Source organism: Henckelia pumila, unplaced genomic scaffold (assembly GCF_033568475.1).
Source record: "Henckelia pumila isolate YLH828 unplaced genomic scaffold, ASM3356847v2 CTG_550, whole genome shotgun sequence".
Lineage (NCBI taxonomy): Eukaryota > Viridiplantae > Streptophyta > Magnoliopsida > Lamiales > Gesneriaceae > Henckelia > Henckelia pumila.
In genome coordinates, this window is record NW_027331862.1 from 338860 (window position 1) to 397981 (window position 59122).

A 59122-nucleotide genomic window follows, 5' to 3' on the forward strand; every position below is an offset into this window, starting at 1 on the left:
TAGTCTATCACTGAGAGTACCGCGACGGCGGGGGCATTTATGTCTGTCTACTCTGGTGTACTAGACGAGTGTGGTTGCACCCAGAGGTTGATCCGCGCGGTGGCAGCACTCATGTGGCGCCGGTTCTGAGCATGACTTTTCGGATGACCATTTACCAGTCATCATGTTGCATGCGTTATATACATATGTTTACTCATGTCTATGTACTGGGCGTTAGCGCTCACGTCCTAGTTGTTATCTTGGACACCCTATTCCATGGGGCAGGTCGCAGGATGGACAGAGCTGGTAGTTTAAGGCAGGACTAAGGAGCAGGAGCCTTGAGGAGTTTATTAACAGCAGGATTCGATATAGCTGTATAATATTTACTTTTAAGTTTTTGATATGGTTGTATCACTACAGATTTAAGCCTGGATAATATTACTAAGCTGATATGTAAATTATGGTTATGTTTCCGCACGTTTTTACTCTGTTAGTTAATTATGCTGTATTTAGTTTAATGCATGCTATTAGTTGCCAGTTAGTAGGTGATTCCATGCAGGGTCACTACATTTTTGGTATCAGAGCATGCATAGATTTTGGGATTAGTACTTGGGATTTAGTCTAGTAATTCTTGCGCATTTGGGATTTTAATGTGCAATTCTTTTCAGGATATGGCTGACGAGAGCCACGGTAGTGTTGGCCAGGGAGGTGGTCATCATCATCATCACCATCATCATCAGGATGATCGACATCGTCCTCATGAGGGTAGACGTCGTTATAATATTAATAAGTTCATGCAAGTAGGACCGAAACCCTTGGTGGGAGGCGAGAATCCTAAACAAGCTAGAAGCTGGATGTCTAAACTTGAGAGTACGTTTCGAGCTTTCGAGTGTACTGAGGAGCAGAAACTGGAAGTTCTAAAATTCGTTCTAGAGGATCGAGCACGTTTTTGGTGGGATGCCAAGGCTGCTCAGGCACGTACAGAGAGAGGACAGATGACTTGGGAAGATTTATGTCAGCAGTTTCAGAAACTGTATTTTCCTCCGGCTGTTCGCCAAGCACGATCGATGGAGTTGCTTACTCTGAGGCAAGGATCAATGACTATTGATCAATATCAGCAACGATTTCTTGATCTGCTACCTTTCAGTCCTCATATCAGTAACAGTGATGCATCAAAGTATGATATATTTCTGCAAGGCTTGAATCAGGATATCTACTCACAAGTTATCGTCTGTGATGATCCGACATCTTATGAGACTTTGGTGAACCGTTTCCGTCTTGTGGAGACCAGTAACAGGTGGACACAGTTGATGATGCCAGCACAGCCTAGTGGATCTTTTGAGCCTCGAGCTCAATCTGTTGCGCAATCTGTACCTACGTCTTCTTCTACTCCTACTACTTCGTCTGGTTCTCGTGGTTCACGAGGTACATTCCGCTTTGGGAAGAAGAAGAAGAAGGAGGAGTTTTGTAGCCACTGTGGGGGGAAACATCCTGCAGCTTCATGTTGGAGGGCTACTGGCGCTTGTTATATTTGTGGTCAGCAGGGACATCTGCGAAGAGATTGTCCTTAGCTCATGGGTTCTGCTAGTGGATCGGAATCCCAGGTTGGATCTCAGGCTTCTACTTTTTCACGTCAGCAGCCAGCACCACAGAGTTCTTCTGGTTATCGTCCCCAGACTCAAGGGCAGGTATTTGCTCTGTCTCAGGAGCAGGCTACTGAGGGAAGCGATCGCATGTTGACAGATAACTTTTTGTTATGTGGTATTCCTGCACTTGTCTTAATTGATACTGGAGCATCGCATTCCTTTATTTCTAGTCGCTTCGTTAAGAGACATAGATTACCTTATGTATCATTAGATATGGATTTAGTTGTATCTATTCCGCTGGAGCAGGTGGTAGTAACTAAGCGTCTAGTGATGGGTTGCCTTCTGGAGTTTGAGGGTAATATGTTATCGGCTAATTTGATGATATTAGCGGTGACAGATTTTGATTGTATTTTGGGAATAGATATGCTGACTTTGTATCATGCTACTGTGGATTGTTATCAGTGTTTGGTACAGTTTCATCCTGTTGAGGGTGATAGCTGGTACTTTTATGATGAGGGTGCGCGACCTCCGATGCCACTTGTTTCGGCTCTGAAGGCATGTCATGTCTTAGAGTCAGGTGGGGAGGGCTACCTCATCTATGCAGTTGATATGTCCACGAGTAGTCCGGGTATTGATCAGTTACCGATTGTCAGCAAGTTTCCTGACGTATTCCCTGATGAGATTCCTGGTTTTCCTCCAGTTCTAGAGGTTGAATTTGGTATTGATGTAGTACCAGGAACTACGCCTATATCCCGAGCACCTTATCGTTTGGCACCATCAGAGATGAGGGAATTGAAACAGCAGTTACAGGATCTGCTTGATAAGGGATATATTCGTCCGAGTGTTTCTCCGTGGGGAGCACCTGTGTTATTTGTCAAGAAGAAGGATGGATTGATGCGATTATATATTGATTACAGGCAGCTGAATCGTGTCACCGTCAAGAATAAGTATCCTTTGCCGTGGATTGATGATCTGTTCGATCAATTACATGGTACTTCTGTTTATTCTAAGATAGATCTGAGATCTGGATACTACCAGATGCGGGTACGAGACTCAGATATTTCTACAACTGCTTTCAGGACCAGATACAGGCATTATGAATTTCTGGTGATGCCATTCGATTTGACGAATGCACCGGCAGTCTTTATGAATCTGATGAATCAGGTATTTCGAGAATATCTGGATAGATTTGTCATCGTCTTCATTGATGATATTCTTGTCTATTCTCATGACAAGGATGAGCATGCACAACATCTAAGGATTGTTTTACAGACGTTATGAGATAAGCAGCTGTATGCGAAATTGAGCAAGTGTGAATTTTGGCTTGATCGGGTAGTGTTTCTCAATCATGTGATTTCTAGTGAAGGAATATCTGTTGATCCTAGTAAGATAGAGATAGTGCTGAACTGGTCTCGTCCGACGATGGTTGCTGAGATTCGTAGTTTCTTGAGTCTAGCTGGATATTACCGTCGGTTCATCGAGAATTTTTCACAGTTGGCCAGACCTTTGACTCAGCTTACTTGGAAAGATGTTACCTTCATTTGGTCCTCGGATTGTGAGGAGTCATTTCATGAGCTGCGTAGACGTCTTACTACTGCACCTGTGCTAGCTCTACCTTCTGGATCAGGAGGTTATGTTGTCTATACTGATGCCTCTGATGTCTTTTGACACAGCATGGACATGTTATTGCCTATGTATCTCGACAGTTGAAGACGCATTAGAATAATTATCCAGTACATGATCTTGAGTTAGCCGCCATTGTATTTGCGCTCAAGATTTGGAGGCATTATCTTTATGGCGAGAAATTTGAGATATTTACGGATCACAAGATTTTGAAGTATTTATTCACTCAGGCGGAGTTGAATATGCGACAGAGACGCTGGATGGATCTTTTGAAGGATTATGATTGTGAAATCAAATATCATCCAGGTTCTGCTAATCTTATTGCTGATGTCTTGAGTCGGCAGGTGAGACTTTCCGCACTTCAGACTAATGAAATATCTCATATGATTCAAAAGTGTTGTTCATTGAGTTTTACGCTCAAGCACAAGAAAGGGAGGAATGTGATTCGTTTGTATACTATTTTATCTGAGCCAGTATTGTATTCTCGGATCAGAGATGCTCAGATGTCTGATGTTAAGACTCAGTGTTTGGAACGTCTAGCCAATGGAGTTAATACATCTGGATTCCATTTTCAGGCAGATGGTTTATTGTGCCTATCTAATAGAGTGGTTGTACCTAATGTTGCGGAGCTCAGGAATGATATTCTATCTCAAGCTCACAGGAGTCGATTATCAGTTCATCCTGGAAGCATGAAAATGTATAAGGACTTGCGAACTAGATTCTGGTGGAAAGGGATTAAGCGAAGTGTGTATCAATTTTTTTCTAGATGTTTGGTTTGTCAACAGGTCAAGGCTGAACATCGACGACCAGATGGATTAATGCAGAATCTTGAGATTTTCGAATGGAAGTGGGAGCACGTGACTATGAATTTTGTCACCCACTTGCCTATGACTTCACGACAGTGTGATGCTATCTGGGTTGTCGTTGACCGTTTGACGAAATCAGCACATTTCATTCCTTATAACCGGGAGTATTCTTATGATCGCATGACACGTTTATACATCCAAGAGATAGTGCGATTGCATGGGATTCCAGTGATTATAATCAGTGATAGAGACCCGCGATTTACCTCACGTTTTTGGGGTAGTTTTCAGCAGGCATTGGGTACCACTCTGAATTTGAGCACTGCATATTATCCGGAGACTGATGGGCAGTCAGAGCGCACTATTCGTACGCTGGAGGATATGTTACGTTCGTCTGTCATGGACTTTGGCTTATCTTGGCAGGATCAATTACCTTTGATCGAATTTGCCTACAATAACAGTTATCATCGTAGTATTGATATGGCACCTTTCGAGGCATTGTATGGCCGACGGTGTCATACTCCATTATTCTGTGATGAAGTTGGGAAACGGCAAGTCGAGGGTCCTGAATTGGTGCAGCAGATTGTAGACAAGGTAGATTTGATCAAACATAGGATCATAGTTGCTCAAGATAGACAAGCCAGTTATGCTAATATTTGCCGCAGGCCATTTCAGTTTGAGCCTGGTGAATATGTGTTCCTATGAGTATCACCTTTCAGGAAGGTGATGAGATTCGGTGTGAAAGGCAAGTTGTCTCCTCGTTTCATTGGGCCTTTTCAGATACTGAAGAAGATTGGAGATGTTGCTTACCGTTTGGCTTTACCGCCATCTATTTCCAATATACATAATGTTTTTCATGTGTCGTTGCTTCGACAGTACATAGCTGATGAATCACATGTGATTCAGTCTACTGATATTCAGCTAGAGCCAGATCTGTCTTTTGTTGAACGACAAATCCGTATCCTAGACAGGAAGGAGAAAGTTCTTCGGAACAAGACTATACCACTTGTGATGGTACAATGGCAGCGCCGAGGCATTGAAGAAGCAACTTGGGAAACTGAGAGTCGTATGCAATCCGAATATCCTGAGTTGTTTGCTTTATACTTTTGATTACCATGTAAGATGTAATTACAGTTGTTGTAATAAAACATGGTTTGATGTTTCATATTGTTATCTTGATTTGTATTTAGATGTTATTTCGCGGACGAAATATCTAAAGGTGGGGAGAATGTAGTAACCCAGATTCTATTTTAAGATAATAATATGTTAAACATGATTAAGGGTTAGTAATTAATCAATTTCGGAGTGTTATTGGACTTCAGAAGGAAATTTGGGCTTTTGACTTTTGGGCCGGATCGGAAGCTCCGATACCAGCCACTTCGGAAGCTCATCGGAAGCCCAGAGATCGGAAGCTCCGATCCTGGAACGGAAGTTTCGATCTCCAGCTGCCAGCAATGATCGATGACTCAGCCACGAGTTTTGACAAGTGTTGAACGTAGGGCAGATCGAAAGCTCCGATCGTCCGATCGAAAGTTCCGATCCCGACATGTCTTGCATGCACGCCGTGAGCTAGATCGGAAGCTCCGATCCCGAAATCGGAAGTTCCGATCCTGGCCGGGAATTTTGCCTATAAATAGGGGTCTCCGGGATTCATTTCAATTACGAATTCCGAGTTTCCTTCTTCAGTTATATAGTGTGAGTTATACACTTGAGGGCCCTATCGGTTATAATAGAGGTTCTGGAATAACCAAGGTATGGTTATAGTCATCCGGGAGTAGCGACTCCAAAGGGCTATCTACGGACGAAGGTATGGTCCGAGAATCTATTTAAGTTTTGGGAGTACTTATTAGCTTAGTTAAGGCTTATAGAACTTGTGTAGTGATACGATGAACTTTTGAATATAGGCTTGGAACCTAGGATCTACTATACTTGAACTAGCCTAGAGGTACGTACACATTGACTGAGATTGCTAGCGAGTATACATGTGTATATGTTGCATTTATTTGGCATTATTATTTGGCATGATGTATGATTTACCGTTTTCTATACTCATATGTCATGTGCATATACACGTTGAGCCTATACCTTGTTATACCTAATTATAGAGCCGCTCAGCTCTATACTCGATAGTCTGTCACTGAGAGTACCGCGACGGCGGTGGCATTTATGTCTGTCTACTATGGTGTACTAGACGAGTGTGGTTGCACCAAGAGGTTGATCCGCACAGTGGCAGCATTCATGTGGCGCCGATTCTGAGCATAACTTTTCGGATGACCCTTTACCAGTCATCATGTTGCATGCATTATATACATATGTTTACTCATGTCTATGTACTGGGCGTTAGCGCTCACGTCCTAGTTGTTATCTTGGACACCCTATTCCATGGGGCTGGTCGCAGGATGGACGGAGTTGGTAGTTCAAGGCAGGACTAGGGAGCAGGAGCCTTGAGGAGTTTATTATATAGCAGGATTCGATATAGCTGTATAATATTTACTTTTAAGTTTTCGATATGGTTGTATCACTACAGATTTAAGCCTGGATAATATTACTAAGCTGATATGTAAATTATGGTTATGTTTCCGTACGTTTTTACTCTGTTAGTTAATTATGTTGTATTTAGTTTAATTCATGCTATTAGTTGTTAGTTAGTAGGTGATTCCATGCAGGGTCACTACATTTTTGATATCAGAGCATGCATAGATTTTTGGATTAGTACTTGGGATTTAGTCTAGTAATTCTTGCGCATTTGGGATTTTAATGTGCAATTCTTTTCAGGATATGGCTGACGAGAGTCACGATAGTGTTGGCTAGAGAGGTGGTCATCATCATCGTCACCATCATCATCAGGATGATCGACATCGTCCTCATGAGGGTAGACGTCGTTATACTATTAATAAGTTCATGCAAGTAGGACCGAAACCCTTGGTGGGAGGCGAGAATCCTGAACAAGCTAGAAGCTGGATGTCTAAACTTGAGAGTACGTTTCGAGCTTTCGAGTGTACTGAGGAGCAAAAACTGGAAGTTCTAGAATTCGTTCTAGAGGATCGAGCACGTTTTTGGTGGGATGCCAAGGCTGCTCAGGCACGCACTGAGAGAGGACAGGTGACTTGGGAAGATTTCTGTCAGCAGTTTCAGAAACTGTATTTTCCTCCGGCTGTTCGCCAAGCACGATCGATGGAGTTGCTTACTCTGAGGCAAGGATCAATGACTATTGATCAATATCAGCAACGATTTCTTGATCTGCTACCTTTCAGTCCTCATATCAGTAACAGTGATGCATCAAAGTATGATATCTTTCTGCAAGGCTTGAATCAGGATATCTACTCACAAGTTGTCGTCTGTGATGATCCGACATCTTATGAGACTTTGGTGAACCGTTGCCGTCTTGTGGAGACCAGCAACAGGCGGGCACAGTTGATGATGCCAGCACAGCCTAGTGGATCTTTTGAGCCTCGAGCTCAATCTGTTGTGCAATCTGTACCTACGTCTTCTTCTACTCCTACTACTTTGTCTGGTTCTCGTGATTCACGAGGTACATTCCGCTTTGGAAAAAAGAAGAAGGAGGAGTTTTGTATCCACTATGGGGGGAAACATCCTGCAGCTTCATGTCGGAGGGCTACTGGGGCTTGTTATATTTGTGGTCAGCAGGGACATCTGCGGAAAGATTGTCCTCAGCTCATGGGTTCTGCTAGTGGATCGGGATCCCAGGTTGGATCTCAGGCTTCTACTTTTCCACGTCAGCAGCCAGCACCACAGAGTTCTTTTGGTTATCAACCCCAGACTCAAGGACAGGTATTTGCTCTGTCTCAGGAGCAGGCTACTGAGGGAAGCGATAGCATATTGGCAGGTAAATTTTTGTTATGTGGTATTCCTGCACTTGTCTTAATTGATACTGGAGCATCGCATTCCTTTATTTCTAGTCGCTTTGTTAAGAGACATAGATTACCTTATGTATCATTAGATATGGATTTAGTTGTATCTACTCCGCTGGAGCAGGAGGTAGTAACTAAGCGTCTAATGATGGGATGCCTTCTGGAGTTTGAGGGTAATGTGTTATCGGCTAATTTGATGATATTAGTGATGACAGATTTTGATTGTATTTTGGGAATAAATATGCTGACTTTGTATCATGCTACTGTGGATTGTTATCAGCGTTTGGTACAGTTTCATCCTGTTGAGGGTGATAGCTGGTACTTTTATGATGAGGGTGCGCGACCTCCGATGCCACTTGTTTCGGCTCTGAATGCATGTCATGTCTTAGAGTCAGGTGGGAAGGGCTACCTCATCTATGCAGTTGATATGTCCACGAGTAGTCCGGGTATTGATCAGCTACCGGTTGTCAGCGAGTTTCCTGACGTATTCCCTGATGAGATTCCTGGTTTTTCTCCGGTTCGAGAGATTGAATTTGGTATTGATCTAGTACCAGGAACTACGCCTATATCCCGAGCACCTTATCGTCTGGCACCGTCAGAGATGAGGGAATTGAAACAGCAGCTACATGATCTGCTTGATAAGGGATATATTTGTCCGAGTGTTTCTCCGTGGGGAGCACCTGTGTTATTTGTCAAGAAAAATGATGGATCAATGCGATTATGTATTGATTACAGGCAGCTGAATCATGTCACCGTCAAGAATAAGTATCCTTTGCCGCGGATTGATGATCTGTTCGATGAATTACAGGGCACTTCTGTTTATTCTAAGATAGATGTGAGATCTGGATACTACCAGATGCGGGTACGAGACTCAGATATTTCTACAACTGCTTTAAGGACCAGATACGGGCATTATGAATTTTTGGTGATGCCATTCGGTTTGACGAATGCACCGGCAGTCTTTATGAATCTGATGAATCAGGTATTTCGAGAATATCTGGATAGATTTGTCATCGTTTTCATTGATGATATTCTTGTCTATTCTCATGACAAGGATGAGCATGCACAACATCTAAGGATTGTTTTACAGACGTTACGAGATAAGCAGCTGTATGCGAAATTGAGCAAGTGTGAATTTTGGCTTGATCGGGTAGTGTTTCTCGGTCATGTGATTTCTAGTGAAGGAATATCTGTTGATCCTAGTAAGATAGAGGCAGTGTAGAACTGGTCTCGTCCGATGACGGTTGCTGAGATTCGTAGTTTCTTGGGTCTAGCTGGATATTACCGTCGATTCATCGAGAATTTTTCACAGTTGGCCAGACCTTTGACTCATCTTACTCGGAAAGATGTTACCTTCATTTGGTCCTCGGATTGTGAGGAGTCATTTCATGAGCTGCGTAGACGTCTTACTACTGCACCTGTGCTAGCTCTACCTTCTGGATCAGGAGGTTATGTTCTCTATACTGATGCCTCTGGTCAGGGGTTAGGATGTCTTTTGACACAGAATGGACATGTTATTGCCTATGTTTCTCGACAATTGAAGACGCATAAGAATAATTATCCAGTACATGATCTTGAGTTACCCGTCATTGTATTTGCGCTCAAGATTTGGAGGCATTATCTTTATGGCGAGAAATTAGAGATATTTACGGATCACAAGATTTTGAAGTATTTATTCACTCAAGCGGAGTTGAATATGCGATAGAGACGCTGGATGGATCTTTTGAAGGATTATGATTGTGAAATCAAATATCATACAGGTTCTGCTAATCTTACTGCTGATGCCTTGAGTCGGCAGGTGAGACTTTCTGCACTTCAGACTAATGAAATATCTCATATGATTCAAGAGTGCTGTTCATTGAGTTTTACGCTCAAGCACAAGAAAGGGAGGAATGGGATTCGTTTGTATACTATTCTATCTGAGCCAGTATTGTATTCTCGGATCAGAGATGCTCAGATGTTTGATGTTAAGACTCAGCGTTTGGCACGTCTAGCCAATGGAGTTAATACATCTGGATTCCATTTTCAGGCAGATGGTTTATTGTGCCTATCTAATCGAGTGGTTGTACCTAATGTTGCGGAGCTCAGGAATGATATTCTATCTCAAGCTCACAGCAGTCGATTATCAGTTCATCCTGGAAGCATGAAAATGTATAAGGACTTGCGAACTAGATTCTGGTGGAAAGGGATGAAGCGAAGTGTGTATCAATTTGTTTCTAGATGTTTGGTTTGTCAATAGGTCAAGGCTGAACATCGACGACCAGGTGGATTACTGCAGAATCTTGAGATTCCCGAATGGAAGTGGGAGCACGTGACTATGGATTTTGTCACCACTTGCCTATGACTTTACGACAGTGTGATGCTATCTGGGTTTTCATTGACAGTTTGACGAAATCAGCACATTTCATTCCTTATAACCGGGAGTATTCTTATGATTGCATGACACACTTATACATCCAAGAGATAGTGCGATTGCATGGGATTCCAGTGAGTATAGTCAGTGATAGAGACCAGCGATTTACCTCACGTTTTTGGGGTAGTTTTCAGCAGGCATTGGGTACCAATCTGAGTTTGAGCACTGCAAATCATCCGGAGACTGATGGGCAGTCAGAGCGCACTATTCATACACTGGAGGATATGTTACGTTCGTCTGTCATGGACTTTGTCTTATCTTGGCAGGATCAATTACCTTTGATCGAATTTGCCTACAATAACAGTTATCATCGTAGTATTGATATGGCACCTTTCGAGGCATTGTATGATCGACGGTTTCGTACTCCGTTATTCTGGGATAAATTCGGGGAACGGCAAGTTGAGGGTCCTGAATTGGTGCAGCAGATTGTAGACAAGGTAGATTTGATCAAACATAGGATCAAAGTTGCTCAAGATAGACAAACCAGTTATGCTAATATTTGCCGCAGGCCACTTCAGTTTGAGCCTGGTGAATATGTGTTCCTACGAGTATCACCTTTCAGGAAGGTGATGAGATTCGGTGTGAAAGGCAAGTTGTCTCCTCGTTTCATTGGGCCTTTTCAGATACTGGAGATGTTGCTTACCGTTTGGCTTTACCGCCATCTCTTTCCAGTATATATAATGTTTTTCATGTGTCGTTGCTTTGACAGTACATAGCTGATGAATCACATGTGATTCAGTCTACTGATATTCAGCTAGAGCCAGATCTGTCTTTTGTTGAACGACCGATCCGTATCCTAGACAAGAAGGAGAAAGTTTTTCGGAACAAGACTATACCACTTGTGATGGTACAATGGCAGCACCGAGGCGTTGAAGAAGCAACTTGGGAAACTGAGAGTCGTATGCAAGTGGAATATCCTGAGTTGTTTGCTTTGTACTTTTGATTACCATGTAAGATGTAATTATAGTTGTTGTAATAAAACATGGTTTGATGTTTCATATTGTTATCTTGATTTGTCTTTAGATGTTATTTCGCGGACGAAATATCTAAAGATGGAGAGAATGTAGTAACCCAGATTCTATTTTGAGATAATAATATGTTAAACATGATTAAGGATTAGTAATTAATCAATTTTGGAGTGTTATTGGACTTCAGAAGGAAATTTGGGCTTTTGACTTTTGGGCCGGATCGGAAGCTCCGATCCCAGCCACTTCGGAAGCTCATCGGAAGCCCAGAGATCGGAAGCTCCGATCCTGGAACGGAAGTTTCGATCTCCGGCTGCCAGCAATGATCGATGACTCAGCCACGAGTTTTGACAAGTATTGAACGTAGGGCAGATCGGAAGCTCCGATCGTCCGATCGGAAGTTTCGATCCCGACGTGTCTTGCATGCACGCCGTGAGCTGGATCGGAAGCTCTGATCCCGAAATCGGAAGTTCCGATCCTGGCCGGGAATTTTGCCTATAAATAGGGGTCTCCGGGATTCATTTCAATTACGAATTCCGAGTTTCTTTCTTCAGTTATATAGTGTGAGTTATACACTTGAGGGACCTATCGGTTATAATAGAGGTTCTGGAATAACCAAGGTATGGTTATAGTCATCCGGGACTAGCGACTCCAAAGGGCTATCTACGGACGAAGGTATGGTCCGGGAATCTATTTAAGTTTTGGGAGTACTTATTAGCTTAGTTAAGGCTTATAGAACTTGTGTAGTGATACGATGAACTTTTGAATATAGGCTTGGAACCTAGGATCTACTATACTTGAACTAGCCTAGAGGTACGTGCACATTGACTGAGATTGCCAGCAAGTATATATGTGTATATGTTGCATTTATTTGGCATTATTATTTGGCATGATGTATGATTTACCATTTTCTATACTCATATGTCATGTGCATATACACGTTGAGCCTATACCTTATTATACCTGATTATAGAACCGCTCAGCTCTATACTCGATAGTCTGTCACTGAGAGTACCGCGACGGCGGGGCATTTATGTCTGTCTACTCTGGTGTACTAGACGAGTGTGGTTGCACCCAGAGGTTGATCCGCGCGGTGACAGCACTTATGTGGCGCCGGTTCTGAGCATGACTTTTCGGATGACCCTTTACCAGTCATCATATTGCATGCATTATATACATATGTTTACTCATGTCTATGTACTGGGCGTTAGCGCTCACGTCCTAATTGTTATCTTGGATACCCTATTCCATGGGGCAGGTCGCAGGATGGACGGAGCTGGTAGTTCAAGGCAGGACTAGGGAGCAGGAGCCTTGAGGAGTTTATTATACAGCAGGATTCGATATAGCTGTATAATTTTTACTTTTAAGTTTTTGATATGGTTGTATCACTACAAATTTAAGCGTGAATAATATTACTAAGCTGATATGTAAATTATGGTTATGTTTTCGCACATTTTTACTCTGTTAGTTAATTATGCTGCATTTAGTTTAATGCATGCTATTAGTTTCCAGTTAGTAGGTGATTCCATGCAGGGTCACTACAATGATGTTGAAGAAGAACGCCTTGAATTGCGCCTTGAACTTCTTGAATGTGACTTGAGAGAAAAATCTTGAATTTTTCTACTTCTTTGCTTCAGTTTTCTTTGTTGTGTTTTTTTGTTGGTCATCTGCCCCCTTATTTATAGCTGAAGGATGCAGATTCCTACCATTTTGATTTTATGAGATGTCGCAATTTGATTGGCTCCTCATGATTCATTTGGTGATTATCTTTCATTAATCACAAGATTTGATTTTAAATACTAAAAATATTAGTATTTTCTTCTATTTGATGCAAGATTTGATCTCAAATACTAAAAATATTAGTATTCTCTTCCAATTTGTGCAAGATACAATCTTGATTTAAAAATCTTGATTTAATCACAAAATATATTAAACTATCAATTAATTAACTATTTATTTTTTAGAAATTTAATCTTCCCAAAAATAGCTAATTGTTTTATTGATATTTAATTATTTCGTACTTGCCATAATTAAAGGTTGACAAATTTAATTGTCTGCAACTATAACATCATTGGAGACATTATGTGTCGATAAGTTCATCGTAGTAGGGATAAAATCCCGCAAGGCATGCCATAAGTCCATCATGAACGATCGGGATGCACATATATAGGAGGAACCATGCTACTTCTCATATTTGTAACAAATCCAAAATCTTACGTCTTCACTACGTACCCCTCTCATCCAAGGGAATGTGTAGAATATATTATCATTTCAGACCCTGAACTCCTAATAAAAGCTCCACTTTAGTGCCATTTTCATGAAGATGGTTCATAAAACATATGCAAAAAAATAAAGTAAAAAAATAATATACATTTCATCACTAAATAATAAAAGTATTGAATGTGAAACAAATGAAGTGGATGTTAAATAAACATTTTTATTATTATAAGATTACACAAATAGTAGAAGAATCCTTTAATTTTGACCACAAAAATCAAAACAAAAACTATTATTATATTAACTAAACAAATAGAACATGGTAACGGCAAACCACCACCAGTGACCACACCAATGGCAGCCTCACATTTCCCCGCCGCCCACTTCCCACGGCCGAGCACCACCGCCACCACCTCCACCGCTCCCACCTTCTTCCACTCTCTCCCCAAGCACGCCACCAAAACCAAATCCTCACCGCCACTAAAATTCACAGACCACAAAGATTTCAGATGTGTGTTCAAGCTCAGAAGCATAGCCCAAGAAACCGAAAGCCAGCCCAAACCAAGCTCGGCCTCCGACACGCAGCAGCAGCAGCAGCAGTTGGTGGAATTCTTGTACGAGGATCTTCCCCATCTGTTCGACGATCGAGGGATCGATCGGACGGCCTACGACGAGCGTGTGAATTTCAGAGATCCCATCACCAAGCACGACAGTATCGGCGGGTACCTCTTCAATATCGCCATGTTGAAGAATATCTTCAACCCAGATTTCCAGTTGCACTGGGTTAAACAGGTGTGACGTGTAGCTCATCTACCACCGAATGTTAAACCTGGACGAGTTCTCGTGTCCGAGACTCAATTTTAACAAGATTAATGCTAGATGTATACCTCGTTATACACCTCGGTTTACAAAATTTTAAGTAAGTGTGTAAATCAAAGTGTACATTACAAGGTGTACATCTAACATTTTTCTTTTAAGATGTGTATGGTTTAAAGAATTAATCAATATAATCAGTAGGATGTCCAAATTTAGAAAATGGACATGTTAGTATATTTTACTCGCGATATAGACTACGTTTGTTCAACTTATTAAGGTAGTCAACTCGCAGAACCCGCTCGAATTATTTTCCGAATATGGGTGTTGAACATGTACCAGAAAAGCACATAGTTCTACCTTTACCACTAGTATTTTTAGTACTAGTCCTACACTTACATGCCTCTTGGTACATATGAATCATACTAGAATTAACTAATTCTTTAGCCTATTTGACATTTTGGAGAAACAGTTTTAAAAATTGGTGTAAAACATAACTGATGTGAATATATTTCTAACAATGTCTCTTGACTCTTATGATGTGCCAACATTTCTTTTATGTATAATCTTTTGAGTCTTCCACTTGTTGTCGCGAAAAATTAGAATGCTAACGAAGGCTGCTACCACCTGGGAATTTGGTCGTTTGCATTCGACGAAAAAACCATTTTTTTTTCTTGATGATTGATTGTATAACGCAGTGTTTGGTACAATTGATATGATTATTGAATGATTATTAAATGAATGATAAAAGACATGATAAATAAGGATTGGTAATTTGTGTTGAAAATAATATTGTGTTTGGTTTGATTTTTATGAATAAGATTAAATAATGGTTTAAATTTTTTTTCCCAAAAATACATTTATATTTTTTTTGAACGGGTGATTTTTAGGTTAGAGAGAAATGGTAATTATGGAATTTATGTGTAATATAAAAACAAAAATAAGTAATACTAGGGTGAGGGGAGGGTTTAGTTAACCTACTATAAAACAACTTTATCCTTTCTAGGTTAGATTAACTTGTTTTAATAAAAATCCTACCAAACAATGGATTAAATCAAAAATCACACACAAACCTACCTAATCCCTTGTACCAAACACTTCGTTATTGTGTAGACAGGAGCTTATGAGTTAACTACAAGATGGACCATGGTTATGAAGTTTGCTCTGTTGCCTTGGAAGCCTGAATTAGTCTTCACAGGCACTTCTGTTATGGGCATTAATCCACAAACTATGAAGTTCTGCAGCCATCTGGTAAGATTTTTGATATTCATACTCGACTCGACCTAAAGAAATTTATTGTGATCTTTAGCTAATTACATTGATCTCTATAAATATTTCATCTCCAGGACTATTGGGATTCCATTCAGAACAATGAGTATTTTTCTGTGGAAGGTTTACTTGAAGTGTTGAAGCAAGTAATTATAGACATCACAAATAATAATATTACATATATATATACTATAAACAATTCCTTGCAAGTGAATATATATCTTTGATTCTTCAAGTGTCACCTTTGCAGCTGCGTTATTACAAGACTCCGGACTTGGAAACGCCCAAATATCAAATACTGAAACGAACTGCCAATTATGAGGTCCTCCTCGAGTTTTTCCAGTTTTTGCAAATAATTCAACGAGCATGTGGTAATATGATCTGTGATATGATATGCGCGCAGGTGAGAAAGTATGAGCCGTTTATAGTCGTCGAAACAAATACCGACAAGCTATCTGGTTCAAGCGGCTTCAACTCAGTTGCTGGGTATAAGAACATTCTATCAATTACCACGCAAATTTTTAGTTTTTCATGACCGGATCACGTAAATATATCCTGTGTACGCATCATTTGGTTTGAAGGATAATGCAGAGGACGAAGGACGTATACTAGATATTGATAACCTTTCTAGAACTTGAGAAAAAAAGGCGTGTAATCAATTAATGTCTTATCATTTGTATGAAAGGATGCCAAATATTAGTTTTAATTAGTACTATCTGAAATCCAACATATTTCCTAGGTACATATTTGGGAAAAATGCCACGACGGAGAAAACCGATGACGACTCCAGTGTTTACTCAAGCATTTGACCAGGAGATCTCCAAGCTTTCTATCCAAATAGTTATTCCAGCAGACAAAGATTTGAGCAGCTTACCAGCTCCGAATCAAGATAACATTAGGTTGAATAAATCTGAAGGTGGTATAGCTGCAGTCTCAAGATTCAGTGGAAAACCAACAGATGATATTGCTCGAGAAAAAGAAAGTGCACTTCGATCTGCACTCGTTAGAGACGGTCTGAAACCCAGAGTCGGTTGTATGCTAGCTCGATACAACGATCCCGGTCGAACTTGGAGTTTTATAATGGTATGTCAAATCTCTAATCCTTCTCTTCTTCATGCACAAAACCATATTCACCGTTGATATACACTGCACACTTTTCCATTCTTATCCATCTAATGTGTAAGAAAACTTAGTTTCGAGTGGTTTCACATATATAGCTGGTCACGAGCTCATAAATTTTGTTATAAGGTTTTGAAAATTTTGTTTATTTATGATTTTGATCTTGTATGTTGTCACGTGGCTTAGTCACGAGCACAAAAGTCCCATTTCGTTTTCGTAAACGATACTGACTGGCATTTGTGTTTATTTCATGTGTGGTGATATGCAGAGGAATGAAATTCTTATTTGGCTCGAGGAGTTTTCGTTGGACTGAGCCATTTGGAACCCTTTAATTTGCTTCATTTTCATCCATAATTGAATGTAAATGTATTGCAAATAATTGCTTCATTTTTAGATTTATTTTTCTTATTTATATGAAAGCATAACAATTCATCCTCAATTACTGGTAAAAATTATAAATAATCTATATAATATAAAAATATTTTAAAATAGGAATTCAACCATTTCAAACAAAATTACTAGCTAGACAATTATAATGTTTCACTTCATTGTTTATTTTTATTATATTTTGTTCATATTGCTATTACTTAAATCGATCTTCTCATATCCATTTGATCACTAAATTAGTTTGTAATATCTTTGCATAATTTCAAGGGAATTTTTAAAAATAATTTTGGTACCCATGCAGATTTAAGATAATTTCAACGTACAAATGCTAAGTGAATCTGTACAAGGTACAACTACAATTTTGGTCATTTATATTTGTCGCTTTACGATTTCAATTCTCTATGTTCATATTTTAATTTTAGTCTTGTATATTTCGATTTTTGGCAATTTCGGCCTTTTTGTTTCGAAAATGCTACGTGGCACTATACACGTCATCTCTACATCAGAACTGCATTGGCGTCACATCAGTGTCACATCACATAAAGGGTTGAGTCGATGCTACCCATGGGGTGGGGTACTATCCCATAGGTAGCGTGGCAGGTTGTGATTGGTCCAAATCAGTGAGCCCCACTGATTTTGACCAATCATGGAAGGACGCGTTGCCCATGGGGTACTATGAACAAAACCAGATAAATGACTAAAATTGAAAAAAAAAATAAAATTAAGATAACAGACTAAAACTAAATTATGAAGTTATAGATGATCAAAATCGCAAAGTAACAAACATACAGAACTAAAAAACAAATTTTTTCATTTTGGTTTAATTTAATAGAATATTTATTGGAACCGAAATACATTATTAATTATTGGTTGTTTTTTATGACGTGGGACCAGCAGCCGCTACTTTTCGGTGTGCACTAGATAAACTCTCGAACAAATGCAATAGCCTACAAACTACGTTAATCAGGTAAACCACACTAGACAGACCATGTGTGACAAGTTAGTCCAAAAAGATGTCTATCCCACCAACTTAGACACTTCATAGAGCATTAATCAGTGGTTGTTGGTCAACAACATTCTTTTTTGCTTTTTTGTTTTTTGTTTTTTTAAAAAAAGATAATTGTCAACAACCTTATTTTGATAACCACCAAATAATTGATGATTACAGTTTCCACGAAATTTTATTTGAAATTTCGTAAGATGTCAATAAATTAATAAAATCGAGGCAATAAATTTTTTCAATGTAGATAAATATTAAAGAACATTTTTAATTCAACAAATATCAGTTTAATTATTTAAAAAATTATCGTGTTTCATTTATGTTCGTATCATAATTCTTAGTTTAATTTATTAAGAAAATCATTGTACACATATATTTATAAAAAAAAGTAATATATTTTAATAATTAAATCCTATTTATTTTATTAATCAAATAAAATTCACAATATAATCTAAGTACAAGTTTTACTAAATTGTCTTAATTATGTTTGTAATTTTACAGAAATATTAATTTATAATATTAATATAACCATAAATATATAAGAGTTTTTTAAAAAATTATTATCACGTTAATTTATCAAAAAAATTAATTTAACATATTGATCGAAAGTCATGTCAAGAAACGATATTATTTTTAAAATGTTATTATTTAATTGAATATTAATTTATTGCATCATCTATTACTATGTACTCATCATCTCATTCAATCAGGTTTGTGTGTGTTTTCAAATAGATTAAGAAATTATTTGAAAATATAAATGTTATAAAGTAATTTTTCAATTTTTTTCTTTTTTTAAGAAAATTTTAATAGAAAAAAAAATTGTATAAAGACTTGATTACATTAATTTAATAGAATAAAATTGATGAAATAGTTTAAAAATAACACCACATTGTATATATTTTATATTAATACAACTACCATTACAAAATTTCACGAGATAATAAAAAAATCTTTTTTTGATCAAATATAATAAGAAAATCTCATTCACATAATTTAGCATTAATATAGTATTTCAATATCATAGGATATCTACTTGGCGCAAACGGCCCCAACAAAAGTATGCCAGCCGTAGTCCCCAAGGAAAAAGAAAGACCAAGACTTGCGTAAATTTGCACAATCAGATATATAATCCAACCCCCTATTCATCGTTCCAAATCACATTTTCCTCTTTTCCAATCGCGGTTGAAAGCAAATATGGGCCTCGGGAAACTGAGAATTGGTGGAGCATGGAGTGGGGTGCTGGAAGTCGAACTAGATGACTGGACAGTGGCCATGTTGAGAGAAGAAGTGGCAAACCGATCAAACTGCGGTGGGCCTCACTCAATAAACCTGATATGCGGGGGCAAAATGCTCAAAGATGGTGATGGCTCTGAGAAATTGAGCCAATTGGGTGTCAGAAACAACGGCAAGATTTTTGCTTCCAAGGTTTCTTCTTCTGATCAAGTCGGGAAGTCGCAAAAAGATGAGTTCTTGGCCGAAGAAGAGCGCGCCAACAAACTTTCCAGGCTCAAGTTAGTTTGTATTTGTATTTGTTGTGCCTTTGTGTGTGTGTGTGTGTATCTCTTGGGTTTTTTGGAGTATTGGGTTTTTGATGATTTGTTCTTTGGTTGCATACTGATAGTATATTCTCTCAAAGAATCTTTTATATATTTATTTCTGAATTTCTGTGCTTGTGTCTGTTTGGTAGTATTTCTTGGGTTTCTTTTGAATTTCTGAATTGTGTAATGGAATGATCAAAGGGATTTGTAAACGACAAGTAGCAATTTGCTTCGCACGATTCACTGAGTTTATGGATGGATTGTAGTCATATATTGGATAAATGCATAGCTTGTGGTCATTTTTGGATTTGGTAAATCTTGAACTTGGTATGATTGATGGGTTCTGGATATATGATGTGATTCTGGGAGAATTTGAAGACCAAATGCTTCTTCAGTATGTCTGAGTTGGAATCGTTGATTTTCGGGCATTTCTCCATCTAGTATTGGTGCATCAGTCTAATATGCTTAAATAAGTGAATCCAGAGTGTTGCCTGGACCTTATGTCCCCCCTTCAGTCAGTGTCTTTGATATGTGGTTATTCTGCTGTCCTGTTAAATGCCATGACTTCATACTGAATTGCCTGCTGACTCTAGAGTTGGCTCATAGTGATGAACACTTGCTATTTTCTGCTATTTTGATCGAGAGCTTGTGGTAAATTGCATTTTTAGTTGTCAATTATCTTTTCTGAAAATTTTATCCTTAAATTAACTTTGGTTTCAGATTTTCTGAATGTATTGGGTGAAAAATTCACACATGATACTTGCCCTCATCTGGGGATCGTTAGTTTTTCTATGAGTTAAATTCGAGCGTAATAGCAGTCTGTTCGACATGGTCTTTGATTCTTTTAGGATAGAATATAAATTTGCATTGATAGGGTCATAAAGAAATTTCAGGTGAATATTTATTGAGCAAAAAAATTGCATGCTATATTTTAGGCTGCGACATTACTCTGCATTAATTTTTCTTGCTCTCTTTCTAACATGATTGACATCATAGGGCTGCTGCCACTTCATTGGCCAGTAGACATGTAGATGGTTCCTTACCTGATGGGGACTTCAATCTAGAGCTGGAAAATCAGAGTGGAGAAAAAGTGCAGTTGGGATCTGAGACTGACCAAAGGTATGATTATACACCATGCTAGTGTATTAGTGTGTATATCTGATATGCTTTGTGGGATGCATATGAATGATGAGTTCAACTGTTGCTAAAGAAGTTAAATCTCTGTTGCTTCTTTAATTTTAAAATTTGAAATTTTTATGTGGCAGGGCCATAATGATGGGACTCATGCTTCACACAAATGGAAAAGCCCTGATACGAAAGCAACAATATAGAGATGCATTGGAAGTCCTCACCGTTGGTGAGGTAATTGTCTAAAAACCTAGTGCGAGAAGACAATAAATTCATTGTGGATGCATTGAAATTGAAAGTTTTGATTTTGGCGAAAGGGATTTGATCTGGGGAAAGGATATGGAGCTTGAGTTTGAAACGACATCAGTGTTGGATGTATTTAAAATCTATTATTAAATTCAGAGGAGGTGAATCTGAATCTATCTATAAAAAAACATCCAAACAACTAAAATAGATTGAAATCCTTGATTTCAAATCACTCAGTCCAAACACACCCTTGAGGGAATTGCTAATGTGAACCCTAATCTTATGAGATGGATGATATGCCAAGTACATTTTCCATTTGTAAGAATGGTTAAGAACTGCGGGATTTAGAAATATTAAGGATTGGATGGGCATACACCTGTGGTGTAGTTTATTATTTGACCAGGTCAAATATTTTTTTTCGGTTTTTGACCTTCATTGACTTTTTTTCTTTCCTGCTTTGTTATGATGTTTACTTTTGAAATGATATGGACATAGTGAAAGAGAAAGAGGGTGTAGCACCGGATCAAAGTGTTTCAGCTATGTTGCCAATGTCTGCTATTTTTTAAACTCTAAAGTTTTTGTTATCACTCTTATTATTCAACCCAAGAATCACGCTCTCGTATAGTTTGAGATAATATCTTAGAGATAAACATTGCATGAGAAATCACACCATGTAAATTACAAAAAATATGATAATATAAAATCTGATTCGGGTATATCATCTTTGTTTTACTACATATATAATATGACTGTGTTAGTGGATGCAGCTTAATTTTCCTTGTTATGGATTATCCTAAATTTGGATTGAGATATTAATTATCTATCGGCAACCAGGCTTCTGTAACTTTTGACTTATGCTATTCTGGAATGATGCTTGTATGTATGTTTTATCTTAATGTTGTTGCTGTCTATTTCTTTCTGTGTCGCCTTGCAAAGTTTTTGATTTTATCTGAATCTTTTCACAATCCCCACAGTGTTATTTGCCTATAAATTTAATATCAAATTTCCAGATATTTCCTAATTATGCGACAACCTTGTGTTTTTTGTAGGAGGCTTTCTCTCTGTGTGACCCTAAGCTTGTTGAGGTGAGACATCGTTTCGTTTTAGCATTTGTATTATTTCTCTCAGACTAAATTTCAGAATCAAATCCTTCCAATCCTTGTTGTCCTCAATAATCATCAGTTATGAACTTTTTTAGTGGATCTATTAATTGCAACCATATCAAAATGCCATTTTATCCTATTTTTTCCCATTTTCAGTCTCCAGCACGATGTGGATCAACTGAAAATTTGATATAATTGTTGGTCATTTCGTCTTAATTATTTTATCATCTTAGTTTGTGGAAAGAATAGAAAATAAATTATCTGCCAAATTATATTTGGAGCACATTTAGTCAATAACTTTATGCTTGCTGCCTTTGTTTTTGGACCTCCAGATGGTTGACAACGTATCAATTCTTCAAATAGACATGGTGTGGTGCTATTTTATGCTCCGAGATATCAGTTGGCTTTCCGTAGCAGGTATTCGCCTTGCAAAAGCTAGAGAAGGTATTGAGCGTTCTCATGGAAAGGAATCTGCTCGCCTGAGGATTCTTCAAGGAGGTCGTTTTCCTGAGCTTGCATTGTGAGTCATGGATCACCTTTAGTATTGCAAGTAGTTGTTGCAACACCTCGTTGCGTCAAACAAGGTTTATGTTGTCATTATTCATCTGTAGACACTTGAGAATGGAGTTGCTAGAAGGAGTGGTTGCATATCACAGTGGTCAGTTGCAAAAATCGAAAGAATTCCTGACATCAGCACAGGCTAAATTTTCCCAGGTTCATTGACCATAGTCTGCTGCTTCTTATACACTGCCAGTGATTTTATACATAATTTTTGCGTGTTAATCCATCTTTATTGTATTAAGGGAAATTTGATTTACTATTGATTATATTTTACCTATCCCCACAAGATTGAGAAACGGAAAAGTTTACTGACTTTCTTTGTGATTGTCATTTTAATCAGATAGTTGCACGTAATTTTTCTTAACAAACTAATTGTAATTTTATATCATTTCATTTATGGAAAACATTTTGTTGTTCGAATTTCTGTTGGCATGTAAAATTCAAATTTTGGAGTCCAGGAGTATAAAGTGGATTGATTTTCCATGTTCAATCCTTCATTATGAGTTCTTATGTGCTTTATTCCAGATTCAATTCTTGTTTCAGTGCACTAACATGTGTGTTGTTTCAGCTCCAAGTTCCTGATGAAACCTTGTCTTTTCTAATGAGCATGGGTTATAAAGAACGTGAAGCAAAGAGGGCCCTACGCATGAACAACTTGGATGTTGGAAGTGCTATTGATTTTCTTGTTGATGAAAAGGCGAAAAGGGCTAAAAAACGGGAGGAGAATCTCAGAAGACAAAAAGACATCCTGTGAGTTTTAACATGTTCAATTTAACTCATCATGCTTTATCTTCTAGTTGTACTACAGAGTGCAATGAATATTTGACAAGAATTCAATGCCAGGGAGCAAAAACAATACGGAGTGACTCCTCTTAGGAAAGCAGTGGATCTCCAGAAAGTAAATGAATTGGTCTCCATAGGGTAAGAATTGTAAGATTTGTCAGCAAAGTGAGAAGTAAGAATAGTTGTAGATTTTGAGGTTCATTTGCATATGCCCACAATATTTCGGTTGGCTGAGAAACCATTACAAATGTGGCCTTTAACCGGTGATTGAAATGCATTTACTTTCTTGTGAAGCTACTTTTGCCTTGCTCTTTTCATGGAAATTCAAGTTTTTGGCCCTAAGCATTGATGAGTTTTCTGAGATTTTCTGATGTATAGGTTTGAGAAAGATCTGGCTGCAGAGGCCCTTCGAAGAAATGAAAATGACACCCAGAAGGCTTTGGATGACTTGACAAACCCTGAAACAAATTCTGTTTTACAAGTCAGTTCACATGTTTAATGTTTCCATTTTGTTCTCCTGAATTCCAACCATTCTTTTGTTTGGACGTGCAGACTGAAATTATATCAAGGAAAAGGAAAAGGTTGCGTCAAGCAGAAGCTGCTGCCAGAGAAAGTCTTTTATCCATGGGATTCACGAGCACATCAGGTATCTAAAATACGATACACATCCCAATTTGAGAACTAATAAAGGAGAACATACAGAGTTTTCGAATCATATGTTGCATCAAGGGGCTTCTTTGTTTATTTTTTTGGATTTTTTAAATGATGTATAACAATCCAGAGGTACATGATTTGAGATTCTCATAATTGTTGTCTCTGGTCTATGGGATCATAAAAGAAAATCAGAGTTGTGTTTTCGAATCAGATTGAGTCATAATCAGACTAAAGATTATTTAGAACAGAATTTTAGTCGTGTAGACATACATGCTGAGAAAGAGCAAAGATTAATTTTTAATGAAAAACCTGAATCAAAATTAACATTATTCAAAGGTGAGAAAAAGTATAGGGCTTCCGTAAAGACATTCTTGCGGTTAAATTCAAATGTAAGGCAATTACGAAGCCCCTTCATGCGGATAAATATATTTGAGATCAATATGCTTAGGCAAGAGATGAGTATTAGCATTAGCATATGCCCACAGTTTAGACAAATGTTCGAGAATTGCTTGAGATTGTTAGGCTTATATACGCGTTGTTTAACTAATGGAACTAATGTAAATGACAACTGAGGATGACGGCGATTTTAAGGATTAGTGACGGGGAAGGCAGACTCAGTGCCGTGCAATCTAGCTTCTTGATCATGCCATATATTTTGATTCTCGTTGAATATATAATTTATTGATTTTTTTTATTTTTGTCACACTTAGTGGACGACGCCCTTCACAAGTTTAGCGATGAAGAGCAGGCATTAAACCATCTACTTGGACAACCCAACGGAAGTACCACTGATGCATCAGGTGCAAGTCCTGTTCCACCAAAGAATGTCAATGAGACAGAAAACTTAGGATCCAATGATATAGCCAGCAGCTCTGGAGGTACATCAAACGACAACGATTTTAAGGTTCGGGATATGGAGATGGAAGGTGAACTCACAGAAGAACTGCACAATACAGATGCATATTCCGACTATGATATTGAAGTTACGATAGAAGGTGAGGCGATAAACGAGTACTTGGCATTGTTAGATTCTGCAGAAAATGTGGAAAAAATTCTTACATAGACCTGAGAATGTTTACTACTTGTTGAACTTTGACGCAACTGTGTATAGTCTGCAGTCATGGATGGTTTGGAATTTGGTTTCAGTAAAATAGCAAAAGGATGGGGTATTATTTGCTTAACGAAAACGAGCTTGCTAATGAGCTCTTAACGAGCCGAAATCGAGTCAGGTTCATTTAATATGATAACGAGGTATTAACGAGCTGACCTTATATATATATATATCAAATGAGCATAGCCCAAGTTTGATATTGTTCGGCTCGGCTCGGCTCATTTACATCCCTTCATTTTTTGATGTTATTGTTTCAAAAACGATTTTTTTGTCGACAAATCCTATGTTATTCTATTTTATTTCCACGCATTAATGTGATGAGGGTTTTTTTTAAAAAATAAATATTACAAATTAAAAGGATTAAAAGAATACACCAAATTTAATTTTTAAAAAGTTTATAATAAAGCAAGGTTGAAGAGAAGACGGGATCTCAATTCTTCTCTCTCGTATTAAAGAGCAAACAATTGGATCTTATATTTATTTAATTATTTCGGTCCATCTTTTTTGTCATTTTAAATAAAATGCTAATTTTTTACAAAATTTGAAGACCATGAATAATTTTTTATCAATAATTTAGAGTTGTCAATTCAGTTTGAGTGCGTCGATCAACCTGTCTCACCTCTAAAAAAGGCAGAGTTGGATTATAATTTTGGCGACTGATTTAGAGACGTCTAAAAACAGGCTAATCTGTTTGGGTTGCGAGTCAAGGCGAGACTGATTAACTATAGTAAAATAATAAAACGAAAAATTGAGGAAAAAATATAACCCGAATTCTTCGCATTCTTCTCCTTATATTATTTATTCATCTATTAATTATTTATTTATTTTGCATCAATCAAATCATTAATCATTTATCTTATATCAATCAAATCATTGAATTTAAATTACTATATTATCCTTATAAATAATATTATTCATATTTTATTTATTTTCAAAAGGACAAAATGGTAATTTATATTTTTAATATAAAATTTAATCAATCAAATCCAATAAACTATAATCTATCAATCAAATCAAATACTAAATTAACTATCATTTTCTATTTATTTTATATTATATTATATTACTTATCCAAATATTATTTATCTTGTCCTCGAACCAAACAGTGCCTAAGAGTATTATATAAACTTTTGAAAAAAATTATATGAGAGCGAAGAGAAGATATGATAATCCGTTTTACTATAAACATTTCAAAAATTAAAATTTTCTTTATATTTTGAAAAACATTTATTTGTAATATTTATTTTTAAAAACCTGATACTTTTTTTGAAGTAAAAAAAAAAACCTGAAAAAGAGGGGACAAAATTTAATTATTTTAGAAAATAGAAGAACCTTGAATAGATAAAAGAGCACATACATACGAATGGCTAGGTGGCTTGCAAGATATGCAATCTTTCTCACGAAAAGAAACTCCAACCACTATTTTTTACTTTTCTCGCTTTCTTTGCTCTTTTTATGACGTGAAAACTCAAGTTTTTTCTTCTTCTTCTTTCCTTTTTTTTTATTTTTATATTAACGAAATTGAAAGTAATGTTAATAATACTAATAATAATAACCACCACCAAATATATATTATTTTGGGTATCGACGATATTTTACTTCGCCCTTATTAATTTTTTTCTCCGCTTTAATTTCTTCCGTGCACTATGTTATCCTACACAAATTACAAATATATAAAGACGTCATAGGAAGTTCAATTACATATAACCTGACTGTCAAACAATGAAGAATATGGGAATAGAAAATACTACATTAATTAGAGGGGATGGCTTTTATTCCGCATATTTTATTTGAACTTTAATTTAATGGTTGAGTTTCTTACATTACAAAAAGAAAAAAACAAAAATAAAAAAGAAACAACGCTGGCTTTTGAGATGTAAAGAAAGAAACGTCGCAAAATTTTCATTTACAGCGATTTGTGATGGTTTTAAAAGCCATTTTCGTAACAAGAAATAAAATAATTATGTAGATGGTATTTAATGCAATAACTCACTAACATGTTGTCTCAAAACGTATGAATTTTCATGACGGATCTAGTTTAGGTCAATTCTTAGGTTGCAGACTAATAATATTTTTTTATTATTACCTATTAGTTTTTTACTTCCATTAAAGCCCACCATCTCTCTTCCAAAAAAAAAATCCATAATTTTCACTCTTAAACTCTAGCCTACTTTCTTAATTCTAGGGCAAAACTTCATGAAAAAGTACAATAAAATAATTTTTATTTTGTTTATATATGTATAAATAATTTATTACATTAAGTTCAATATCACCTTTATTTTAGTTCTTGAAACGAGATAATTCATAATTATGTCCTTATAGTTTTATCATCGTCCCGATTATATCCCTTTTCTTTGTCATTACCCAAAATTATCCTTCATTAATTAAAAAGTTTCCCGAATATGTCCTTAAAACTAAATAATGCCTATTTTACCCTTTCTTACCCTTTTTAAAGAAATTATGCATAAGTCCATCATGCTTCCGTAAGATTAATTAAAATTTAAATATCTTTTTGACCATAGTGTCGTCGGGTCATACCTGCCGAGTTTTACGAAGTACTCCTCATACTCAACCACGCAGTCGCAACAGATGGTTTCTGCACAAGCTCCTTCAACGACACCTAGCACAGCTTTAATTCGTTTTCTACCTTAAGGCGTATGATATATAAAATTAATTATAAAATATGAGCATGGATGAACAAGAGACTTAGGAAATTTATTCATACAACATATTATTACATAAATCAACCTCCTTTGAAGAGGAGAAGATAACTAGTTTAGCTACTCTCACAGTAGCTTTGTTCTTGAAATACATAAAACAGAGACTTAATACAAACTTAGAAAGAGAAATATTACAATAATTTTTATTTTCGTAAGAACACTGAAGGGAATGATCGATATTTTCAGCTTCCTCAAAATCCTGTATTTATAGCTGAAGTTTCACTCGTTTCACCGAGAAACTTCAGGAAATCTTACAGCTGTCTTGAATTATTTATGCCATTATTGATGGCAGTTGTCTTGAATTTTTTATGTCATTATTGATGACATCTTTTACTAGTAGAGGGTTCACATGTTTGCCACTTTCTTTTGGCTCTATTCTCCTCGCATGCCTTCTTTAATTTTGTCGGGGCATCTTTTGCTTTTGAAGTGGGCCCCTGTGAAAGCGTGTCTTCAGTGGCCCTTGTCCACCTTTGCTTGTCTCGGAAAAATCCTTCCGATCCGTTCGAGGTTTGAAGGTTTTTCCAAATTTTGGCTCCTTCTGGTTTGGACATTCTGGGCAGATGTTTTCTGACCATCTTCCGATATGCCCCATATTGCAAAATTTTCGGCGAGTTTCTTTACTCCCCGATAGCTTGTTGTTCCACAAAAGGTTTCTCTTCTTTTCGAAGAGTTCTTCCGCAAAAGTCGTAGTTTTTCCTGTCATTGTATTTAACAGGAATGATCCATTCACAGAATTCTGATAAAATGTGAACGAAAACTTGACCTTATCCATATCGGTGAGACAGACCCAGATACCCCATGCCATTCTGGTTGAGATTTCATTTTCTCCGAAAGTGGACACCAATGGTATTTCTTCAGATATAGGATCCTTGATAAATCTTTGATTATTTACATCAGGTCTCCTTAGCTTGATTAAATGAAAGGACTCATGTGATCCTTTTCCTGTTGGTTCTGGAGCTGCACTAAAGAAGTATAACTCGAGTACATCTCCTCTGAACAAATGATCATTATTTGCCCATGTTTCTTGGGCTGCTTCCTGAATCCATTTTGGTAGCTGTGATATTTCCTGAAAACTTGGTGAAGTTGTATAAACTGAGGCTAAAGCCCCAAATTCATACCATAGCTTTACATCCTTAGGATTTACATTATTTTTTAGCCAAACCCTTGGATATATCCCTGCAACATCAACCCTGCAAGTGTTTGGGTTAATTTCACTTTTTGTACTTAATTTCTCCCACCTTTGTTGATAAATCTGAAATGGAGAAATGACAGCTGGATTAGTATCAATCTTAGATTTTCCCTTGTCTGTGTTGGGCCTAAGATTGATCTCTTTCTCTTTTACCTCAGAGGCGGAGGGTTGACTTGATGAGTTATCCTCATCAATTGTTGCTTTATCTAGCTCATCAAAAGCTGATGATAGATTAGCACTTGTTTCCTGAGTTTTAGAATCCTCATCATCTTGTTTCACAATCGGTGGCTGTATTTCTTGTTTTTTGTAAAACCAATGGTTTTAGCATATCTTGTTTATAAGAAACCAATAGTTTCTCTATAGCCTTCACAATTGGCCCTTGAATAGCAGCTCATAATTGAGTTTGAGCTTTCATACATCCTGTAATTCAATTAGATACTTTGATACGATCAGCTTGTTGTAACCTACCGGCCATTTCAGCATTAATGGTTAACTGGTTGAACTCGGTTTGAAGCAACCCAAGGTGTTCCCTGAGATGTCTCTGCATTTTCATGATGGAATCTACGTCACCGCCTTCCATCTTTTGTTAGAAAATCTGCAAGAATATTTTCATGAGATTTAATTTTATTTCTTAAGAAAGCTTTTACCTGAGTATTATCAACTTTCAAAATAAATTTTTTAGCAAGTAAAAATAAAGGTCATTTCTCAAAAGCCTTTTTAACTGCGTAAAATTACTTTTCGTTGATATGCCATCTGATACCCTCAGATTCTGTAAATAGGCCGCTACAGTATCTGCATGGTACTTCTGTGAGAACCCAACATTCCAACAGCAATGTTGAGCCATAACCGAAGGAATGTTGAGCAGATTTTTCAGATTCAAAACTTTATGTGCATGAGTTGTAACAGCCAAGAATTGTAACATCCAAATTAAAGAAGAATGATGGATGTTAATGGGTATTATTGGCCATGAATAGGAGGCTTTTCAGCTACATTTACAGCCTATAAATGGTGGCCAGAAGCTGAGTGAAGATCACACCCAAATCAGTCATTCTCGAGCATCACTTGCTGTCATTTTCAGTTTTCTCAAACACCAAGTTGCTGCTGTTTTGGTTGTGTAGCAGCTGCTGAAATTGAAAGATTTCAGCATAATCTTGAATACATAGCATGTCCAAATATTAGAGATCTTAACCAACTTTGTTCCTGCCCAAAAACGAAACACAACAGCAGGAGTTCGAACTCGGAAATCTCTTCAAGGCTGAACCAGAAAACTCGGAACTCGGCATTCGTTTCGAAGTAAACTTGCTGTCCATTTTTGAAGAGATTTCTGTTCATTTCAAGAGCAAGGTTTTGGCCATTCCTGAAGCCTTGTGGTCTGTCCAGGTTCGAGCAATCACCTACAATAATCTAAGAAAGAAAGTGGCTGAGTTCAATCCAAGAGGCAGCGCCTAAGTCGAGCAAGAATTTGCACTTTCTATCCAAAGTCGAGCAGGTTTTGTCCAACGTTCGAGCCGAGTTCTTGTCCACGGTTCAAGCAAATTTTATGTTCAAATTCGAGTAGACTTTCTGTCCAAGTTTCGAGTTATCATACACATCAACCCAAAGCCCAAAAATCTGTTCGAGTTTAGTTTAGGAGCAGCGCCGAAACCCGATCAAGAAGTTGTCTTTCTCTGTGCAAAAGATCGAGTAGATTAGCTTGTTCTAAGGTTCGAGGCTCCAAAAACACGTTTGCTCCTACACGATTTCTTGAAATCAAAATACTGTAAGTGAGCTTCTACCTTTATTTTGTGTAATATAAGTTTCTACACTTATATTTATTTTTGTGTGTGAGTTAAGTCTTATAAAATAAATAATTATGCTTTTGAAAATTCGATCGACATGATACGTATATTCGTTCCACTTTGATAAATATTATTTGTTGCATATTTATGATATTATTTGAAGCATGTTAGAATTATTTAGAAATATTTTGAGATGCACTGTTAAGAGTCGATTTAGAAATGGTTAAGGAATTTCCGATGATTTGATTTGATTTGATATGGCCCTGATGCGGTGGGTTATAATAACCGTTCCTTTGGCCTCGCCCCTTAGAGGAGTAACATATAGGGGACTGATCAGTAAAACCACGGAAAATGAGATAATTAACAGTGCAATATTTGCTTCGTATTTGTTCGAATTCAACATGCTTATTTTGTTTCGAGATTATGAAATATACATGTGTACATGTAAATATATTTTTTGTGTTTAGCGTGCTCGATCGGCCCTCACTTGCTGAGTGTTTCCCAAAACACTCACCTCCTTACTTTCCTCCCCAGATACCGAAGAAAAATTAGAAGAGGATGAACAATATGCATTCTGGGGTTGGTGATCAAGTTAAAGTTTTATTAGTAGTTGTTTTCTATTATTTTGTCGCTTCCGCTATTGTCATATTTCCTATTTTGTAAAGACATATTTGATTATGTAAAAGACTGGTTGAAGACTGTTATCTATACTACGTGGCTTGTTGTTTTTCAATTCGAAATGTTAAACAACGCCGATGTCAACTAGGCCCGGTTTCGGGGCGTGACAACTTTCCCATCTGGGGTGAGCTTAGTAAGAACTGCAGCCCACCAATCATCGCTGGCATCTGTAAATAACACCAAATCATCTTCATCTACGGGTATAGCCATTTTCGAGAGTTTCTTACATATCTCCTTTAATTGGTTTACCCCTTTAGTATGTTCATCGGTCCATATAAACCTAGCATCCTTTTTTAATAAAGGACTGAACACCTTCCTGTACATTGCTAGGTTTTTTATGAACATTCCTGCAAAATTAACCACTCCGAGAAAACTTTGGTGTTGTTTTATATCTTTGAGTTTATCTGAAAAATTCTGTACCTTTTCCTCAATATGGGGTTGTAGAATTATTCCAGATTCATAAATTTCAATACCAATAAATTCAATTTTCCTTGTTGCTATGACGGTTTTCTTTTCAAATAAAACAAGTCCTTCTTCTTTGCAAATTTTAGAGAAAATCTCTAAATGTTTAACATGTTCATTTATGTTTTTTGATGCTATAAGAATATCATCAATATAAACAAACATGAAGTTGAAATAATCCTTAAACAGATTATCCATCTTTCTTTGAAATATTTGGGGTGCATTAGCCAATCTCATAAGCATAACTTCCTAAATATAATGTCTTTGTGGTGTAGAGAAGGCTGTGAATTTTTTACTGCCTTCTTCCATCCGAATCTGGTAAAATCCAGATTTACAATCAAATTTTGAGAACGCCCTAGCATTTCGTACACAACTAATTAGGTGTTCTCTACTGGGTATGAAATACCCATCAAACTCCAAGATTTTATTAATTTATTGGTAATTAATAACTAACCTGGGTTTTCCTCTTTTTATCTCACCATGATTTCTGACGAAAAAACCTGGACTACTATATAGTGACACTCCTTCTTTGATTAGACCAAGGTCTAAATGTTCCTTGATAATTATTCTCATATCCCTTTGATCTGTTACGTTCATAGGGATAGACTTATATCTAACAAACTCATATTCTTTGCCTTCCTTTAAAGTAAGGCTGGCTTTGAGTTGATTTCTATCCCACCATGCCAAAGGATGTTCATTATAACTTTCTTTGAGCCTCTTTTTGACATCTTCAAGGGATACCTTGTTCTCCAACTCTATATCCCTATGGGTTAGGGTTACCTTGAGAAGATCCATATCCTCTATTTGGAGTTATTGTTCTCTTGTTATTTTCAACATAGTTTCCCCAAATCTCCTAGAATCTTTCATCTTTGGATGAAAAAGTTGTCCTTTATCACCACGCTGGCAGCGGAACAATATTGGCATTTGTCTATAAAACGCCATCTTGAGTCGTTGAACGATAATCTTATGATCACAAATGGTAGTAAACATAAGGCGTCTTAACTCGTTATATTGTGTGTACTTTTTAAGCATTTGTAAAAAGTTATTTTCTAACAAGATATCGGCTCTTGTATCATGGAAATATATTGGTGGTGTCTTTACCTTGTACCAAGGAGTCTGACCCGTGCCTCCTATAAGGATCTCTGCTTGTTTTATTCCTCTGCAAAGAATTAGAATTCTTTTTGAGAAATCTCGTCCAGCAATTTTTGGCAATTATTCTTCACAATCTGTAGGGAAGACTCCTCTTTTTGCTATACAAATTCCTGCTCCTGAATCAATATAAGCTGCAAAGTATTCAGCTTTACATTGTTCATACAACATCCCAATTGGAATGTATATGGAGAACGAACTTTTTTTCATTTAAAAAGATTACTAAATGGCCCCGCCATTTTTAATAGGTTGTGTTGTAACTTAGTAATTTGATTAAGACTATTTAGCCTTAATCTTTCTAAGGCTTCAGTAGGGGTAGAATATGGTTACTTTTTTCTACTTTCTCAATGCGTTCTAGTAAATCATGCTCATGATTTACTAACTTCAAGAATTGTTTCTTCCTCTGTTTGTGAACAGAGTTTTCAAATCTGGTTAAGGGATTATCCCTTATCCAATTTTCTTGATTGACCATCTCGTAGAATTTTATTGAATTCTCCAAGTTTTATCTTTTGTCATAAACTTTATTCCTCTATCAAAGTGTTTCCATGGTTTATGCTCCTCAAGAAATTCTAGACCAAAAATGAGTTGATCTACTTCTTTTCCTGGAATTCCACATATATGAACTTCCAATTCTCCAATATTTATCATGTTGTAAAACGGTGTTCATATCAATTAGAATTGATACCCGGTGCAGCGAAAGTTTAAAAATTTATTTTATTAATATGGAACGATTCCATATCTGGGTATCAAAACTTTACGATTAAATTGTGTAAGTAAAACAAATAATCACTATTAAATATTTTACCTTGTCAAGCAAATTCTTGATTGTGGACTCCAACAGAATTTAATCTACTCTTCTTATAAATCCCGGGAACCGATGACTATCACGATCTATCTCCGGAATTAGGTCCACGAACGAAAAACAGAAACCCTCTGATTGATTGCACTAGAAATCAATCAGAAGTTTTAAGTAGAGAATAAACAGATATGATCTGTTAATCCGGATTGTAATTTTTTACAAAAATCACAAGACCGAATTTTCTCCGAAAGGGACAGAGAATTCGAAAATCCTCTTGAATAATATAGACTGAAATTTTGAAAATTGCTAGACTGAAAAGCTTGTAATTTTCGAACACTGCAGTCTTATTTTTAGATAATTTCTAGACTAGATTAAGTTATAATTGCATTATCACTCTAACTTCTTAAAGCCCACAATCCATAACTTAAGCCCAACAAGCCAAGCCCGTTGTTCTAGAAATTAATATAAAATTCATCGTGACTCTGATTGATAAACTAATTTTACCAATGTGCACAGAAACCATTTCTGCATCTTTTAAAGTCAAGATAATTTTTCTGAATCCGAATTCAGTGATTTCCAAAAATGTCCATCCCTATGTCATTTTAGGAAATTCCACTCCCTTTAGTTAAGAAGTCCAACTTCTCTTTCATTAAATTTAACTCTTTAAATTTAACTATCTCTACGGGGTTTTAGTAATCCATTACTTGTGTAACCCTAATGGTTCAGGAATACAGCTAGCCGTGGGCTCACAACTCCTTGTGACTCGGAACAATAATTTCCGACTTACCCATCGAATCATGGTAAGAGCGCCTAGCAACATCACCCCATGATTCCCTAGGTATTACTGATAGTGCTTGCAAGAACCAGTAGATTTTGGTTAGCGTACAGTACGGTCCCTTCAACCAAATATCCCGATCGAATCAACAACCATTGGTGCATCGAGAGTCGTTCGAGATTCGATAACTATGCATAACATCTTGGAGATCTATTAGTGACATCGCATGTGTTACTAGGAACACCAAGTAACCTAAAACATATCATGTACTCTGGCCAGATATTCGTCACACTAATATCTCCTCAGATCGCATAGGATATCCACACTCGCAAGTATGTGGTGAATCCTTGACAACAAAGCATCGACTCCTATATGTGTCGTAACTGTACCCAATTTCGACACCTGATGACCCCAATAGAGTCGGTAAACGAGTCAAAGTACAGTACTAGCATATAGAGTCTCAATGATGTTTCAAGTAATAAGGACTAATGGTGTACAACCAAAACCGTGGACTTTTTCCACTCGATAAGTGATAACCACTTGGAAAGTCCGAATAGGATAGTTCGATCATTCATCATATGAATATCCATTTGCATGCTTTGAACATCTCTATGTTTCATACCAATGAAACGTGGTACTCGGCATCGCAAATGCTAGTCTCAATCTCGAGCGATCCTTATCCTTATTTGAGGATGGCTCAATTGACTAGGAACAGTTTAGAATATACAGTGACTATAAGATGTGTTTCATGATAGCCATCCCCATGTGCTACCACATCTTACATACACTATAGTATATTCAAGGTCTTTATCAAAACAACAATAGTATATCATAATATAACAATATGAAGAAAGATAAAGTCAATGTCATTATAAAAGTGTAAATTATATTAAACAAAATATTGTTTTACATAGAGTCATAAAAGCCCTTAGCCACAAGTTGGCTAACCGGGCACCCACTCTTTCAATCTCCCACTTACCCTAAAGCCAACTAGTCATACTACGTAATCACATTGCTTCGCGATGTTTGTCAAACAATGGTACTGGCAAGGGCTTAGTAAGCGGATCAGCGATATTGTCTGTAGAGGCCACTCTCTCGACACTGATGTCTCCTCTTTTCACAATCTCCCGGATGATGTGGTATTTCCTCAGTACGTGTTTGGACTTCTGATGAGACCTTGGCTCCTTTGCCTGAGCAACGACACCCGTGTTGTCACAGTACACCGGGACTGGACCAACAGTTTCAGGAATTACACCCAACTCTTGGATGAATTTCCTTATCCAAACCGCCTCTTTAGCAGCAGCTGATGCTGCAATGTATTCTGCCTCAGTGGTGGAATCCGCTGTGGTGTCCTGCTTGGAACTCTTCCAAGAGACAGCACCGCCATTGAGCACGAATACAAATCCAGAGGTTGATTTCGAGTCATCCACATCACATTGGAAGCTAGAGTCGGTATAGCCTTCCAACTTCAATTCTCTCCCTCCATAAACCATGAATAAATTCTTAGTCCTTCGCAAGTACTTAAGAATATCCTTCACGGCTTTCCAATGCATTTGACAGGGATTGGCTTGGTATCTGCTCGTGACGCTCAGAGCATAGGCCACATCCGGTCTGGTAGATATCATCCCATACATGATACTACCTATGGCTGACGCATATGACACGTGTGTCATCTTCTCTATCTCTTCGTCAGTCTTGGGACACATAGACTTGGATAGAGAAACTCCATGACACATAGGTAGATGTCCTCTCTTGGACTCATCCATAGAAAACCTTTTCAATATGGTGTCGATGTAGGTTGATTGAGTGAGTCCTATCATTCTTTTAGATCTATCTCTATAGATCTGAATTCCTAGAATATAGGATGCCTCACCTAAATCCTTCATCGAGAATCTACCTGATAACCATATCTTTGTTGACTGCAACATCCCTACATCATTCCCCATGATTAGGATGTCATCAACATAAAGTACTAAGAATGTTACCGCATTCTTAACTACTTTCTTGTACACGCATGGTTCCTCCGGATTCTTGATGAAACCAAAATCCTTTATTGTTTCATCAAATTTCTGGTTCCAACTTTTTGATGCTTGTTTGGGACCATAGATTGATCTCTGAAGCTTGCATACCTTATGCTCGCTTCCCATGGATGTGTATCCCTCAAGCTGCGTCATATAGATCTCTTCCTTAATGTTTCCATTAAGAAATGCAGTTTTTACATCCATTTGTCATATCTCATAGTCATACCATGCTGCTATGGCAATAAAGATTCTTATGGACTTGAACATTGCTACTGGTGAAAAAGTTTCATCATAGTCAACTCCTTGTCTTTGAGTATAACCTTTTGCCACCAATCGTGCCTTGTAGGTCAATACCTTTCCATCAGGCCCAAGCTTTCTCTTGTAGATTCATTTGCACCCAATTGGAACAATTCCATCGGGAGGATCTACTAAAGACCAAACTTGGTTAGAATGCATCGAGTCTATTTCCGATTGCATAGCTTCAAGCCATAAATTCGAATCCGCATCAGAAATTGCTTCCTTGAAGTTTCTTGGATTACATCCAATATCGGGTTCACTTTGATCTCCTTCAAGAAGAAGACCATATCTAATAGGAGGCCTAGAAGTCCTCTCGGATCTCCTAGTAATAGGCGTGTCTTGTGATGATTCTTGAGGTGTAGGATCACTATTTTGTATCTCGGGTTCTTCTCGAATTTTTTCGAGTTCCATCATCTTGCCTTTCTTATCCAATAAGAACTCCTTCTCCAAGAAGGTGGCATTCCTTGAAACAAACACTTTTGTTTCAGCAGGATGATAGAAATAATATCCGATTGAATTTTTCGGATACCCTACAAAATAACATAAAGTGGATCGACTATCCAATTTATCTCCCAGTGTCTGCTTCACGTAAGCAGGACATCCCCAAATTCTCAAGTACGAATACTTAGGAGCTTTGCCATTCCATAACTCGTATGGTGTTTTATTTACTGTTTTAGTGTGGAAGTTGTTTAACAACAATACCACCGTTTCAAGCGCGTAGCCCCAAAACGAAGGTGGTAGCTCAGTGAAGCTCATCATGGATCGAACCATGTCCAACAAAGTTCAATTGCGATGCTCCGAAACACCATTAAGCTGAGGTGTCATAGGAGGAGTCCACTGAGAGAGAATCTCATTCTCTTTTAGATAGTCCAAAAACTCGGTACTTAAGTATTCTCCACCTCGATCCGATCGAAGTGCCTTAATACTTTTACCTAGTTTGTTTTCTACTTCAGCCTTGAATTCTTTGAACCTTTCAAATGCTTCAGACTTATATTTCATTAAATATAAATACCCATACCTAGAATGATCATCAGTAAAGGTAATGAAGTAGGTTTTGCCACATTTAGTACCAATCCTAAATGGACCGCAAACATCTGTATGGATCAAATCCAACAGATTTTGACTACGCTCAGGTTTCCCTTTGAAAGGAGATTTATTCATTTTTCCCTTTAGGCAGGACTCACAAGTAGGTAGAGAGTTAATATCAGACATATCAAACATGCCCTCTCCCACTAGCTTGTTCATCCTCCTTGAGGAAATATGACCTAGCCTAGCATGCCAAAGGTTTGCCGGGTTTTGACTATCGTCCTTCCTTTTAATTGTTGTTACCGGTTTATCAACATAATTAATTGGAACGTCTTTTAATTTTAAGCTATATAGATCGTTTTCAAGTTGTCTATTTCCAATCAAACATTCAATCTTGTAAATATTGCAAATCTCATTCACAAAATTGCAAGAAAAACCATCTCTATCAAGCATAGAAATAGATATAATGTTTTTGACCAAATCCGGAACATATAAAAAATCCCTCAAAAATAACTTAAAATTGTTCTGCAAAACTAAATAAATGTCTCCTATGGCTTTAGCTTCGACTCTAGAACCATTCCCGAGCCTTAGCTGGGTCTCACCCATCCTTAGCTTACGACTTCTTGTCATCACCTGCAAATCATTGCAAATGTGAGATCCACATCCGATATCCAATACCCAAGAAGAAGTATTAAGCGAAACATTTATTTCAATGTAAAACATACCCTTTGCAGTTCGCAACTGTTCGAGGTATTCCTTGCAGTTACGTTTCCAATGACCGGGTTTCTTGCAGTAATGACAAACGTTTTCATCTTTTATCCCATTTGAAACCTTGGCCTTTCCCTTCTTATTTGGTACAATCTTCTTGGGCGGGGCAGAACGTTTCTTACCCTTTCCACTTGGTCCTTTCTTAGAGTTAGAAGAGGAGCCAACCAAGAGTACCGGTTTATCCTTCTTTAGTGTGGCTTCATATGTGACAAGCATATTGACCATCTCTTCAAGGGTGACCTCTATCTTGTTCATATTGAAGTTCATCACAAAATCGTCAAACGATGAAGGAAGTGATAGAAGCAACAAGTCCGCGCTAAGTTCATGCTCCAAAGTCAAGTCGAGTGTTACCAACTTTTCAATGAGCCCAATCATGTGCACCCCATGCTCACGGACCGAAGTTCCATCTCACATGCGGCTCTTCATGAGCTCTCTGACGGTGGCATACCTCTCCGACCTTGACTGAGCTCCAAAGAGTTCCTTGAGGTTCTTGTGAATGTCAGCAACATTCACGGCATCCTCGAATCTCCTTTGAAGCTCATCAGACATCGAAGCCTGCATGTAGCATTTAGCCTTGATATCATGGTCCCACCATAAATCAAGTTTGGCCAACTCTTCCGGACTTGTATTAGCCGGGGCTTCCTTCGGAGGCGGCTTCTCTAACACGTAGAAAGATTTTTCCGAAGTAAGAATAATTTTCAACTTACGGAACCATTCCGTATAGTTTGCGTCAGTCAATTTGTTTTGTTCGAGAATTGAAAACAGTGGATTGCGAGAAGTCATTGTAATAATATACTGAAAAGGAAACAGACAATAATCAATGATTGTTTAATTAATTTACTAAGACATAAAATATGGCGAATTTTATTTTTATGAATTACACTCCCACTATTTTAACGATTTCACTACCCTCTAGTGAAAACGGGAAACTGTTTTCCTTAGTGAGAACATGGAGTCTAATTGACAAATCATGATCCCGAATAATATCAGTCAACCATAATTTTCAAAAGGTAGAGCCCAATTACTTCCAAAGTAACCCCCATGTTTTTACCTCATGTCCAATAAGGGCCCAATAATATGACGCCGTTTATTGTGACATGTCAAGATAACCCATCAATATTAAGTTGTGATGGACGGTCGCCATGTGGATCCCCAATAATATGAGCCAATCCCATGGGAGTTCCACCCAACTTACAACATGTGTCGATCCAATGTACAGCTTTCCGACGAACGGACCCCCCCAATAATATGAGCCGAACCGTATCCGCGGGTAGCATCTCATACATTGATCGTTGATGGAAGGTAGGAATATTTAAACAATATTTAAATTCCTTTTTATTAATCTTGATATCAATTTTAAATCATATTTAAAATGAGGGATTTTAATTTTAAAATTTTGTCTCATCATGCAATTTATGTATGCTTGCGGGATTCATACAATGTAGTCTAAACATTCATACATCAATAATATCATATATTATTTAAGGATGATCGATCCCATTAACAAATCGACCCGTGGTTGCCAATCACGAGTCTAAGTCCAATCCTATGTGATATGTAAGTATGCAATGCAATCCTATTACATTGTGCTTCCAATTTACATTTCTTCGGTCTTCATTGTCTGCTGGGCCCACCATTTTTTCAAATCTTTGTCTTCCACTAAGTCTAATAAATTTACAATAAATTTCGATGACAAATATGGGATACATTTTAGGGGTGGGAACGGGCCATAAACCAGGCCCACTTTTATTACATATGACAATCATATTGGGCTATAAACCAAGCCCATTAATAAACACCAACAACAATAAAACAAATATAAATCACCTAACATACACCTAAAATATTGGTCATGACAATCGATCATCCTTTATCCATTAATTAATTCAATAATTAAATAATTGGATAAACATGCAAAGGCATCATAATTTAAAAGATAAAATCATATTTTATCTTATCCATCCATAAGATCATATCTTATCATCAATTGTACCAAAATAATTAATTTTATAAAATTAAATTTAACGGATAAAATTTATAAATTTTCCAAAAATTTAAATTTATCCAAAAATCAATTTTAAAATTTTCGGACTCGAACAATTCGATCCGATGCCTCGTGAACCAATCAAAAACAATTTTTGATCGGATCAAAAACTAGAATTTCAAAAAATTAAAAATTTTAATTAAAAATTAAAAAATAATTTTTCCGGGCTGCCCGGGACCCAAAAAGGGCCCGGGCTGGGCAGCCCGTCGCTGCCCCTTGGGCAGCGACGCTCGCTGCCCGATTTGCCCATTAAAATTTAATTTTAAATTTTCGTTTTGTTTCAAAAACCGAGGCTTAAAAATTTTGTACAATCGATTAATTTAATCGTTTGATCTGAGCAACCTGGCTTTGATACCACTGTTGAAAAACGGTGTTCAGATCAATTAGAATTGATACCCGGTGCAGCGGAAGTTTAAAAATTTATTTTATTAATATGGAACGATTCCATATCTGGGTATCAAAATTTTACGATTAAATTGTGTAAGTAAAACAAATAATCACTATTAAATATTTTACCTTGTCAAGCAAAGGCTTGATTGTGGACTCCAACAGAATTTAATCTGCTCTTCTTATAAATCCCGGGAACCGATGACTATCACGATCTATCTCCGGAATTAGGTCCACGAACGAAAAACAGAAACCCTCTAATTGATTGCACTAGAAATCAATCAGAAGTTTTACGTAGAGAATAAACAGATATGATCTGTTAATCCGGATTGTAATTTTTTACAAAAATCACAAGACCGAATTTTCTCCGAAAGGGACAGAGAATTCGAAAATCCTCTTGAATAATATAGACTGAAATTTCGAAAATTTCTAGACTGAAAAGCTTGTAATTTTCGAACACCGCAGTCTTATTTTTAGATAATTTTTAGACTAGATTAAGTTATAATTGCATTATGACTCTAACTCCTTAAAGCTCACAATCCATAACTTAAGCCCAACAAGCCAAGCCCGTTGTTCTAGAAATTAATATAAAATTCATCGTGACTCTGATTGATAAACTAATTTTACCAATGTGCACATAAACCATTTCTGCATCTTTTAAAGTCAAGATAATTTTTCTGAATCCGAATTCAGTGATTTCCAAAAATGTCCATCCCTATGTCATTTTAGGAAATTTCACTCCCTTTAGTTAAGAAGTCCAACTTCTCTTTTATTAAATTTAACTCTTTAAATTTAACTATCTCTACGGGGTTTTAGTAATCCATTACTTGTGTAACCCTCAATGGTTCAGGAATACAGCTAGCCGTGAGCTCATAACTCCTTGTGACTCGGAACAACAATTTCCGACTTACCCATCGAATCATGGTAAGAGCGCCTAGCAACATCGCCCCATGATTCCCTAGGTATTACTGATAGTGCCTGCAAGAACCAGTAGATTTTGGTTAGCGTACAGTACGGTCCCTTCAACCAAATATCCCGATCGAATCAACAACCATTGGTGCATCGAGAGTCGTTCGAGATTCGATAACTATGCATAACATCTTGGAGATCTATTAGTGACATCGCATGTGTTACTAGGAACACCAAGTAACCTAAAACACATCATGTACTCTGGCAAGAGATTCGTCACACTAATATCTCCTCAGATCGCATAGGATATCCACACTCGCAAGTATGTGGTGAATCTTTGACAACAAAGCATCGACTCCTATATGTGTCGTAACTGTACCCAATCCCGACACCTGATGACCCCAATAGAGTCGGTAAACGAGTCAAAGTACAGTACTAGCATATAGAGTCTCAATGATGTTTCAAGTAATAAGGACTAATGGTGTACAACCAAAACCGCGGACTTTATCCACTCGATAAGTGATAACCACTTGGAAAGTCCGAATAGGATAGTTCGATCATTCATCATATGAATATCCATTTGCATGCTTTGAACATCTCTATGTTCCATACCAATGAAACGTGGTACTCGGCATCGCAAATGCTAGTCTCAATCTCGAGCGATCCTTATCCTTATTTGCGGACGGCTCAATTGACTAGGAACAGTTTAGAATATACAGTGACTATAAGATGTATTTCATGATAGTCATCCCCATGTGCTACCACATCTTACATACACTATAGTATATTCAAGGTCTTTATCAAAACAACAATAGTATATCATAATATAACAATATGAAGAAAGATAAAGTCAATGCCATTATAAAAGTGTAAATTATATTAAACAAAAGATTATTTTACATAGAGTCATAAAAGCCCTTAGCCACAAGTTGGCTAACCGAGCACCCACTCTTTCATATCACTCCTTGGTAAGTCCCTTTTTCTTGTTGTTCTAAATAGTAAACCGAGTTACAAGGAAATTGGTTCCGATGACTTGTATTTCGAATACTATTTTTACTTTTTTTCCATCCTTCTGGAGATCTAAGTTTTTCTAGTATAGAAAACTCTTTTTCTTATGGTGGAATTTCCTGAATCGGAGATTTTTCCCATCTACGAATTGTCATTCGATTTTTCTGAAAGGATAACCTTCTGGGTTCTATTTTATGTTCTCTATATAGAACCGGTTGGTCTTGAATTTGAATGTATGTTTCTTGAATTAAGGGAAACTTGATTCTTTCTGGGTAGATTGCTTGAGCAACCTTTTCAAAAATATCTGAAATTTTAATAAACTCATTTCTAATAAATAATTCTAAATGGTAAGTATTAGAAAGAGCATATGAAATTTTATATGTAATAGAATATGGTCTATTACCTTCTTTCATCAATCTTTTTTCCTTGAAATTTTAATGCAATGTCAAGGCACGACTAAAATCTATGTCGGCTAAATTGTTGGATATTCTTGGGTAGATAACTCCTACAATTTTTTCTGCACATAAATTTCCTGAGATAGTTCCCAGAATACCATCTTGTATATTCCCCATTCTTTTATCGCATACTACGATATCTATGGGCGAATTTATTCCTTCTTTAAAAGTGGCTTTGATCATTATTTGGATTGCTCCAATATGAATCCAAGACATCGTCTTTGCTACTTCACTTTTCAGTTTTTGCAATTCTTCTCTTATTTCTTCAAAAGGAATTAATTGCATTTCAATCTGATCACTAGTTAATTCCATAGGGATTGTAATTTCCCTTCTGGATACCTTGTAAATCAGATTGTTTCTTCTTTTTCTAAGGCCCAGGTTTCCTAACACTCTTTCCACTTGTCCTGCTGAAAATCCTTGATATTTTTGTAGAGTAGGATTTTCTCTCATAATTCTCTGGATCATATTATGAGATATAGTAGTTTGACTAAAAAAACCCAGCCAAACTCTCATGTGTTTCTTGTCGAAACACTTCCTCTTTACTCTGATTCTGATTCTGATTCTGATTCATCCTCAGTTTCTTCTAATATTTCTTCCTCGTATATACTTTCATCTGAGGGTATATCCTCAAACTGATATACTTGGATTAGATCTTGAAAGAAGACCGCATCATCCATGTCTGGTGTTGCTTCAAAGAGTTTGACTCTTTTCTTCTCATTTTCTAGACAATTTGTTGAGATATGTCCTCTTGCTCCACATGTCCAGCAGTTACAATCCTTAAAACTTTCACTTGCTCTTGTATGAGTTCTTCTGAAAGTTCTTTTGGATGGTATTCTTCCCTTGTTTTGAGATGAACTCATTGCTGGGGATGTTCTTGCAGGTCCGCTTCTATTTCCTGATCTATAAGATCTGGCCTTTTGTTTGGACCAAACTGTTTTTGGTTTCCAAGAACTCCACATTCGTTTGTTATAGGGATTATTTTTGAATTTCTTTATTTTAAATCTCTGTGATCTGTTCCCAATGATTGTTGGGAGATCATTTTCTTTACAACATAAAGGAGTACGTTTATTTATACCCCTTATCTTCTTGTAGTTTTTTTGTAATACTGTCATGTGACACCATTCTGCCAATTTTCCTTTTAGAAAAGAGGCGCGTCTTGCCAATGTGTCTGGATTACCCGGAACGTATTCTTTTATCAACATTTCTCTCCAGGGACTTGACATTTTTGCAAAGAATAGCTGAATAGCTACGTTTTCCTCGACTCCTGAATTCCATCTATATTTGGTGAATAACATAATATATTCATCAACTAGACAGATGTCGTGCAACTCGAGACTATACAGACTTGAGTATATCTTCTCTTTTTCTCTGTATCTTGATTATTGAAATAGTCTACCTTATAAATTGTGCTTTAAATAGAGTAGTCATTCTTCCTCCAATCTCGCTTAGGTATTCTCCTCCTAAGACTGATTCTTTGGTTTCTGGCATGGTCATTTCCCAAGCTATCTTGATCGATCTCATTAGACTCATTTCTAGGAGTTTAATGAATCATTCTTTATTGAGATCTAATGTTCCTGCTGCAATTCTCATAGCTGACGTCCAATCGTCTATGAGATCTTCCCTGTTTTTAAAGTCCAGAACATCAAGGTTTAACATAACCCCATAAGGATGTATCGGATCTAAAACAGTTTTTCCGTAAGGAGTTTGATGTATTGGTATCTTACTCCTTCTTGTCCTGGTTCCCGCTGGATGTGAATTTTCCCCAATCTGGAACTCACTATATGGTTTTTCTGTTTTAACCACATATCTTGGAGGATTTCCAATGGGTTGCTCACCCTCAGGAAAATTTATTTTTAGATCTACTACTTTGAGATTTGCAAATGAATCTGCAAGATCTTGTAGATCCTCGAGATTTAATCTTTCTAAAGTAGTCATCAGATAGTATTTTTCTCTGATACTGCTTTTATAAAATTAATCATCATTTCTTCACCAGTTAAAGTTTTTTGTACCATTTGGTTTTACCTTTTTGATGTAGCAAAGACTCAGTACCAAACGAGAGTGGTAACCTTCCTCCTGTATTTCCTTTTCTAGAACCAGAGTGTGTTCTAGATTTATGATTTTTGTTTGCAGATCCTTTAGAGTTCCAAGAATTTCTTCTTGTTTTCCAAGGATTTCTTCAATCTGCCGAGGTATTTCATACAGCTGATTGCTGTAATATTGTACCGTCTTTTGAATTTCTCTAAGATCTCCGGAGAGTTTAGAGGAATCTGGTGTAATTTCTAAAAATTGAGAATTATAAATCATATTTCTTAATCTCTTCAGAGCGTATAAAAAGACCCAAGTCTTTTTAACTTCTATTGTAGAGAATCTATTTTAAATAGATTCACTTGTTTATGAGATTTCATGTAAGTAAAGTCCTTCTGGTTCAAACTCTTGTTTGAATCCATGGTTTGTTGAAAATCTCTTCCTCATCAAAGAAAAATATGATTTAATGAATAATAAAAGTCTGAATAAAATTACCTAGGTTTTGATACCATTTTTTGAGCCTAAGGAAAGAATTAAAATGTCATTTTAATTTAAGTGTATTATAGGAAATTTTTAGTTTGAATGACATATCAGGAAACATTTTTGTAAAAAAGGAACATAATTAGGAACGAATAAAGTGTTAGTATATTTTTGGAAAACGATGAAAACTTTAGGAACATAATTCATTATTATTCCCTTCCTGGAACCGTTTCTGATGAATTTGATACCTAAAAGTTCTAGATATTAGTTAGAATAAATTTATAAGCTACTAAGGGATATATAAAATATATGTGTATATAGATATATAAATTTATAATTGAAATTCTTTTTACAAACGTAATCATTTGGTATATACTAGCATTTTAATTTCGTGTCATGATCCAAAAAGGAAATCACTAAACGTACCAAAGTTTAATTAGTAAAATTTGAGTTGCATAGCGTTATCAACAACCGGTGGGTAAAACTCAAAAAAAAAAAAAAAAAAAAAAAAAAAAAAAAAAAGAAAAAAAAATGAAATCCTTTGGGTTTCCCTGATCTCCAACTCACTCGGTTATTTAAATTTTCATACATTTATTAATTTACGCCAAAATGTAAGAGATGAAATTTAAGAGTTGGATTTAAGAATTTTAGTGAAAGTATATATTTATATTTTGAAGTCATTTTATTAAACATTCACAATAATATTATTTTTATTTTTATTTTTTTACAAGAAAACTCGTAATTCTCATTAACTAAATAATGTCATACATATTATAAATTCTCTAACCAAATTGGAAATTTTTTCTTTTTTCAAACAAGCGGGGAAGGGAAAAAAGAAGAAGAATATTATAAGTTGAAGCATCCTTTTCTAAGTTGAACAACGTGGGATCACACGAATCATTTGTATGAGCAGATCAGCCATGTTCGTAGCAACTTTCTAATATAATTATCATTATATATTATTCCAACGTGTCTATTTGTTCTTTCGCTAACTATTTCTGCGGGTTGTAGATTTTTTTTCAAACCATTAAGAAAATATATTTTAATCTAGGTTTGAACACACTTTTCTCGTTTTGAAGTATCTTGAAGTGTTAATTAAGAAAGATTACGGTAGTGTTTGAGATTAATTTTAAGAAGCATATTAAGAAAAAACTAAAAAAGTGTTTCCTATAAGGCAAACACTTATATGCAACCGTTGCACGGGTAGTTTTCGTGTGACGGATCTTTGACCCGGATCCATCTACGTAATCGGACCCCCAGATTCTAATCCAATTTCTTAAGTTTATCGATCGCTCTGCTTACAAAAAGTGAGCGGCCAAATTCCAGCCATGCGTTCGATTTCACTCGCACACAAAATTGAAAAGAGAAACTCAATTTCTGCGTTCTATTTCAACAAATAATTTCACTCCCGCCGGCCGGCGGATGCAGGGCGCCGGATTTCAAGCATTGCAGGTCATCATTCGACGCCAAGTCTTTACTTTGGCCCTCCAGAGTAAGCTTTCTATACTTCTTTCACAAATGTCCGTTGCCCATGCCCTATCGACTGGATATCTCGTTCATTGATGTATTTATGGTATTTTCGGTCTGATATTCAGTAGCTGAAGAGATTAATAATTGTTTGGTTATTATATGTTCTCGTGTTTTTTTAACAATTTAAGTGAGGCGGACGATTTTCTTTGTACCGGATGCAGCGGCATGCCGGAATTGAATTTTCTGTGGATACTAGCGAAACAATATTACTCTTGCTTGCAAGGACTTACTTTCTTGATCTGGAAAAACTCGTGCGCAAATGTTTGAAGTGTAAATTGAATTGTGAAAAGTGGTGCCGCTTTTTTGTTTTCCTTTTATCGATTTGAAGAGTGGAGAATTGAAATATGTTTTTGATTAAAAGAGAAGCCGAGTGTATTACCACTATTTCACTGATTTATAACTATTTCTTTAATTTGTTTTCACATTGCTTTCATGCCCTTGTTTTTAATTTATTTCTTTTTTTTATTTCTTTTGATTCCTACATATTTGTATGCCTCATAGAAAGGATTGACAAATCATAAGCCTAGATAGGGAATGCTAATAATTGATAGCCGACTGTGTCAATGCTATCATCCCAATGTGTACATCTTAGTCTTCTTTATGTTGGTTGATGAAGAAAGGAAATTTTTTGACTTCTAATCCTCGTGCCTTTATTTACATCTGACGGCGATCCACCAAGAGTTTGAGGCGAGGCAGCGGGTGGGGCTGCTGCTCGAGATGTTTTCAAGGATCCAGACCTTGATCAGTTTATGGTATTCATCCTTGCTTTATTTATAATATCGTGTGAACTTAGTTTTCCTAGCTAATCTCTTTCTTATTACTAAAATATTTTGAATTTAGGTTTAATGGGTCATTATTTTATTTTCATACATATTGTTTCATTGGATCTGACATTATGAAATAAAGTAGTATTTTTTGTGTTGCAATACAGGAACTCTTGAAATACGCAACCTTCTTAGCTTCTTAACTGTTTCAGATTTTTCTACAGATTCTTCAAGCTAGTGTTTGCTGCTGCTTGAGTTTGAGGACTTATCATAAGGCATTTGTGCTTTAGCACACAGAATAGGTGACTTGCATGCACTAGTATTTAGTTGCTTGTTAAAAAGTTAACAAGCAAACGATCAAATATTTAGTATTTGAACTGATTGATTGTTTATTTGGCATTAGAAAGGGCTAGATCTTCTCATTGGCTGTCATACTTTTTTTTGTTTGTTGTTGGATAATTAAAATCAGATATGGATAATGAAGCTGAAACTCATATTCAGAAAGGTAAATTTTTTCATTTTAACGAACTCTTTAACTTTTGAAGTACAAATGTTTTTGTTCATATAAAAAATGTATTACTTTCATTTGTTACATACAAAATGATTAATTTTTCCAGAACTTCATTTCATATTAGTTTTCACACACATTGCACAAAAAGTTTTACCTTTTATATTATATTTTTTACATTGTAGGTCAAAATTTTACTTCTATTGTCGTCGTTCTTAGCGATGAAGATGATACAGTCATAAACCAAGGTAAGGTTGACATAACTTATGAATTGTATATATATAGATGCTTAAAAAATGTATATATATGAATGCTCAATATGCTTGAATAGTCGAGAGAATTCCAAGATAATATGTTTTGGAACCCAAATAATGATTAATGTATATGTTAGTAATTTGAACAAGTGGTAATCAAGCTGTGAATTTTTAGGCAACATAGATGCCCTTATTTTGTCTAACTAACACAAATATATATTTTGAATTATCATCTTTGAATTTCTTGTAAAACTGCTCTGATTTTAATTTTGAAAAAAAAACCTCCCGCATTTTCAAAAATCTGAGTTTTTGCATCCAAAAATCTGAGTTTTTTGTACAAAGTACTAAGAGTTGGATAATATGCGGTGAGAGGAACTAGTTAACTTAGTCTTTATGTTGATTTCAACAAATATATAGATAGTAGGTAGTTGGTTTCATCAACATAAAAATCTGAAACAGTAAATGATACAAAAGATTTTCATTTTAGTTGTTTCTTGTAATAATATTTGACATATCTCCTGAATTTATTATAGATGAAGAAGTTGATCTGGCAGCTAATAGTGAACAAAATATGGTACCATCTAGTGAAGGTAACATTTATAAAACTAATGAGAAATATTTGGTTTTGTTGAAAACGTATTTTTTTTTATTTATGCTAGATATATTTTTTGAAATGATTACAGTTGACAACATATGTTCTGTTGACATAACCGGATCTCTGATTGGTTTGACGAGAAAAACAATTGATGATATGTATCAATTGTACTCTAACCATGCAAGGGCTATTGGTTTTAGTGTTCGCAAGTCAACTAGTAGGTACTCTAGCTATCCAGATGTTGTGGTAGAGAAATATTTTGTCTGTTCTTGTTCTGGATCGAAGAAAATAGAAACTTTAAATCCAGACTCAATTGGTGGATCAGTGGTAAAGAGAGGACAAAGATCTTGTTTGACACGAACAGAATGTAAAGCTTCATTGAGGGTTAAATTGAATGGCGTAGGCCTTTATGAAGTTGTGTCGCATGTGAATATACATAATCATGCATTAACTAGGAAAGAGTGGAGTCACCATCATCGTTCAGAGAGGAGAATTTCAAATGCGAAGGGTAAAGCAATTGAAGATATGCTGTCTTCTGGGATGAGAGCTACTGATTCTTATCGTTATATGGTACATGAAGTTGGGGGAGAGGAAAATGTTGGTCATACTTTGACGGATCACTTGAATTTTGTTAACCGTTGGAAAATGAATGCAATAGAAGGAGGGGATGCACAGAAAGTAATTGAAATGTTACAGCAAGAAGATGCTGAACAGAAAGACTTTTTTTCAGAGTTAAATTAGATGATGATGGGAGATTGTGTAATCTATTTTGGAGGGACTCGATGATGAAGGAGGATTATGACATATTTGGTGATATCATGGTTTTTGACACAACTTATCGCACTAATAAGTACAATTTGATTTGTGCTCCTTTTGTGGGTGTCAATCATCATTGGAAAAATGTGATGTTTGGTTGTGCATTTTTAGCTGACGAGAAGGTTGAATCATTCCAATGGCTCTTTGAAGTTTTTAAGAAATCGATGGCAGGGAAATGCCCTGTCAGTTTGTTCACTGATCAAGATCAAGCAATTTCAAATGCAATAGAAAAGGTATACAAATTTTGAAATATATATATAATTGTTGAAGTGTATTTTTTTTCAATTTTCTTGTTTTCCAAGTATTCACTTTATAGATAACGACTTATGTTAATTTAATAAGTATTTCTTATTTTGATGTAGGTTTTCCCGGAAACAAGACATAGGCTATGCCTTTGGCACCTTTATCAAAATGCTGTCAGTAGGTTTGCAAAGTTGAAAAGTGAAAATTCTTTTAAAGATGCTTTTAAGAAATGCTTGTCAGGTTGTGTTGATGAAACTGAATTTGAAAGCTGTTGGAGATCTATGATTTCAGAGTATAAACTAGAGAATCATCCTTGGTTTAATCGTTTGTATGGATTAAAGGAAAAATGGTGTACTGGATTGAGCAAGGATTTTTTCTCTGCTGGAATTCTATCTTCCCAAAGAAGTGAAAGCACTAACCATGCCATTGGGTTCAGTGCAAAGAAAAACACAAGCTTGACTGAATTTTATGGTATTTTCAAGGAAACGTTAAAGCACTGGAGAAGCAAAGAACAAAAAGATGAATTCCAATGTTCAAGATCAATGCCTGAATCAGCCCTACCATTGACTGGGATTTTGAAGCATGCTTCTGAGGTATACACATTGACAATTTTTAGATATTTTGAGGCTGAATTTTTTAAATCAATCTCGAGTTCTTCTATTATTGTTCTACTTGAAGACAGAATGATGGTTTATGATGTTTCATCATACGACAATGCCGGGTTGTCTCATCGTGTCATATTTGATTGTTTTAGTAATCTAATCACGTGCTCTTGCAAGAAGTTCGAAGAGTGTGGCTTTTTGTGCTATCATTGCTTAAGGGTCCTTCATATAAATTCGATATTTACCATACCAGAGTATTATATTAAGAAAAGATGGACAAAGTTTGCTAAATCAGAAATTTGGGACAAGTTCAGTAGTACAACTGGGAGGTTAGAGAAGGTTGATGATTGCTTCCTTTGGCGTCATGAAATGACACGCAAGTTTTATAATTTGGTGTTGCAATGTCAAGAAAATGAGGAGGCATGGATGATTGTTGAAGAAGGATATAATAGAGATTCACAAGCTGTTAATACGTTGATTACTACATTGACTTCTACAGAGCAATCAGATACTTCCATTTATTTAAATTCTTCTCATATTGTTCAAGATCCTACTCGTTCTGTTACAAAAGGAAGAAGTCAAAGGATAAAAGGACACTTTCAGAAAAACAAGAAGAAGAAAACTGTTGCATCAAATTCAATTACAGCAAAGGAATTTGGTTCCAAGACTCCAAATATTCGTTTATTATAGTGAGATTTTTATTTTTTATTTACTTTCATAGATATTATGAATTTTTTTTTTGGATTGTGAATGTTAATTTTTCTTTATCAATATTGCAGGGAGTATGAGAAGTTCTTGAGATTTGTCAACTAAGAGGTGATTATTCCATTGATTTTTGCATGTGGACTCTTTATATTCTGCTTTCTTTTGTCTAATGTTACAACACCTTTGGATGTTCTTGTAGTTGAAATGTCTTCTCTGGTTTTATCTTTATGTTTACAATAAATTGATATGATGCTTAAAATTTGGATCTTGTGCAAAAATTCAAATTTTTGATGTGTTCACCTTTAACTGGTGGTTCAACCCCCTGTTCTCTCAAAACCTGACTGCTCTCCATTACCAGATTTTTGAGGTTGATCAGCCTGCTCTTTGATATATAGCTCTGCTTCCCTTACATTGTAAGATATCGGTTTGTTAGAACCCAAATGATGGTTCAATTAAGAAAATTAATAGTTATATTTTTTGAATATTGAACTCTCATCTCTTCATGCATCTCATTTTTGTACATGAACTATAATTGGGTGCTTGGTGACTCTACCACTACATTCTTTGTATTTGCTTTTCACTATTTATTTCTTACAAGTTTCAGCACAAGAAACGCGCTAGTAAGAGTCCAAAAGTATGCAGTCCAAACAAGAGCCCCCATCAAGAGTCATAGCAGTACAAGCTAATATAATTGGTTCCAGAAGTGCAGCTAAATTGATACAGTGTATTCATTGGAGAACTAAATAGATAGATTATGTCAACTGATATATCATGTGGCAAATTGGAGTCTTCTTTCGAGTTTTTGCTAATGAGATCGTTTTAGCATTTAGTTAGACTGGATGAAGAAAGAAATATATTAAATCCCTTGACATATATTTTTGGCTATTTTCCGTGATTTTAAGGATTGTTTGTGTGCATATATATGGTCATTACTTAACTTCCACAAAATTATGTATTCCCAGAACTCTCTCTAGCATTTTTCTGTCAAACAATTAAAGGGAGAATTATAACTAAATAACTAATACATTTTATTTAAAAACTAATACTTTTGACTAAATAACTAATACTTTTTTTATATAAAAAATAAAAAATTTAAATAATTCTTAAGAGAACTTTACAATTTAAGAACTGGGACCATATTACAATGCAACATATAGTTTTGAATAAAATCGATACATGCATGTAAAATCACCCTTTGTCAAATTTGGTATGATATGTCAAAATCTCTCTTTAAAAAGGCAAACTAATACTTTTTTACTACTAACGTAATACATTTGGCAAGAAAAGTAATACTTGTTTGAATGAAAAGAAAAACACATTTGAATTAAAATCAAAGTTTGAGTACTAAAATACTTCAAACACAAGAATTGCATCAACCGCTTTGCGTTACACCAAGTCTTCGAGTTTAACATGGCAAATATTGGCGCCAACTCTTTCTAAAATAGGCTTCCCAAAGTTCATTAATACATTTAGACGATGATGATCAAAAGGCATAATGAGAAAATGTAACGATAATTTGATAAACATGATTTTCAAGTACCAAGTACGGTTTTTCAGAAATAACATAGCAAACAATAAGTTCAAAAAATAGATTTTAATTGGGCACTGAGCTCCGTAAAAAGATACTCGTTTTTTTCAAAAAATTTTAATCTCAAACATATGGTGTTTGGATAGAAACACGACATACTTTTCACTGTAACCTAAACTCTGAACAATAAAATTGGAAAGACAATTAGAAGATCAGGCTGTCATTACATAGCAACACTTGGAAAGAGTTGCTATACAAAGCTTACAAGATAGACTTAAATTAATTATCATTCGCTGTTAAATTCGACATAAATCTAAAGTTTTGGAAATGAAATCTGTTCCACAAGGAAGGAGCTTAATCAAAATATTCATGAAAACAAATAACTCCATTAATTCTAGAGGGAATTTTCTTTATATGGCTCCGGTTTATGGAAGAACAAACAACACTAGTACTAGTGCCTCCCAGTCCCAGATGATGAGTAGTAGCAGTAGCTTTCATCTTCAATCATACGATCTTGAATCCAAACACAATATTCCCAGTGTCAAAACTGAAGCTGCTGGAACTAATTTTCAAATAATTCATCCTCTAACAATATTTAACTATCCCTCCATCATCAATACACCTCTTCATCAACAAACTACTACTTCTGAGACTCATGAAGTTGATGCAATTAAATCCCAGATTATTGCTCATCCTCAGTATTCTAATCTTTTGGAAGCCTATATGGATTGTGGAAAGAAACAAACTAGTTCATTTCTTTTGTTTCTTCTTCCTCCTATTTTCTGCTTCATCTCTCTTCAATTCTGAAATTTTGGCTTTAAGTTCAGGCTTGTTTTTGTAAAAATCGAACACTTTGCTTAGCACCTCCAGCCTCAAATTATTCACTTTGCTAAGCACAATGGTTGCACATATTTCAGCTCTAATTACTCTTCTTACAGCAGCCTAGAGTCAATAAAACAAGAAACAATTAATTATAACTCAGAATTTATAAAGAGAAATTTATTATACAATCTCATTCAAAATTCCATACCTTTGACAAATCTGGAGATGAGTATACTATACCCTCAAAACACTTCATATGATGCATCAAGTATACACCACTATCAACGTCTTTCTTTCTTGTTTGCCAACTTAAGCCAACATTTTCAAACTCATATAGAAAAACTTCGTCAGCTTTCACATGATTTTTTTCTTTCAAAAACTTGGACATTTGATCATGCTACAAATTAGAAACATATAAGACAATGAAAATGTAAAAGAGATATTTTAGATTTATTACATTATATTAGATACTTTACCACTATTTGGGCAAGCATGAAAGAAAGCATTTTTATCATCCTTGTACTTCCTGTTATCCAAATATTGAATTTTTCCTTTGTCCAAGTTGACAGCGACAACAGTAAAGTGATCATCTAAATGGATTGGCACAAAAATCTATGTTTCCAAAAAATAAGATAACTTACAATTAGTGAAACATTATTATTTAAATATAATAAATTTCAAATAAAATTTTATTCTTTTTACCATGTCCACAAAGCTCAAATCACCACCATGTTCATTCAACCACAAACTCCAAATATTTCTCATAGCAGCTTCATTGGTTTGCAAATCAGAATCATCATGGAGAAGCTTATGTAAATAAGTCTATTGAAAAGCAAAAAAAAACTATAAGATTAACAAATAAAATATTAAAATCAATAATCAAATTACAAATATTAAAAACTTACAGAATGTGCGAGGTTGAAACAAAAACGCATATGCTGCGTGTTTTTTCTTTTTTCTTCTTGATTGATTAAGAGACACCATGCATCAATGATAGAAACATATACGTTTGAAAGACTCAATGAAATGATGTCCTTCCTTCGAATAGGACACATAAGATGATGCTGAAACAAAATCTCCCTAATTGTAGCAGAAAAAAGAAAATCAAATCATCAAAAGGGAGACAAACTGAATTCAGATATAAAAATATAATATGAATTATGGTTCATAAACACTTACTCTTGATTCAAAGCTTCATCAACAAAGAAACAGTAATCGATGATCTCTTTGTGTTTTTGATCCATATCAAAGACAATGTCCTTGTTTGCCTTCATGAAGTCTGACACATATCCCATTTCTTCATCAAGCTGCCAATACTCATTTGATAAAATAGCTTCACTTACTTCATGCTCAGACAAGTCATGATTAGACCTCTCTTCATTATTTTCTGCAAGGACATTTCTTTGTTCCGGTGTCAAAAGATCAAAAGAAGGAAACTCTTCAGCCAACTTTTTCATAACCAAAAAGTTATCAACCACATCATCTATATACTTCTGAATTTTAGGCTCACAAAAGAACTTCTGACTCTCCGATAAATCAGGAGAAGATGCAGCACGTTTCTCTTCCATTTTTTTCTTCATTTTCAACAAACTTTTCATGTGATGATTGGACACTACTGAGATGTCCCTCTTAAACAACAACAGTGTTTCATGTACATCCTAAAATTATGAGATAAATTAAAAAAATATAATGATTAGTGACTTGACACATGGTAAAAATAAATACTATTGAAGAATATAAACATAGTAACTTACATCTTCTGCCGTCTTCTGTATATCTGAATCAGTAGGTTCGCTATCAGGCAGCCTATATTTAATAAACCTTGAAGATTCATGCACTGCATCAAAACTTACTTCATTATTTTCTACACTTTGATTTTCTTCTTCTTCATATTTTTCTCCCACCCTTGTCCTATCATTCAAGCCAACTGGATAGATCCCGACAACCCATTCCCCTTGTCCATAATTCCCAGCTTCTGTCTCTTCTCTAATTCTTGTTCGGATCCTCTCAGATGTCCAATGTTGAATCAAAGGTGGCATACATGGTTCAGCAATGCCATGCCACTTCAGCCTATGAAAGTATATAATTTGCAACAACAACACACACCCACTAACATTCTTCACCTTTAAATTGGAATTATATTTTTTCACAGCTTTACAAAGCTTGTTTAAGACATAACTACACCAATCATACTTTGATATTTTATCAACTTCAACTAACGATTTTAAAGTACTAAGATCAATCAAACGATTTGAAGTTGGAGTTAAAAATGATGACAAACTATAAATAACAAATAGTATTTTGAAATCATTTCCTCCATCTATCAACTTTGTGAGAAAAAGTTCCTTCAAAGAACCCAATGTTGACTTGTAGTCAATATCATAGTCATTTTTTAGTTTTTCCAACAAACAAAGAGTAGTTTCATCACATACCAACTTTAACTCATTCCCATCATTTCTTGGCAGTAGAAACACATCCCTGACATCATCTGAAGTTATGACAAAGCTTTTGTTGTTGTTAACTGTAAACATTTGACTTGCTCCATTGAAGTTTTTCACCAACCATCTCAACATCGTATTTGGTAAAGATGTAACACGCAGATGGAGCAAGCCACCAAAACCAATGCTTCTAACTGCCTGCTTTTGTTGTTCATTCAATTGTTCCACAAGTCTACACAGACCTTGTGGTCTACATTGGGTAACGAATCCTCTAACTTCACTACAAAAAAAAAAATTAAAACATGATGATTTAATCTAAACACTCATTTGCAGCAGCATGGGCATATACTTGGGGATCAGGGCTTCTGCATTGGATTCAATTCACAAAGCTTAACAGAATAACAATCAAAGGTCAAGGTATTATAGATGGACAGGACTCTGTCTGGTGGCACAGTGGCCAATCGAGGTCAAGGTATTTTAATTAAAATGCAGAACACAGGGAGAATGCCAAGCACCAGACCAACAGTAACTAATACTTTTGATCACAAAAGTAACACTTTTCACAGAAAAAATAATACGAAATTATATACGAAAAGACTAAGCACGTAATACATTTTGTAAATAACTAATAATTTCCACAACACAACTAAATACTTTTCATGGGAAAAGTAATACATTTGATAAGAAAAGTAATATTTTTTTTTGTCGAATTAGCACACTTTAGAAAAAAAAAATTTTAACAGAAAAAACTAATACTTTTGATCACAAAAGTAACACTTTTCATAGAAAAATTAATACGAAATTATATAAGAAAATACTAAGCACGTAATACATTTTCACATTTTGTAAAAATAACTATTTTCCACAACACAACTAAATATTTTTCATTGAAAATGTAATACTTTTCATGGGAAAAGTAATACCTTTGATAAGAAAAGTAATAATTTTTTTTTCTTTCAAATTAGCACACTTTAGAAAAAATAATTTTTAACAGAAACAACTAATACTTTTGATCACAAAAGTAACACTTTTCACAGAAAAAATAATACGAAATTATATAAGAAAAGACTAAGCACGTTATAGATTTTGTCAAAATAACTAATACTATCCACAACACAACTTATACTTTTCATTGAAAATGTAATACTTTTCATGGGAAAAGTAATACCTTTGATAAGAAAAGTAATACTTTTTTTTGTCGAATTAGCACACTTAAAAAGAAAGAATTTTAAACAGAAAACACTAATACTTTTGATCACAAAAGTAACACATTTAACAGAAAAACTAATACAAAATTATATAAGAAAAAACTAACCATATTTCCTTGTTCGTCTCTTTTTCTGCTTCAACATTGTAAATATGTTTTTCTATATGTTTCTCCTTTCCCTTCTTAAATTTTTCAGCAGCCTTCCCAGAAGTTCTCTCAATAATCTGTGGGGAAATAGCCCTTTTCTTTCGAGCAGAAAAACTACACCTGACAAATAATGCATTTTTCAAATTGTTTCCAGGATAACAGCAAACAATTTTTATCCAATTATTCAATTAACTGAAAAAGATACAAATTATTTATTCCAAATATCATCACAAAACATTTATCCATCCCAAAGAACTTGTTATTCATTTTCATCATGCATAGGGATCATGGCAATACAAACATATCTACAATAATTTTTTTTTTCTTTCAAATTAGCACACTTTAGTAAAAAGAGTGTTTAACAGAAACAACTAATACTTTTGATCACAAAAGTAACACTTTTCACAGAAAAAATAATACGAAATTATATAAGAAAAGACTAAGCACGTTATAGATTTTGTCAAAATAACTAATACTATCCACAACACAACTTATACTTTTCATTGAAAATGTAATACTTTTCATGGGAAAAGTAATACCTTTGATAAGAAAAGTAATACTTTTTTTTGTCGAATTAGCACACTTAAAAAGAAAGAATTTTAAACAGAAAACACTAATACTTTTGATCACAAAAGTAACACATTTAACAGAAAAACTAATACAAAATTATATAAGAAAAAACTAACCATATTTCCTTGTTCGTCTCTTTTTCTGCTTCAACATTGTAAATATGTTTTTCTATATGTTTCTCCTTTCCCTTCTTAAATTTTTCAGTAGCCTTCCCAGAAGTTCTCTCAATAATCTGTGGGGAAATAGCCCTTTT

The 59122-nt window shown here is 35.8% G+C and overlaps 3 protein-coding genes and 1 pseudogene across 3 annotated transcripts; all 4 read left to right on the plus strand.

The window, feature by feature from the left end:
• Positions 1 to 13799: 13799 nt before the first annotated feature.
• On the plus strand, positions 13800 to 17151 carry LOC140873433 (uncharacterized; annotated as a pseudogene).
• A 1939-nt stretch (positions 17152 to 19090) lies between these two features.
• On the plus strand, positions 19091 to 25311 carry LOC140873421 (uncharacterized). Its single transcript, XM_073276519.1, has 11 exons — positions 19091 to 19557; positions 20581 to 20703; positions 20850 to 20946; positions 22008 to 22043; positions 22394 to 22581; positions 22673 to 22775; positions 23191 to 23372; positions 23466 to 23543; positions 23784 to 23886; positions 23958 to 24051; positions 24770 to 25311. Exons 1-11 carry the CDS (start codon positions 19241 to 19243, stop codon positions 25120 to 25122), a joined length of 1674 nt encoding a protein of 557 aa, XP_073132620.1. The 5' UTR covers positions 19091 to 19240; the 3' UTR covers positions 25123 to 25311.
• A 23560-nt stretch (positions 25312 to 48871) lies between these two features.
• Positions 48872 to 50532, plus strand: LOC140873436 (protein FAR1-RELATED SEQUENCE 5-like). The gene is made up of 4 exons (XM_073276543.1): positions 48872 to 48939; positions 49128 to 49190; positions 49730 to 49786; positions 49880 to 50532. Exons 1-4 carry the CDS (start codon positions 48906 to 48908, stop codon positions 50530 to 50532), a joined length of 807 nt encoding a protein of 268 aa, XP_073132644.1. The 5' UTR covers positions 48872 to 48905.
• Positions 50533 to 50576: 44 nt separating this feature from the next.
• LOC140873437 (protein FAR1-RELATED SEQUENCE 5-like) lies at positions 50577 to 52142 on the plus strand. Its single transcript, XM_073276544.1, has 2 exons — positions 50577 to 50840; positions 50970 to 52142. Exons 1-2 carry the CDS (start codon positions 50577 to 50579, stop codon positions 52140 to 52142), a joined length of 1437 nt encoding a protein of 478 aa, XP_073132645.1.
• The last annotated feature ends 6980 nt before the right edge of the window (positions 52143 to 59122 follow it).

Bases quoted from the DNA above. Each gene is read 5' to 3' on its own strand.
- LOC140873421 (XM_073276519.1), top strand. From the start codon at position 19,241: ATGGGCCTCGGGAAACTGAGAATTGGTGGAGCATGGAGTGGGGTGCTG. The intron at 22,582-22,672 runs GTGAGTCATGGA...ATTCATCTGTAG, and splicing joins CGTTTTCCTGAGCTTGCATT to ACACTTGAGAATGGAGTTGC. The intron at 22,776-23,190 runs GTTCATTGACCA...GTGTTGTTTCAG, and splicing joins CACAGGCTAAATTTTCCCAG to CTCCAAGTTCCTGATGAAAC.
- LOC140873436 (XM_073276543.1), top strand. From the start codon at position 48,906: ATGGATAATGAAGCTGAAACTCATATTCAGAAAG. The intron at 48,940-49,127 runs GTAAATTTTTTC...TTTACATTGTAG, and splicing joins TGAAACTCATATTCAGAAAG to GTCAAAATTTTACTTCTATT. The intron at 49,191-49,729 runs GTAAGGTTGACA...AATTTATTATAG, and splicing joins TGATACAGTCATAAACCAAG to ATGAAGAAGTTGATCTGGCA.
- LOC140873437 (XM_073276544.1), top strand. From the start codon at position 50,577: ATGAAGGAGGATTATGACATATTTGGTGATATCATGGTTTTTGACACA. The intron at 50,841-50,969 runs GTATACAAATTT...ATTTTGATGTAG, and splicing joins TTTCAAATGCAATAGAAAAG to GTTTTCCCGGAAACAAGACA.